The following is a 72,089-nucleotide window of genomic DNA, read 5'->3' as shown; positions in this document are numbered from 1 at the left end:
GAATGCACAGGATTAAATGACAAGAACTCCTCGAAAAGCCTCTACGACTCTAAATGAAAAATGAAAAATAACGCACATAGAAAACGCAAGACTGATTAAAAAACGGGTCAGTTATACAGATATCAAAACCAATCAAGCTGGGCCTTCTGTCACCAAGGCCATCAATGATAATGCAATTTGAACAGGGTTAACTGCCTGTTCATACTCTCCTTTTGCATTGCTTTTTTTTTAGACTTTTGTCCTTTCTCGTCTACAATAATCAGGAACAATGACCATGCCTTGCTGGAAATTGAATCAAGATTTTGTTCTGCCACTGGAAAAGGACAAATGAAAGAGAAATATCTTTACCCACAATGCCGCTCCACTACAACAACCACCGTCAGGGAAAACCTCCCATAGCAACAGATAATGGCACATTATAACAGTAATTCTCACCTTGGTTCCATCGGCACCTACCGCTTTTAACAACAGTGAGAAAGGTCTGCTCCAGCTAGAAACACTGAAGGAGTAAGACGGACCTCAGTTCATACTCATGTCAATGCAAATGCTTTCATTCTTTCTTTCATTTAAATTAATGACACACTGTAAAGCGTTTTATCTAAGGCATCAGCCCCCGATTTCCATGTATCCACCCACATCCAAAGTAACCTTGTTAGGGTAAGTCAATACGGTGCATCCTACCATGCAAGTCAATATGATACTTCTGCATGTACTGTACGCATGTATTTCCAAATGGGATGATCTGGATGGAGACTGGGGAGCCAAGGGTATTGATCACGTATGGATTTTTAAACCGGTGGTACTTCACCGGCTCCATTAGCAGCCCCGGATCAGGTTTCACGGGCTGGATAGGGGCCTCGGTGGAAGCGTCTGAGAAGAGTGCTGGTGGGTTCTGCGGTGAAAGGAGCAAGAGGGGGTGATGGAGGAGAAGAATGGGAGGGTGCTGGGATGGGAACGGGACCTCTCACTTCATCTCAGCCAGTCAGTCAGTCACTCTCTCACTCTCTCTGACTGGCCCTCTTTGTTTTCTGTTAATGAACTCCCTGGTATCTGTTCTTAAAAGGACAGCCCGGGTCCTTTTGTGCCTAAGGGCGGCCATTAGGGGCTTAATGGCGTTGCTGACTAATATCTGGGCCGGAGCTGGCAGTCAAAGTAGCCCTTTTCAGTTTGGGCTTTCTCATGCCCCTCTTACAGAGGATTTTTCTAGATCTCTCTAAAAATACATTAGATGGTATTTTCCAAAAACATACTCAGGATGCATAATCAGACTGTTATGATTAAAAATAGATTATTTGACTGAAAGTAAAAAGTGATTCAACGGGCAACTTTCTGGCAAACTGATTAGAAACAGTAGGCTACTAGAGGAGCTGTCTCAGCATTGTTGCTTTAATCACACAGGAACGTCCTGCCGCCAGGAAACATTTGAATACATTTCTATTCCTGTGTCTCATTTTGTTGTTTGTTGCTGGGAGCAATGATCATCTAGTGCCCAAAAACTGCCTGGTGTATCACCACCCTGAGGAGGAACATATGTTTATGAACAGTAGTAACCCAATGGGTCTTTGAAATAAGAGAAATGAGTTTCATAAAAATGGCCGAGTAAGATCTTGATGCCAACTAAAGCAACTGTTTGTGTCCAGGTTTTGCACAATAGCCATAAAACAAAATGAACCCAGCAAACAACTATTGTTCTCGACCCAAATCTCGCCGTTTCCTTTTCAGACAAAATGGATTGTCCATTGTCTCACAATCACAGAGCAACCAGCCACTGTATGTTCCAGTACATTTGAGGAGCCATGTCCCATATCAGACAACACGTGAGCTTTGGTTTCTTTCCTTCACCTGGCAAATGCTGTTGCCATGGTTTTGACAGTTAGCTGGCTTCACTCATTTGCCTTGCAGTGTAGCACCATAGCTCAAGCAGCTCTCTCTCTCCATGTCTCTCTCTCTCCCTCTCTCTCTCTCTCTCTGGCACATCTGTGTTGTCTGCTTGTCTGTAATCCTTAGATGTAACCGTTGCACCTGCTACTTTTCACAGAGTTAACTGAAAGGTTATTCTATTTAGAGCAATCCATACAGCTGTCAAGTGATATTTGTCTTTGTCTGATGTTGGAACCCTTGCAACAAATGGGAAAAGGGTTTTTGGATGCTTTGAATACAAAGCTTCCATCATTATACGTTGTATGTTGTATATGTTTTCATATTTGGAAATAACATTATGAACATAACATAGTATCTAAAATGGTGACTTTGAATGGCAGTGTAACAATAGCTCCCAGCCAAGGCAAAATCAATGTGTAGAACATCTCAGACAATGGATATGGCCTAACTGGTTTGGCATGTGGTGTGAATAGACATCATTTAGCATGTAATCAATCAGTCACTCATTTACAGACACTCAAGCACACGCGCAGATGTGTGGTGGACACACACACACACACACACACACACACACACTGAGCAGACAGTGAAACAGTAAAACAGTGGGGTCCTTGTGGCCTCTGTCTAGCAGCCCAGTCACAGCCCCATCTATGGTGGATGCTGTCTGAAGGTGCCACAGGCTGGATGAACTCCTGCTGAGATCACAGAGTTAGCTGGGACAGGAGTGGTGTGAGCGTGAGTGTGTGTGTGTCTGTGTGTGTGTGTGTGTGTGTGTGTATGCCTGCTTGTGTATGTGTGTAGAACGCCTGTGCACTTATTTGCTTGTGCCTCACATGCCAAAGTGTGTGTGTGTGTGTGTGTGTGTGTGTGACCACTACGTGTGTGTGTGTGTGTGTGTGTGTGTGTGTGTGTGTGTGTGTGTGTGTGTAAGTGCACCAGGATAGTAGCGGGGCCTCCCTGAACAAAGGCTCAGCTCTTTTCTGAACAATTAGCCTCGCTAAAAAGGACATCTCTTCCTCCATTAGCGGCACCACGTGCCCTCCATCACTCCATTGTGCAGATAATTCAATTATCCCCACCCCCCTCCGAGCCTCTTTGCCTCCCAGACCTCCCTCCCTTCGTCTTGCCCTCCCTCTTCCCCTCCCTCCCCTCAGCTACCACCAAGCACACAGATAAAGCTGCACTCCTCCCCGCAGCTGAAGGGAAAAAGCAGCAGTCTTCTGTTTTAAGTTCATCACAGAAATGCAAGTTATACATTAGTAGTATCATACAAAAGAAGGGTATACTGTAGAAAATGTAAATATTAATCCAAATATGATTGTTGCAAAACTCTTTGATTTATCTTGGTGAAAATGTATTCCTGTCTTTATAGGATAGGTTTCCATGCTCACACTAGATTCAGCTATAAAGATCCATTGTGAAACAGGGTTAGAGGTATTCACTCCATTACCATTACGGGGATACAGTCATTGTAGTTAACAGTGTGTGGATATTACTAAGCCGATATAAACATTAAAACAATAGGAGGTCTATCTCGGGACCCGTTAAAACTCCACCTTTCCCAATGAGCTGGCATCTGTTGCATCATCAGCTCTTACCGATCGCATGTGTTTCAGAACTGCATGTTCTGCAACTGAAGTGGTTTGTAATTAGTCATCGGGTTATCAAGAGGAACTTGCCACGCTACACTTCCTAGAAATAAAGCACTTAGAGGCTTCTGTGTGAGAAGCCTGTAAAGTGGAGTGCTTTACTGACGATGCCCCCTGCAGACAGAGGTGGAAACAATACTGAAATATTTCACTCAAGTCCAGAAATACTTACATACAAAAGCACTCACTTACTAAGGGAAAATGATATCTCCCAACATGTATTTTTTTGAGATGGTTCCTTTTTAGTTCAGTCTGGTAATAATGTGACGTAAAGTCCAGAGTGACAGCTTAATGCCAGATCTCAGAGTAATCACTGCCTGATATGAACACTTACTCCAAAACCACAGACTTCTAAAAATACTAAAATCTACAGTAGCTGCAGTCGTAGTAAATTATTACTTTCCACCTTGGCCTATTCACCAGCACCCCATGCCTCATTTACTGCACTAACGTCACCCTAAGCCTAAGCAGTCAGAGTGTGCTCGTGTCGAGGTAAAGGCCTGTAGTTTGCGGTGTAGCCCGTTCTTCCAGAGTTGTCTGTCGCTTTTCCGTCTTTCCCCTCTTGTTTTGTTTTATTGTTGGAGGGGGAAGTGTGCGCCGGCCTGATTAGCATCACTGTTTCCTCCTTTCCCATAACCCCCCGGACCCCCGCAGGCTGCCTGTTTACTTTTAGAAATAAAAAATGGGCCTGCGCCCGTGAGGACGTGCCCCTCATCAGAGGCGAAGCCCCCACCCCCCCAAGCCCCACATCTCAGATCCTCCTCCCCTCCTCTCCCCTCCTCTCCTCTCCTCCCACCAACGCCGGTCCCAGTCCTGCGACTTATCCCTCTTCTTATCCGTCCTCTCTCTTCAAAATGTATTCCCCCCCCTCTCCTTTTCTCTACACCCCCCTTCCCCTCCTCTTCCAACTGTCCAGCTGTCAAATCACATCAAATAAAACACAGGCCAATGGTCCCTGAGTGCCAGATCACAGCTGTGTTTGCGTGTACTAAATGGGGGTGCATGTTTAAATGTACAGTGAACTCACGGGTGCCTGGGAGTGTGTGTGTGTGTGTGTGTGTGTGTGTGTGTGTGTGTGTGTGTGTGCGTATGCGCTGCTGCTTTGCTGAATGGGAGGATGCTGTAATACAATACACGCCAGAGTGCAGGGTGTGAATTTAATGAATGAACATGTGGAGTGTGCATCACTGCAGGATGTTGGGTGAGCATGCATGGAGCGTGTATATGTGTGTATATATGCATGTGTGCACGTGTATGTGTGTGTATGTGCAATATCTGTACCTGGGTTTCAATAAGACTGCATACACACAGAAATACACCACCCTCTCTCTCTCTCTCTCTCACACACACACACACACACACAAACACAGTGAATCTCTACGATGGGCGTTTACATCAAGCCCTGTGGTGTGAGTCTTGGATAGTGGAGAGCAGAGCTGGGTTAGTGTAAACATCACCATGGCATGGCTGTTGTCAGGAAGCAGTGTGTGTGACATTGGGCTCCTGGCCAAACATGCGATGGTCCTTTAACATCCAACTTCCCCGCCTCACATCTGCTCTGTACTCTTTCTCTCTCACACAAGCACATTTCACTGTAACAGCACCCAATCAATTCTCAGTCAGAAAACACTGAGTTCAGCTCTAAAACTACTTGGCCTAGCCGCTTTGAACATTTTAAATGTCATTCCATATAACTAAAATATGGAGGTTTTAGCTGCTAAAAATGTCATGATTTTTGTCAACAAAGACATAATGACTATGCTTTAAAAAGTAATGTAATTTGTTTTCAATATCAATAATTTTGTACGGGTAGATGCAACTATTTTCAAATGCCAGATATGTATTTTAGAAGGTCAGTTCCAGTCCAGTTTCATTGAAGGGCTGAAGAGTTAGTATAAGAGGAATTTGCATTTGCATGTATTTGTTTTCCTGTAATGTTTTAATTACCGGAGACAGTTTTACTCTGCACACCTGCATCACCATGAACAGCTTTCTATACTCAAAGAGGTGTGCTATAAATTGTGTAATCTACACTTGAGTCTACTAGATGACTAATAATTTTCCATACAATCTGAGTCATGTTTTAACTGTTTTTTTAACTGATTTGATTGAATAATATTTAAGGGGTTTTCAAGCTGATTAAATTGTATTTAGTCTTCAAAAGGGTAAAATAAACTAAAAAATACTTGGGAAACTATTCATGAGCAAAAACATGACCTTAATCAATGAGTGCTGTGACCCTGGTGGTAAAAAATGAAAGGCACACACATGTGAATTTGTTCAAAGCAAACTACTTCAAGGTGCAGAATCGCTTACAAAAGCAGGGCAAGCCAAAAACACAACACAGAATTATAATTCTCTGCACAAACATGACTTTTGTACCCCCATTTCTAATAAGACACAACTTGAATGATCTCAAACTACAAAATTTGCAAAAAAACAAGGGTGGCCATGTTTTCTGTTGTTTGAGAGAAATTAGTCAAAATAACGGTTGCAGGGTGTGGTGACGATGTCAAAGGTTATTAGCTGGTTTTGAGGTTAGTGTAGACTCATAGCCCCATTAACTGATAGCAGAAAAGCCTCAGTGGCACCACTCACCCAGTATATGACACCACCAAGAGGAGCTAAATGACTAACAATATCTACAGGTGGCTAGGATGCTCTAAAATCTGTGGTCTAGCATAGTCTAGCATTCTGGAGGAGGAGGAGAAAAAAACAGGTCAACTCTCGGTCATTTTTTTCCACTCAGCAATGTTTATGTCAACGGTTTAGCGCTGGGACCAATGAAGTGAGGGCTCCAAAGGAGTGTGTCTCTGGCAACAAACATCAGCAAATCCCATCAAATCCTGACTCTCTCTCACACATGCACACACTCACACACACACACACACACACACACACACACACACTTGGGCCTCCTCCATATCCCCCGAGACCAAACCATAGGCTTGGGAAAAAGATGGCCGCCCTTTGGCCCCCTGCCTTGCCCCCTGCATCCAGCCCAGGGAGGTGACGGAAGAAAGCTTGTGCCCCCCAGCACCCCTACCCTACTCCCGTGGCGTGCGTCCCAGTCCGCCAGCATCAATCACTGTTGAGGACACGAAGAGGCCACAGGCAAATGCACTGGAAGGAATGTTCCAGTTTAAAATAAAACTCATTTGAAAAAAAAAAAAGAAGAACAAAAAGAGAGGATTGGAAGCAGAAAAATGCAGGGCATTTGGCTGTCCCCAAAAGAGGAGGAGGGAGAGAGAGACGGACAGAGAAAGGCAGAGAGAGAAAGAGAGAGGTATCTGGTAAAGGCATTGCCCTCAGGGTCAGCATCATCAACATCCCTTGAGAAGCAGACCCACAACGCCAGGCCAAGAAGAGATTGTTGTATGTGTGTGTGTGTGTGTGTGTGTGTGTGTGTGTGTGTGTGTGCGTGCGTGCGTGTGTGTGCATTCAAAAAACCTAAATGAGGGAGCGTAAATGTGTTTGTCAAGATTGTGGACGTGAATGTTTGTGTGTGAGTCACAGTCCACTTATCATTCCGGTTCGCACAAAGTCTTTTGTTTGCTCTAAGTTGTGTATTCACAATGAACAATCTTTTGGCTCCAATGTTGTCTCTATTTTTTGGCTCATTGTACAATGCAGAAATTTTTAACACAAAGGATTACTGAGGAGAATGTAGGCTATGTGTCACGTCTTCTACACTGATGGATAAATCTCATGGTTTCACAGTAGCTGTACCTGAGCAGAGAAAATAACAAACAATATCTAAGATGTGCCAACATTGTAGTGGGAAAAGTGTGTACTCATAGCTTGAAGTTTCTTCATTCTGTTCCAGTAATATATTGAGGTTGACAGATTTAATCACAAAATGCCATCATCAGTTGCATTCTGGGCAACAGTGTGTTCTACGTGTCACAATAAAACTTGATTAGATCTAGCTGTTGCCAAATATCCTTCCCTGAAATATTGACCATGACTGTATTATAAGAATATGTATTTTGTGTCTCCTTCCAAACCCTTATACCAGCACCATGTTTAAAATCAGTCATGTCTTACCTGTGGGGCAGAAGTCGTGTCCATTGGGGACCTCCTGCAGGGGAATATCCTGGGGATAAAGGGGTTGGGATGGGTAGTACTGCTGCTGGGGGTGGACCACCCCTGGGAGCTGGGTCTGGGGGCCCACTGCCACCCCTCCACTCTGCCTCTGGAGACAAACGACATGCAGCATGGGTCAGCAAAATGAACTGAGAGCTTTTTTTTTTTTTTACACACTTAAACAAAAAATTTCAAAAATATGACTTCAGCCATGTTTAAGGACCTGACAGTATAACTACATTATATGACTCATTTGACCAAAGTTAGAACCTTATAATTCCAGCAATATGCTGGAGGTTTGCCTGTGCCCTTACTGAACTGAGAGGCATGGATAGATGCATCCCATTCTAATGGCTAATAATACGGCTAACCCCTTGCACCCCGACTTTCCCCTTAAATTTCCCCTTAAGTAGCTTCAAAGTTAGAAAAAGGTTTTTTTCCATACTGTACGGCAACGTCACATCCATATTCTGTATCTGCTCTTCCAGCGCTTCTTGAAGCTCTAGCTGCTTATATTGAGTGAAATATTTGAATACAAGACGCCATGTTTTTATGACTGCACCATTACATCAAGTGAAAAAAATCTAGATGTTTGTGCATCATTTTATACACGTTTCCCTGTAATTCAGCATGACATATTTGGTATCTCTGGAAACCTTGGGATCTTGACTAGAATTTTAAATAAAGTTCTGTGGATTTGAACAAAGCTTGGGTGCGCAACATGTGTTTGTAGTGATGGTCCTGCCGGTGGAATCGTGGGGTTTTAACAGTTAATAGCAAGGGCTCTGCTAAAATAGAGTAATACAATAATAACAGATGGGATATTCTTTACTATGATTTACTGTGATTGTTTACAGTGATGCATCACAAAAGTACCAATAAGAATGTACATACAGTATATTAATTGTTCTCTGTTTACAATCTGATGAATATGGATTCCAACATGAAAATAAATTATTTTTTGAGTTTTGGATGGGATTCAAAAATGCCCTAGCTTCCACTCAACCATAAATTCCATTAGTTGAACTTAAATGGTTTCACCTGAACTGCTTTAATTCCAAACACTCAAATCATGCTTGCATCATTTGAATAGGAGGGCTGGCTACCTGCCAGTCAGTGTCCTACTGTTCCTGTGGATGAATATAACTAAAATTTAGCAGGAGACTTATGAATTTGCCAATGAAAAAATGCATATTCATTTTATCTAGAAATTAGGTGAAAATTGAGGTGAAGCTGAAAACAATTGATCAAAAAATAACTTTTCCAGTGGCTTTAGCAGACAGTGTAACCTTGAATGTTGAAAACTATTTTTTTTCTTTGTTTTCCGTACAGATAACCCTCACGGCCAAATTTGACTCATTCCATTTATCTTTGCAGCGTTGTTTTATTCTGCTTATCACAGAAATGTTCACATAAGAGGTTGCACCAAGGGAGAAGTCTAAAGTCAGCACTCGAGAGGGGAGCCGGGAGAGATATGAAATTCTGTGTGGATACAAGAGATAGTAGGCAGGCAGATAGCCAGTTGGCCATTTTTAGCATATCAAAAACCTCTTTTGAAAACAAACATAAATCTCAATAGATATTGTGAGACGTTTCTGCTGAAAAAATGATGTGAACAGGGGTGCAACATTTCTCTCAAAACAGTCCACCTAACTGGATAAATGATCAAAAGAATAAAGTTTGAAATGTAGGAGAATGCATTGTCTCTCAAATATTTTTTGGCCATGACTGTAAATCAGAATGTGTTCTTGTTAACTTGCTTAGTTAAATAAGGGTTATAAAAACACGTTTTTTTTCTAAAATCCATTTTAAACTAGAACTAATTTTCAACTAAAAACTACAGTCTGTCCTTTATGATAATCAATTTAATAATTATCCCAAAGGACCCAAAATTGTGATTCAGTAACATCAGAGGTAGTGTTATGATGTCATAGGTAGCCAAGACAACAGCAGACTTCCTGCCTGTACAAATGTAACATATAAACTGTCATCAGGCTCCTCTATGGATTCTGTTAAGCCACTGCTGACTGTCTGTCACCACACACAGGGTCACAGGGCTGAGCAGGAAAATATTTATTTTACATTTTTGATAACATGTCATGATGTCATCCATGTTGCCTTTTGTATATGTGGCTGTCTGTGCTGTATGTGTCCCTACCACAAAAAGATTACATAGAGACAAGACTAGAAACAGGCAGTTTGAAACATTGAAATAAGGCAATAGGAAATCAGGAGGTTGGGGTGGTGGATGGGTATACACTTGCTTTCAACTCTGACAACCCAGGTTCAATTCCATGTAAGTCATGTAAAGAATTGTTATACCTTCAACAAATGTTTACTTTTCATCAAGACCTTTTCTTATTTAACCATAACCAAAACCTTACCCTAACCTTTGCAAAATTGTTTTACTTGCCTAACTTTAAGCAAAGATTTAGTTGCCTACACTTCACCCTAACTTTAACCAAGTTGTTTTACTTACCTAAACTTAATCGTTAGTTAACATTTCACCTGAAAATGGCATGTCCAATTTGTGCTATTGTCACATAATCCTTTCATGCTGGAGGAATGTGATCTTCACATTCACACTTCGCTATGTTAATAGGCAAAAAGAGAGACTGAGAGCAATGCTAGACAGTTAGTTGTCCCGGCATGGCCTGTCTATCTACAGTCTCTGCCATATATGCCTAACAGACAGACCGGCTGGCTGACTGGCTGGTTGACTGACTGCTTAACTGACTTAGTGACAGACAGACTGACTGCCAATCTGATAAGAAGCCCCTGTTTAAGCACTGCCACGTTTATCAGTAGCCAGCCAGCTTTATGGATGGCTAACATGACCAGGGGATCGGGGGCCTATTTATGAGCTTCTCTAGAGGTTGCATGGGACGCCGCCGTTCCTATCAGTCCAGTCAGCAAGGGAGAAGAGTGAGATAGGCATGCGGGAGCCACATGGATGATTTATGGATTATTACAGACTGATAGTGTAGATAACATAGACACCCTTATGAAATAGCTGTTTGATCAGTTCATCCTAAATGTAGAATATCATTAAACGCACAGGTCGACCCACAATTTGGGAAATGAACAGGGACATAGATCGATATCCTGGAAGGATCCTTGTATTCCTTTTCCATTTGTAGAACTAAGTCATATTATAAATACTGCACATATTTTTTTTTCTAATGGATTGAAACCTTTTACCAAAATCTGATTTTAAAGACTGAAGATGAACAGCCTAGTGTTTGCATTATAAACACGTTCTGACAATCGAGCCATAGTCATATCAACATCAAAACTTTACTTTGCTTAGATCCATCCCTTCTTGATTACATCATCATTTGTATTGATTTTATTGATTTTCATTAGTTAGTTTCATTAGTTTCATTAGTTAGTTTCATTAGTTCCATTAGTTTCATTTGACAGGGACAATTCTATTTAAAAAACATTTCTTTAAATGTGCCAGACACCCACGTGCAAATATGTATATGACTAGACATAAAACCAGTGATGAAGCAGATATTGAAATACATAAGGATATAGGAATGCTGATAGAAGCGAGCACATATACCTTAGTGATGCTGCAATGAACAGTAATGAAAAAGCAACAGGACAACACAGACCTTGATTAGTAAGACACAAACAGTGTATGCAAACAGCAAAGACACAGACAGACAAGTTACAATGACAGAGTGTTAGATTGACAAGATGGCATCAGAGACAGACGCCCTAATTTGATTCTGGTAAATTTGATTATAATAGTAATGAGCCGAGATCTAACTGATGAGAAAAAGACCAGTATGTATTAGGTTCTAATCTACTGGCACAGGGTTTGACTCTGACTGTGAAGCTGTGATGGAAAAGGCATGGAGTGGGGGAGGAGCCATGCCACTAGAGATAAGATTATTTGACCTTTATGTTTTCCTTAAAATGGTACAGTGGTGAACAGCAGTGGTCTGTTTGTATTAAGACTCCAGAGCCTTCACAGTAGATCTATTAGCTTGCAACTAGCTAGTTCAATGCTCATCAACATCTGCTCCCCTGCTTCAGTTACTCACACAGTACATATACCACATAAGCACAGTCATCTGATTGAAAGGCATGTATTTTTGAAATTATGCTATGATTTTTTAAGATTTTCTTGGAATCTGGGAACACGACTCAATGTAAACTTGCTATTGAAGCAAAAAAGCCTCAAAATTACACTTGAGGCTTTTACCTGAGAGCAGCAATTTGCAAAGTCAAAAATTTGGAGTGTTTGTTTTTTTTTCTTTAATAGAACAATCTTTGTGAAGAAAACCAAATGAAAAGGTTGGAATCCACTTCAATGAATGGACTTAATTCCAAATAATATAATAATGCCTGAGTGCTAGGCTTGAAATGCATGTAGTATAAAAGTCAACCACTGTGTTCTATTTTGCTCGTTTTGCAGCTTAATGTTTTGCACTAAGCAATTAATATGTACCCTTTGCATTGAAGTGGCTTCCAACCTTTTTCATTTTGTTTACTGGGGGCCTCTTGGAAGCCCTGATTTTTCCCGTTTTTGTATCCTCTCTGGTGGATACAATCTTTGTGAAGCACACAGAACACAGAAAATCACCAAAGTGCAAATGTAGAAAAAACACCAGACCCCTCTGCTTTCCGCTGATAATTCATGTAAATTCTAGAGAATAGAGCTAGTGAGGCGACCCAGGTTCACCTTTTGACCACGTCTGCCCCGGTATACAGTAATCTCAATTTCAAAGGCAAGCCCCACCACCTGAGCCAATTAGGACAGGGGGAGCTGTATCCTTCTATGTTTTGTATCAGGGCCAGGTGGGGTTGCCATTTGCATATAACCTCAGTCTCTCTCCCTAATGTGCCGGCGCTCTGCATACAAATGGAAGCATTTCTTTTGCCGCTTCATGGCCTTCACCCTTCAAATGCTCACCTGACAGGAATCCCAATGTTCCCGGCTACAACCGTCTCTGACTCTGTATTCAGCTCTTTCATTTGGATGGCGTTAAGAGCCTTGGTGTCCTTGCAAACAGACTGCTGTGAAGCGCAGCGCAGGTGGCTTAGCTGACAAAAGTGTTATTCAGCAGGGATGGTCTGACTCCAAATTGACTTGGTTAGCGGTAAGGTTGGAGGCCTAGAGGTCTCAATATTTACAATATCACTTGCTAAGGAGAAGCGCGCCGTGGCACAGGCTGGTTGTGCAACACTGAGAAGTTTATTAGAGCGATTTCACAGCTTTGCCTAAGATGAAAATATCCCTCTTGTTCAACAGCTGTGTTTCCTAACTTTTGACGAAATCGCGAAGAACAGTGTGTACGGACACGGCATTAGTGCAACATCCATGTACAACAGGAAAAAATGTTCAGAAAGAGTGTGTGTCTGCAAGGTGATGGAAGCCAGAGTTGACTCGCTTACCTAACACACACTCCTTTTTTTTTTGGCACACACACATACAAGGACACACACGCACACACACATATGCTTCTGCACACATTCCTGCAGCCATGTGGTTGAGTAGCTAAGACACACACACAGACACACACACACACTCCTGGCCGGCTGTGTGGTAGGTAGCTGAGGCAGCCTTTAACATGGAGGTAATTTACGAGGGAGGTCTTACCATTGCACCCAGACGGTCACAGGGGTGAAGGGCCGGGTAGGAAGAAACTGGATCCATGTAGTAACTCATCATGGACGCTCTGGACGGGAGGAGCAGGGCCTGCCAAAGGGATCAACACGCAAACAGACGAGGCGGGGTGGAGCGCCCTATCTATCACACACTGTTTACACTTTGTGTGTGCGTGTGTGTGTGTGTGTAGGTGTGAGAGGGAGGAGAGAGACAAGGGGGGAGAGGGGGGGGGGGCAAAGAGAGAAGGGGAAGAGAAAGAAATTTGAGCTGGGTTTCAATAGCCTGCCATCTCAGCTGCACAGTATAGAAGGGTGCAAAGGTTTTGGGATTTTCTTAAGAACCGTATCCTAACATCATATTACAACATGTAAGTGTTTTTGTCTGCTTTAGTTTTTTTTTGGGGGGGGTGTAGGAGTTTATTCTTTTTTGAAGTATTTCTGTTATGCACTGGGGACGTTTGTGTAAAAAAAAAAAAAAAGGATTTCAACTGGAGAAAAAGTCTGCAACAACCAAATCAATCCATTCAGAGGCTTGTCAACTTGATATTTCCATCACCTCTCTCTCTCTCTTTCATTATCTCCCTCCCTCCTCTTTGTGCCAAACGGCTTCCTCCTCCTCTTCCTCTCATCTGCCTCGCTTCTGTTTCCTCCTCCTCCTCCTCCTCTTCTCCTTCCTCCTCCTCCTCCTCTCCTTCCTCCCCTCCCACTCGCTTTGCTTATCTCTTAACATTGTTTACTTGCAGCAGCATCAACAAGAGAGTAGAAACCAAGCTGTAGGATGAAGTTATTGGAGGAACGGAGTATGTGGGCAGTGGCAAGTTGCATAGTGATTCAGTTCCCATCTTCACCATATTCATATGCTAAGCAATTTGGCAAATCTAGTTTGTGGCAGCTGTTAATACACTGAGAGAAGATACACTAACAGCTCAATGCTTGCAGATGTTCAACAGCTCAATATAAAGATTCAGATGTTCTTGTCTCAGAAAATAAAGTACCCATACACAAAATGAATAACGTGCAAATAAGTTCATTCATTCAACTGCATGCAGTACCGTTAGGCTTCTCTGCAAATGTCATTGATTTGATGAAAAAAAAAAAAAAGAACCAAAAAAATCTATGGAAGTTAGAGGAGTAAATAAAACATTACTATAAGCCTAATTTGTGATAGAAATAGGGCCTATATTTTGTATATTTTCAATGCGCTATTCGAACCATGACAGTTTAAAATGAATGGAATAGAAAGCTATATTAAGTAAAAACTCATAAATATGCGCACGTGACGTTAAGTTTGCTTTTATGAAGTTCTGCAGCTAAATGCTGCAAGCTTCTTAAATGCTTCTTTAAAAATACGGGAGACGAAACAGGTCGAGAAAAGCGCATCTCATTCACAAAAAAAAAAAAAGCGCTGCACGCTTTATGAGAATTCCTGACGGGAAAAGCTGTAAGAAAAAAAAAAAACTTCAAAGCCAACATTTTCAAGCTGATGGATCAGAAGAGTGTTACGTCTCGATAATCTCCTATCATTATATTATTGACTTAACAATTAAAGTTGGCACATAAACTTTGCACTTACCGACTGCGGTGTGAGAAGTTTCCTGTGAATTGGAGGCGCTGCTAGTTGAGTGTGACAGCTGAGCGGCGGACTGCAGTGATGCTGTACCTGGCGTGCAGCGAGTCCCGGAGAGGAAGGAATATTATGCACACTTTTAGTCCCTCCCTCAATAATACGGTGATCCACTCCAAATCCTATGCGGATTTTCCCCTATATGCGGTCTCCGGACTTCCCGTGCAGTTCTATTATCCTGAGGTCCACATGCTTCCACCGTACAGGTGTGAACTCTGACGGAAAATCACTGTAATGTTCTTGTAAGGACTTGTAGAGTGTCTGTGGTGGGCTAGTCAATAATGAGTTTATAGTAGCCTAATGTTTTTTTGATCTAGCATCACTATAATGTTCCTAGAATATTATAATATTCATGCAATTATTAACATTATGATTAAGTCCCATAGGTATATTTATATAGTATCTGTCTAAAATTTATCATAAGATTACTATAGTTCTTTTTAGTAGGAAAGCTGACCAATTCATGACTAGATATTGTATAGGCTATTATTACAGTAATTTGTTATATTTTCGGCTGCCTTAAGTATGCACAATTTTACATCTTAAGACACTTTCTTCAAGATACACGTATATGACATTACTTAATTTTCGTGCATGTTCAAATGAAAAGGATAGTAGCCTAACTTTTGTTTTGTTTTGTTTTGTTTTGTTTCTTCTCAGGGCTTTGAAAAGACAGGAAAACATCACATGGGGAAGGGTCTAATGATAGTGACAATGGCTGACCTTCCTGTGATGTTTTTCATCTGTGTGTGTGTGTGTGTGTGTGTGTGTGTGTGTGTGTGTGTGTGTGTGTGTGTGTGTGTGTCTCCTTTGGGTTTGTTTACCTCTGTTGTGACTACCCAATGGGTGGCGTTTACCACATTTTTAGACCATTCAGATATAGTGCCAGGTAAGTTTTCAATCACATAGTAGTATACTAAATTGACATTCAAAAACATTCCTGTAAGCCTACATAATTTCCTGGCACTTATTATATTGTCCTGCATGGCAAGCCTCTGAAATCAGGCACCAAAGTCAAAGTTAAAACAGCTAAAACAGACCATTAAAAGTGAGTTGCAAATTTGTCTCAGGTCTGCCCAGGATACCCTTGAGAAGCATCTGGTTCCTGAATATTTATTTTCTGTACATCATTGACTATCATATCACCCTTCACCTCTCACCCCAGCCCCCCGACAGGCCACGCATGTGTGACGCTGATTAAGGCCCTGACAGAAACGTTGACCACTCTTGCGCGAAATGAGAAGAGGTTTCGTCCAATACAACACAAGATCGACAACTACCTGGTCTGATGGGGGGCAGTGATATCCAGGTAAGAGCGTGGGATTTATCTGTCAACTTGCTTATTTATCGCTTTATTTGTTTATTTATTTACACGCTGCAAGCTCGCAAGCTTTCTGCTTGGATTGCTCCCCTGCAACACAGAGAGTCTCCCTCTCTCTCTCTCTCTCTCTCTCTCACTCTATCAGCTTAACACTCAACACTTGCGAGTCATCTGAAACACCTTGTGGCTCCATGATAATTCCGTGACCCCGGTGCAGCATTTGTTTGAATTAGAAAGTGCACGGTTCAAACCCCCTGACAGCCACTGCTCTTAACAGTAAATCTTACAGGGTCTGGGGGTAAGGAGGTGTGTCTGTGTGTGTGTGTGTGTGTATGTGTGTGAGAGAGGGGTGGGGGGTGGGGGTGGGGGGGGTTCAAGTCCAAGGTGAGAGGCGTGAAGAAGTACCGTGAGGAGCTCAATGGCAGGCAGCCTGTGTTTTCTCAAGACCTCGTCTGAATCCCTCTGAGTTTTGCGGGCCTCCAGCGCCCCCCGGGCCCCCGGGGGACACAGATGGGCAACACGTCGAGGGCAAAAGGCGAGGGTATGACTTATTGCCATGTGGAGAGAAAGGCCCGGGACGCGCCCCTGCGATGAGACTAAATTGAATAAAGCGGGGGCGAATGTGATCCAGATCTTCGGCCGATGCCCCTGCAATGCTGTTTCAATTAGCCAGCTCGCCAGTTCAAAGGCGAGGGCCTCGATACACTCCTGCTCCACATGAAGCCGCTATCATCACGTTGCCCCACGCCCTTCACCTCCCCATTATGGTGCCACCTTTTTCCGTTCAGAGTCTCCGTCCATGTCTTGGCTGCACTCCTGGTTTCCATTAAACAGATAGTGAACGCCTTGCCATCGCCACCAGTAAGCCCCATCAGTCAAAAGACCTGCAGGGGTTTACAGCCTTCATCACCACCTTAGTAAAGGCATGTCCGTTCAACACCTTAAGTGTTACTGCGCCTCACTAAGCTCTGAATTAACTTGCTATAGCTCTTTGAACCTTTGAACGTTTTAAAATCTTTGAAATAATTACTGAATAGCCGATGCTTGAAACAGGACTTGTCAGTAGTCAATGCCACATTCCTCACCTCAAACCAGCAGGCCTTTAAAATCCTGAAGGGATAACTTAAACCCTGAATCAAAGTTTTCATGACAGGTTCCTACTGTTCCTTGAGAGATACCTGGAGTCATGCAGGGGTCATTTCCCAATCCATACCATCTGTTGAGATGCGACAATCCCACATTAAACCAAGTGTGGGTGCTGCTGAATTCAAATCCAAATAGGGAATATCATATAATCGGAACATCTATTAGCAAAATCTCCCAAAAAAGTTTGAAGCTATAGTTTGCTTTAAACCTGACTTTAATGGGTAAACCATGCTTTGAGACTTCCAAACTCTCATAGATAAAACATCCGTAACACACGAAGACAATGTGACCGTTCACAGCACTTGTGTTGTCTTCATCTTGGGACACTGACGATGGGTTTCTGTCATCCCAATGCTTTTTTTTAAATCAGCACACCAACCCCCATCCCGTCTGTCCTCCAATGGTTCCCTGCCGCTTGGTGAGCAGCTCCAGACTGTGAATCCTTTTGTCTCATTTTCTCATTTTGGATCTTCCAAAGATAGCACTGACAGGTGATATTAATGGTCTTTTATTAGCATCATCCTGATTGCTACAGATTTTTGGAAGCAAGAGAGAGGGAAGAGAGCAAGAGAGAGAGAGAAAAAAAAGAAAGAGAGAGAGAATATGGAAGTCCTCCGCCCACCCCTTCTCACAGGAGATCGCCTCTCTCTTTGATAGCCTGCCCGAATCTGTTCCCCCCAAAGAAACTGCCCTGCAGATGTTGTTGCTGTATGCCGACTACAAAGAAGGAGCCCTTTATGAGGAGAACATCTATTTTGGGCCTCAGTGTTTCCGAGCTGTGGCGCTCAGCGAGAGGAGAGGTACGGGCTTAATCTTTCTGCCGCTGTAAAACTCGTTTTATTCCCTGCCCATGGTATTTTTAGATTAAAGCCCGGTTCTAATGAATAAAGTGAGGATGTAATATTTTATGATAGTATCAATATGCCATCACCACGGTGGGCTTGGGCCTGAAAAAGCCCGGGTTGCTATTGGCGCCGGCAGAAAGAAAGTAGGGAAATAAGGAGTAGTAACCTCAGCGAATATGAGAGGCATGGAGAAGCCTTTTGTATCAGGCCTGAGTGGGTTCATTCAGAAGTGCTTGTGGTTACGAGTCTCACCCTCGCCCAAAGAACTGTGACTTTGTTGCACTGTTGACTGCGAGGCAAAGGTCTTGGGGGCAATATTAACTCTTGATATTATCTTTAATTAAAGCACCAATCCCGCAGCCAAGTTGTCCAAACAGTCCTAAATAGGCCCCGTAAATCAGACAAACATCCTCAATATTTGATGGGTCGAGAGTGTGCACTATAGCCTCCAGATGGTTTGTGTTTCTCAAGCATTTCGCGAGGGATGGTACAGGACAGCGATCTTCTGTTCGAGTGTGCCTCTTGACAGAACGAGTTCCTCCAAGTCACATGCTGAGCCTTTGGATTTCTGCCTAGGTCTCTCGCTCCCTATTCTCTTCGGTCTCCTCGGTGTGCGGTTCTATGTGTGTGTGTGTGTGTGGATGCACGTATTAGGTTCAATCTAAAGAGCACTGTTCACTGCCTCTGACCTACACTGCAAAAAATCTCCATCTTAACAAGTCATTTTGTCTATTATTGAGTCCTAAAATCATAATTTTCTTAAAACAAGTGAGAAAATCTGCCAATGGGATCAGATAGTCACTTGTTTCCAATGCAAATCAACTTGTTTCAAGAATTTTGTAGAATCAGGTCACTCTACCTCTTACACAAAGAGGGTTTACCTTAAGTAAGAACACACTTTAAGGGCCTTGACAACTGTAGCTAGTACTAGAGAGCAGGGACAATCCATGATGATTTTTAAAAGCATTTCAAGTAACTGTATCACTTACATCACACTTCACAAACTCCCACTTACATCATAAGTGCCTATAACTCATTGGTTTTTACTTCAAACAAGTGGCCTATTTTAAAGTGTCACGTTCTTTTGTAAGTGTTAAGGAAAAGTTGCACGGCAAAATATTAACTCCACTGCACTTATCTTTTGTAAAGAAAGACGAGAGCATTTTGAGATGAAAGAAAAAAGAGGCTGAGGAGGGAGGGAAAGAACGAGATGCTGAGTCCAGCATGCCCTGGTTGATAAGCTGCTGGCCCGGCGCCAAAATAAACACCACCACCCCAACACACACACACACACACACACACACAAACACCCCACCCTATGGCCAGTCTGACCCCCCCCCCCTCCCCCCACTCCAGTGGCGTCTCCAGCTCACTATTCCTCTTCATTAGTGTCCCAGAACGAGATGCTTGTCGTGTAATTAGCAGAGGAGGTTTGCTGAATGCCTGTGTAACACACACTCTCATTAGAGAAGTGAGAGAAGGCTGGCGAGAGAGGAGAGGTGGAGAGGCAGGCCCAGAAGGCACACGGAGAGAGAGTAATCAGTGAGACAGATGGGGAGGGAAAGAAAGAGAGAGAGAGAGAGAGAGAGAGAGGGATGGAAAGAACGTGCTAGAAAAAAGTGTTTGGAGCAGCAAGAAAAAAAGAAACGTGCAAGACGTGGGGCTAGATTTCTGACTCGAGTGCGCCAGCTTGGGACAGTAGCCACATCTACTTGGTCTGAACAATATTATAATGAGTTGGCTCTGTCAACTGGTATTCTCGTTAATATTCATGAACTCTGGGGCAGTCGTTTAGGCCGACATGCGGTGCTCAGTTTTTCCACGAAGTCATCGGACTAAAAAAATGCGATGATCATTCTATCAAGTGGATGGGGATAATCAGAAAACACGAGTTTATGTATCATCTTGTGATTCCCGTCGACTCTCTTCCTCACGTACCCTCTTTGCAAACAAAGAGGAGTGTTGGAATGGCTCTCCTGTCTGAAGAGTTGTAGACGATGACAGTGTCTTCCCTCTGTTAGGTGGCTCTCTCTTCACAGTGTTAACCCATTCATACTCCTTTCACACACACATTCTGGGAATAGTACGGTATGCTGATCCATGTCCGTCCTGCTGAACACACACACACACACACACACATTTTAATACATTAGTTGTTGTCAAATGTATTGTATTCTATGTACTACTAATATCTACTAATATCTTAGTCTCTGTTCTTACATGTATTGTATTTTAATGTTTCTGTACTATTTTCAATTTTAATGTTCCTGTACTTTCTGTTTTAACCCCAAAAGCCTAGCCAGGAACAGGGGTTCCAAATTAGCCTTGGCTAGAAACCCGGATGCATAGCATCTATTTTGTATTTTATATATGAAACAATGTTTAATGCATTTGTCCCTGTTAAATAAATGAGTAATTAAAAATAAATATTCACACCGAGCATGTGCACAGGAATGTCCTGTGAGGTGTCACCTCATGACATCATCAAAAGTAGACATGTTTACATTCTGTGTTCAACATGCCGGACAGCAGACACAGTGCAACGTGGGCTAAACACTGAAATTTACATTGAACCAGCTGTTCGATTTACCTGGGCCGACCCTTTCACAGTGACAGCCGACCCGTGTATTTCCCCCCGGTCACTTGTCCGGCATGAAAGAGGTATCATTAGCTCCACTACATCCCTGTTGTGTTCACACCGATAACAGCATCAGTGCCACTAGTAGACCTGTCGGCTTCATTCAGCTCATCCGGCCTGTGATGTGAGGCGCAGGCTGCAGCGGAGGGCTTATCAGCGATCGGGTGATGAGAGGGAAGAAGGGGCTGCTTGTCAATGGCTGGTTTTCACCACAGTCTGCCTTGTGTCTCAAGTCTGTGCTCTCCTGTCTTTGTCAGTACAAACCATCCCCTCCTCCACCTCCACCCAACCTACCAGCAGACCTACGTCCAAAAGTATTTGCAAAAACTTTTTTGATTTGTTTTATAGGAGACCGATGGGTGGGGTTTGCCATATACATAAACCATTTAAATAGAACACAAGAAAAGTAAGTAAGTGGAGTATACTTTTCTGTATTAGATGGGTTACCTTACACCATCCTGATGCGATAAGCCCAACCAATCTTAAAACTATTAGAGAATTATTTGCACATACTGTCTGACCCAGGTCTGTCCATCACCATCATTGTCTCCCTTCAAGCAGATCCTTCACAAGTTGTAATGGCCATAAACTTAGTGCCTATCTCTGCACTGTGCTGTAGGTAGTCCAGAGGCTCAGGGTTCAAGACCAAAGAGAGGACCTCCATTAATCCTGGCCTTACAGACCTCTCTATTTAATCTAACCTTAGTTCCATACAGTGTGTGCTAATACAAACAGAAAAAACAGAAGATATGTTGCAGTGGTTTGTAGCATAATACGGAACATAGACAGTGACTTTGACTACTTTTGCCCTCAGCCAGAGAATCCCTGATGTTGCACTTCACCACACAGAGCAAGTGAAGTGTTTACCAAGCAAAAGGACCATAATTAGCAAGGGGATAGCTGTGGTTTTGAGGGTCTTGATTACCCCCCCCTCCCCCCCCCCCTTTCTCTCTCACACACACACACACACACACACACACACACATGCAGCCGTGCAATCTCACACATATCTCATCACCACTGTCCGGCAGGGCAGCGTTTCTCCGTTTCTCTCCCAACTTTTCACTCTCACTCTCTGCTCCTCTTCCCATACCTCCGCCCCCCCCCTCCCCCCACCCTCCTCACTCCTCAAGCTCCCCCCTTCCATTTCCACCCCACCCACGCACCCATACCCCCACTCCCAGCTCTTACTGTGCAGAACCAGGGTTATTTTTAGAGCACGGTTGATGTTTTAAGGATGTGAAGTCCATCTTTTGCCATGATCTTTTTATTTTTTTTGTGTGTGTGAGGAAACGGGCTGAACTTTGCCTACACTCCCCCCCCCCCCCCCCTTTCTTTCTTCCTATCTCTTTTTCCCCCTCGCATCCATTTCATCTCCTTGGCCTTTATTCTTCTTCCCCTCTCAAAATCACCCTCTCCATATCGCTCGCCACCCCCCCACCCCAACACACTTACTCTGTCTTTCTCTCTTACCCTCCCCTTACCCTCTCTGCAACCCATCTCACCCCCCGACACCCCCCCCCCATCCCCATCCCACTCTCACTTCCCTTCTCCTCACACCTCCACCGCTCTCTCATTTTCTCATTCTTGCTCTCGTTCTCTCTCTCCATCTCTCTCGCTGTGTTATCAGTTGTGGTGTCAGCGTGTTTTTCTTTTTTTTCTTTTTTTTTTCTTCATCTGCATGCAATCTGGGCCTCTCATCATTCAGACTGTGCTCACCCACTCCACTGTCTGTCTGTGGATGGAGGGTGCTTTCAGTGCGGCACCTCATAGTGCTGTGTGTTACCGAGCCTTGCGTTACTCAGTACACTGACTTTCAATGTGTTTCTGATGTAGGGATCATCACAAACACAAGTTACTTATGCAAATGCTACCCCTTTCCTCATTGGTACGTGTCCATGTCATATCTGGCTGCACATGCCAATCTTTTTTACATTGTGTCCTTCTTGGCTGTGAGTTTATGTTTGTAGGTTACTGATTATTATTATTCAGTTTGTGCATTTTCACTTAAACTAAGTTCATGAAAGTTCAGTTAGTCCTTCTTTGACAGTTTTTGATATAGCCTAGGTTCTGCCACCTAAGCTCCACAGCAAACCTATGATTTTACTTTACTTGTGGTATCTGTAGTGGTAATGGCACATTATGATAGAAAGTCCATGTAACATCACAAAGTACTAATAGTAGTAGTAATAGTAGTAGTAATAGCCGATGCTGAAAGTTTAGTTTCACAGAACGGACTTCAGACTTGAAATCCAAACAAGCTTTACCTCAGAGTATTTTATTTATTTTTATTATTTTATTGTACATTACTGAGAAAGGTTTCAAAAAGTAAGACTGACACAACACACTGTTGCATTTGCTGCATATCACATTTGTTTCGTGGCTCAACTGTGCCCTCTATCACTGGATCTCTGTACTGCGGATACAGCACATCTTACACTGTCATTTATAGAAATAGTATGACACAGACCAGAGACGAACCGCCTGATTGGGTTTGGATAAACATTTAATTCCCTATGTGAGAAGTTGAGTTTTATTTGGACAGTTTATCAGTTTGTGTCAGTTTTAGAATTAACAAAAAAAACCTCAAACTCGCCTTTTTCCAAATACACTATCTGACATGATACTATTGGAGCCAAGCGCTGTCTTCTGTCAAAATGCAATCAGAGAACTTGCACGGCCACCTACTGGCTTCTGTGAGTCTCGCCACCAGTCTCAAATAGACCTCACCATATGTTAACACTTTACTCCCCAAATACCCATGATGACAGCGTCGCTCTGTCTCTTTAAGACCCGCCGTGGAATGCTGTGGTTTTTGCCCAGGCGTTTGGGGTAGTGCCCTCACCCGCACATAAACACAACCCTAAAAGTGACTGTGACTCGCTCTCCTTGCCTCTCTCCCTCTCCCTCTCGCTCTCCCTCTCCCTCTCTCCCTCTCCCTCTCTCTCTCTCTCTCTCTCTCCACTTTCTTTCTTAAATGCCTTCCCAACCTTGTCCCCTGCATAAGGATGTTTCTTGTGTTTGTTGTGGCCTATTTTCATTCCGCTTCACTCTAGTGTTTTTTTTGGAGAAAAAAAAAACAAAAAAAAAACACACACACACACACAATGCCCTGCCCTCTCATCTGGCTGGCTCTGTATCAGTGCGTGGCAGCGTATGTTTCCTGTTTCACACGTTTGTTTGTGCCACAGGCGAAGGCGGGGGTTGCCATTGTTGTCTTTTGCCTCAATAACCGCACAAGGCCCGTGAGCTTCAAACAGCGTAGAATAGGAAACAAACAGCTTATCTTACAGATGACAAGGGGCCCGGTAGGCGTGTCTTAGGATTGGACGTCTTATTTCTTCAGATTCTTTCTTCAGATGTTCTTCAGGTGGCATTTTTATATGTTTTTCTCGACAATTGGTTGAAGTATGAGGAGAAATCACAGCAGTAAAAGGTACAGGTACACTGGTATTTAATACATTGATAGAAAAAAAAAAAAACACTTCTGAATGCACACTAATTCCGAATCACCTGAGCTACCTAACACAAAAAGTTTGTCACCAAAATGCATTTTAGCGGACAACCATCCATTATGAATACTCTTTGTTCAGAAGACCAAAGTCCTTAATGAGCTACCACTAGCTTGGGCCAGAGAGCCCTCCAGTGGCGAGAGTCGACAATACCTTCCCTATGAATAGGATCAATAGGCAAGCTCCCTTTATTAGATCCAGATTTGACCGTCTGAAGGCACAGATGAATGATTTTTGTAGTCTGGTGAGCAGCCCACATCGAGTTCAGCCTGTCAGACATGTCTGGGGGGACGTGGGGGAGGAAAGAGAGACGCGGGCCTCAAAGTAAAAAGCCTTGAGAATGCGGGACAGGGGTAAACCCTAAACCTGAGAGCTCAGCCCGGGCTAGCAGCCTTCCAGGGAACAACACTTTTCTTATTGAGCCAGTGGGCCAGACCCAAATGAGAGGTGACAGCATATTCATTTCACCCAGTGTTTTTCTTTAAGGGCTTTTTAAAATGCTGCTGAATGATGAGCGGTCAGTGGATTTATAGTTCAGGGGATGATTTAGGCTTTCTAAATGGCACTGCTTTCCTCCTGCTCTTGCTCGCCCTGCTTTTTTTTTTTTTTTTTTTTTTTTTTTTTCCACAGGAGTAGTCAATTTCAGAGGCTTTATTTCATCCTCATGTTGTTCATGCAGGGATGCCTCCCCCCTGGCAGCCAAGATTGATTTAACGTGTAAAGTCAGCACCTTGGGTTCCCATGCAGCATCTGGACTGGTGGTAGGGTGTGCCCCCCACTTTACAACTGAATTGACACAGGATAAGTACTACGTCCAACTGCTCCAACTGTCTGAGCGAGGGAAGGTGGTTAGGGAAATCAACTTATATGCCCTCGGTAAAGAGAAATCTATGGCATTTTGTGGTGTTGTGGAAAGAATTTATACGGACGCATATATAGATACACACACACACACACACACACAGAAACACACACACACACACAACGCTTTTGATTAAGTGCATACCAGAACATATTGCGTGTAATGAGAGCACGCATTTTGTCTCGACACCACATGTCGTTCCCCCAAACATCCACTCTCCTCTCCTCCCCAAGCTCTCATCTGAGCGTTCCCCCCAGGGCCGGAATGCCCAGACGGGATGGATGAGGTCATATATAGTGGCCGTATCAGTGGTGTGCTCCGGACCTGATGAGTGGTAACACGTCGGGAGGCATTGGGAGGTCGTTAATTTATAGGGATGCTATTACCTTCATAAATGGTTGCCCCATAAAATGACTGCCTTGCTTTAATTTAATACTTCCCCTTGCTAATTATCACAACACACACGAGCGGGCTGCTGTCTGCGCGCTGTGTGGGCTATTTTCACCGGACAGGCAGCGCACAGGTTTGTATTGCTGACTTTGAATTTTGTGTTTCCAGACCCCGAGTTGTGCTGTTGCAGTGTCTTGGTAAATTGGAGTGATCAACACCCTTTCCAAAACCATAAGCCACCCCTAACCGCGCCTACCCACTTTCCTCCCTACTCACTATCCCTATCCCAAATTCATACCTGTCTTTCCCAAACATTTTTTCATAGTTTTTGGCATCTCAGTGCTCAGAGATGGTGTGATGGTTAAGACCCCCCCCACACACACACACACACACACACACACACACACACACACACACCCTGAGCAACCAATCCCACTAGAAACATCTCTCCTGTGTCTCCCCTACTATTTCTCCCTTTTAGCTTTCCAACTGTCACTCAATGTATAAAATAATGATTAAAAAGATGTTAAGGTGAGTGGACTTCCTACTCTATTTAAAAAAAGGTTCTGCGGACACATCAGGTCTGGCCTTGGCCGGCCTGGGGTTCGCGTGAAAAGCTTTGACACGCTGCCCTGCCTTCCCTGGTGCCACACTGCCATTTTCCCTCTCCCTGAGGAGCAGAAAAAGGGCTGGAATGGAACCGATCTCCATCTCCAGATCATCTCTCTCGGTAGCCCCCTCAACTAAATAAATAACTCATTACAGTTCAGAGTAAGGAGCTTCATTTACTCTAGTCGATGTAATCACAGATGTCTGTAGGTTGCCCACATCATCCCAAATACAAGCGTTTTGGGTGGAATCCCAAGAGAGGGCGGGGAGGTTTGAAATGTTAACATACCAGTGAGGAGAGACTGGCAGTGGACTGTGTATGGGAAACTGTTGATGGCAGACTGTTTGGTCTCACCGCAGAGGGGGATTAAGTCTGCTTATTACCCCACATGGGGATGTCCTGTTTGCAGCAAATGTTCAAAAACATACATGTCAAATAATCATGAAAGACAATAGTCAAGATACACAGCGGTTATAAGATTGTCAAGAAAAGTAAGCCCTCCTCAAGAGGCATGCATCACTACACAGACACATTCTAGCAGTAATGTTTATACCATGGCAAAGTGTAAAAACAAGAAGTGTTGGATGGCACAAGACTTGATGAAACAACTAGGCGGAGGACTCAAAGCGTTTGCAAAAATATTCTGTTTTTTAATTTTGCCTACTTAGAAACCGGATGGGTGGGGTTTTGACACACAGGACAATGCAATGGAGTGCTAGAAAGTTTAGATAATCACATCAATATATCAAGTATTTTATAGTCAATTCAGCATACGTTTCTGTAACTGACCGTCCGACACCTTACCTGTCTGAATACTCCTGATGCAGTATACACCCGTCTGGTTGGCCTGCCACAATGCAACTTTAAACAATAGCTAAGATTGATCTGCAAATATTTGACGCAGGTCTGGTAGATAGGTGCAGGGGAACAATGGAAAGCCATCTTGAGACGGTTATCTCCCAATACCAGGACTTCTTTTGTTATTTTTCACTGAGAATGACTCTTCTATGACGTTCCATGACTCTTCTTTGATTCTTTTTGATGCTAAGCACATTGTGCAACCCCGGTTTCCTCCTGCTATAAGCCTGCTCCACATGAAATAGCATGTTAACTTTATATGTGATGCCTTCAATGCTGATGAGACGTCTGAAGGTAAGTTCTGATAAGATGCAAGGATCTTAGAACTTAACTGCGGTCCTATCAAGAACTGTTGGGGCCTTACAGTTTGCTTTTCCTGCTGTCCCACTAGGAGGCAGTTGGATGCTTGAAATAGTGTGGTGAGGAATGTTTTATTATTATTATTATTATTATTATTATTATTATTATTATTATTATTCCACAGCATAGCTCAGTAAACCTTATTACTGGATGACCATAACGTGTTTTTTTCTGTTGAGAGTATAACAGTTGCTGGTCAAAAGTGTTAGAAACCTTCTCCTACAGTATCCTGAGGAAGGCAACACAGCAGGCGCATGAATGCCATTTTTCAGTAAAACGGATGTTGGGATTTCCGTCCATTGTCTCGTGCTGGGAACACCATTATCAATGTTGTTGTTCTTAATCATTGCATTAGGAAATGGTATAACAAACATAGCGTCTAGCCAGTGATGAAAGCCGACCCTTTTACCAGATAACCTCTACACTGTAAAAAAAAAAAAAAAAAAAAAATGTTCACCTTACCAAGTCATCTAGTGTAGAAATGCGTCTAAAAATCGGATTTATCTGAAAACAAGTGATATTTTTTACTAAATGAGGTGAGGAATTTGTATTTGTTTCCGACGCAAATCAACTTGTTTACTTCTTTTGAAACAAGCGTCATTTTCTTTTTAGAAGTGGAGTCTGCCTTATTCTGACTTGTATTGACCCTTGTCTCTTGAAATTTCCCGAAACAAGTGAATCTACATGTGGAATTATCTCACTCACTGTCAGAATTTTTCACTTGTTAAAAAAAATCAGAACATTTTAAGTATGAATGGGACTAAATGACTTGGACACAGTGAGCCTGCGCATAGAGGTGTGCAGCTGTCACAGGCCTACATTGAACAACAGGTAACAGGTCAAATCTTTCCCAATGGTCTTGGGTTTTCTTATATCCACTGCACACAGTTATGGGCGACTTCTCTGTTTCATTTTGGTTGCTCTGCGTGAAATAGCGACCTTGATGAGGCTATAAAACGCTATGGTTGGGCGACTTTCCTCACCGTGAATTGCCCCACATCCTTTGGGGGAACTCTTGGTCGAAGATTAGGGCAATGTGAAGGAAATGAAGTTAGTGAAGTGAGCGGGGTCAACTGAGCAGGAAAGACAAACCCACTCGTGTTGCTGTTGTATTCCTACGGGAACTGTCACCAAGGGGAAAGATGAACATATAAAACCCAACATCCACCAAAAGTCTTGGACAGATGCTGTTTGGTGATTGTATATTAAAATTATACCGCACCGTTTTAAAGCCAAGAATTTATATTTGGAGTTTATTCATTATTATTTAAAGGGGTTAATGATTTGCATTGCAAAGTAGACATTTCCCACAAACAAACGGGATGGAATTAGAATGTGAAAACTAACATAAGGTGACTTACTTTTTTTTTTTCTTTTCATTTTTTTCTTTTCTTTTTTTTTTCCATAAATGCTCCACATCATTTGAATCTTTCCTTGTGTGGTGTTCCTCAGATATGTATGCCCTAAATGTGTTGTTAATTTGAACAATTTTTTTCTCTCTATGTTTACTTGATAAAATGAGCAGGTGTCATGCTTGCTGTATAGGGATAGTGGAGGATAAACACACCTAAACTCACTTTACATACCATTTTATTGCAGAATAAAGTTTACCCCATCAGAAGACTTTCTAACATAAGTTCGTAGAAAGCATAGGAAGTGATGTATGTTATATGATGTTTGTTTTTTAAGTAAAACAAATAAATAAATACTGCATTTCTGGAAATAATATTGATTTTTGTTTGCCCTGGTGTTTGTGGTGCTTTATGCTGCTCATAAAGTATACGCACCTCTTTATTTACCACTGCATCACTGGTGTTAAGTCGCAATAACACTAGTGTGGCAGAAATCTTAATAATTATTATTATTAATTAATACTGAAAACAGCTCAAAAACGTGCAAATACAATTTTTATCGCCACTTTTTCCCCACTAAAGACTTTAAAGCAGATTTATGGCGCTCTTTCTCTTTCTGCTTTTCCCTTATTTCATGGTTCAATGGCCTCACACGGCAGGCAAGGGGAGGTTTTCTCTTGCTGCTCATTGGTCGTGGCTTTTCCCATCTCACTAACATTTCCATTCATACACACATACCGTCGCTCCTTTTCGCCCCTTTCAAAATAACTCACTGTCATCCTCATTGGAAACGACTTTGCTTAGACGGGACTAATTACTTTAGATTGGAGGGAGGAATAATCAAATCGAAAGAACAAACGACTGACACAATAACGACAGGTGAGTGAGAAAAACGGCGAGATAGATCCGCGTTTAGCCCAGTCACGTCTTACTCAGGCGAACTGTGCAGTAGTCTGCGATGATGTGCATGCGTGACGATAATAAATCATTTCCACTTGTTTTATTGTCGGCCAGTGATACTCAGCCGCATAATAAAAAAAAAGACTGGATCCCATCTCAGTCGATCAAACAAGTGTGAACGTTTAGGAATGCATGCGGCAGCAGAATGAAATTACAGCCTGCATTTGATTAATCTTTGTATCTTTATCGCATCAGTTTATTTCTTCGAAGTTTTACCACCTAATTTATTTCAACAGAGCTTTGCACTCGAAAAGACTCAACTTTGTCTGCGCACTTTGCAATCTTGCTTTAGGGGAAGTAAAGTCTAGTGCTAAGAAAAAAAAAAAATGCAATGCGTATTAGCTGAAATCAGTTGGCTCTCGCTTATGATGGATAACAGCAAGGTAAGATGCTTAAAATGTAACACTAGAGGGGTCCCGGCCCACGGGGCTGTCTCGGAGGAAGGTCCACGCCGTTATTCACCAGTCCTCCTCAGCCTAATTGGCTACAGATGCGGAATCCTATGCTCTTTTACCGCTTAGAAATTGGATGCATTTGGGAAACTTTATGAGGCGAGCCCAACGTTTGCCTGCAGGAGCCGAGGAGACAAAAAAAAAAAAAAACAGTGGTCCCCTACAAGTATTTAAACCGTGCCACGTTCATATATAAGCCCCCCTCGCTTGGGTAATTTATCATGGGGCGAGGTGGCGAGGCAGGAATTCATTGCGCGAAACACTTCAGCAGAAACATGAAATTGCGCTGTAAAAACAAAGAAATTGCGGTCCAATTAAACCGCTGATCGCGTGTATATAAGTCGCCCCGTGTTTTTGATTGTTTCATTTCAGGTTTCTGCTCTGTTGCATTTCCCTGTTGAAGTTTGAGTTACCACTATTGCAGTTGTAGCTGTCACTTAGTCCCTTAAGATCACAACGGCCCAGGACCAATATTCTAATTACCAAAATCACTTTTGAAAATGCACAGTCAGATAAAAAGATGCACCTTTGTCCCTTTCCCCCTCACCAGGGCAGGCGTGCTGCTGAGCAGGAGGTAGAACAGTGGCCCTTGGTTGACATATTTTGAAGTAAAATGCTGCATCATGCATGCCACTACAGGTCCATACTTTCATTTGCTTCAGCCACAATATCAACATTTAAGTCTTGATATCATTGTCGTGATGGCAGGAATGCTGCGCCGCTGCCTTCTTAATAATGGCACACTGAGGGAAGGGCTAAAGACACCGTCCTCGAAGTGCCCTTTCACCCTAGACTTTGTAAGCTGCACTTATTAAAGCGAAAAGTGCTTCAATATGTGGTAAGCTTTAGGGGAAAACGTGATGGGGGTTGGGATGGGGCCCTCTTATTCTTACTCGCCGCCCTGCTCCTATTGGGCGACTTGGAGTAGCCTAATTCATACATGTTACCAGTAGTTTAGTGGTGTCATTTTCATCTATAGGTATTGTTACTGCATCGACACCGCTAATTAAAACATCTCCTTCTATAACACCTCTGACCAGGATACAAATAAATAAAGTAGCCTACATATGAATGAATCAAGCCTTTATGTGTCCAGTCAAACCTACAGTGGGCTCATGAACTAAATGTGACCTTCCTCTTTATTTTGGTGGAAGTGGTTGCCCTGTGCGCCCTATATGGAAGTTCGCAAAAGCTGCAGTACTTTGTGAAGGTTTGCAGGCCAACAGTACATACACATGCCTATCTAATATCAAGAGTACAGGCCTAATTCATGTGTTGAGGATAACACGAAAGAGTCATTCTGAAAACGCAAAAAAGCAGAAATCGAAATAAACATGAAAATGATAATAATAATAATAATAATAATAATAATAATAATAATAATAATAATAATAATGGTTGCATAATTTAAACCAAACTTATAGTTATAATAAGAGAAGCTACATGTTTTGTTAGCAGTAGTTGGTGCACGAGACCTACCTGCAGGTTTATTATATTAGTTCTTTTTTCTATTCTATCTGTGTTGTTCTTCATTGTGCTGCTCCTCTCCTCCCCTCAGGGCCCACTGAACACTGCACCCTTGGGCCTGCCTGTCAAGTAGACATGTTTCAAACTGTCCCTGACACGTCGTCTTACGTCAAGGTAAGACACCACCGTCTCTTCGATCAGGTAATGTTGGAGGGACGAACTGGGGCCCTCTCATCTTTTGTAACTTAGGCTGACAAATATGTTTATTACCCCATATTAGTCAAGCACTGCAAAAAGAAAAAAAAAACGTCCAGTTTAACAAGTCATATAGTCTCATACTCAGTCTTAACTATTTTTCTTAAAACAAAAGAAAATATTCTGCCAATTGAGTGAAATAATTCCAGTTGTTTGCAATGCAGTTTCTTGTTTCAAAACTGTTCTAAAAACAAGTATCAATATGTCGAAATAAGGCAGAATAATGCAGATCACTGTTGCATCAAGAAAATGAGGCGTGACTCAGGAAAAATCTTAAAACAAGTTGATCTGCATTAGAAACAGGTGAAATTATCTCATCCCATGTGAACATTTTTCAAGAGTTTTTTTTATAATAAGATATAGGCCTTGATTAAATGATTTGTTGAGATTGGCATTTTTGCAGTGTAAGAAGTGCAATGTGTATGGCTTGCTACAGATCCCTTGTAGCAAGGGAGTATTTTTTCTTTGCAATTACAGTGTCACACGTTGAAAATGCCTGTTTACACTGTGTATAATCGCTTGTTGAAACGTGGCTCTGTTGTGGTCTATCTGTGGTGTCAAGATCGATTTGATGTCTTTGTCTTCATTCCAAAAGGCTACTGTTATGGCTCATTATCATATTTTTGACGTCACGATTCTCTCTCTCTCTCTCTCTCTCTCTCTCTCTCTCTCTCTCTCTCTCTGTATCCCCGCCACAGTTTTGAGAATGTAAATAAAGCAAATAGCGCACATCTGGTTTTCACGTTTAAAAACGGCATCGCGTCACGTGGTGCAGCATGAATACCTGCAACTGGCCATATCCGAGGCACTGGAACCATGAATTCTGTCTCTTTTATATGAACCCATGAAACCGTATCTTACAGATGACTAAATGTCAAGCTCAAAGTTATACTTCGCTTGCAATGTTGTCAGTGAATCTGGGTGGCTGGCGTTTGCTCACATCTATCATAATAATCTATTGAGGGTGACTGCTCGGATTGTGCGTCATTAAAATGAACCATTGTGCAAAGGCAAGCCATTGGTAATATCTTCATAATCAAGGTATTTTTCCAAGGGCGACTTGCTAATGTTTTGAAGACTTATTTCCCCTTTGCATAAGGGCTCTTTTCATACAGCCACTGCGTTTGTGCCACTGCAGAAAGACTTGGCGTTTCAGGGACAAGAACAATTCCTGATTTGTTTTGGGAGAGTTGAATAGCAAGGAATGTTTTAGGAGAAAATATGCTTTGAAATGAGTCTTTCTGCTCTCTAAATAAGAAGGAAGGCCGAAGAGGGAGAAACAGAAGTTGGGGGGACTTGAACAACAAGCCGCTTTTTGGGGGGCAACCTTTTTAATTTCGCAGGGCCTGCATCCTTCCAGATTCAGAAATGTTTCTTTATTCGGGAGGGCCTGTCCGATTTGCTGTGGAACTACAAGCTGAAAAGGATAATCTCATTTTTCTGATTCGAATAAGGTTGTTTTTATTGTGCCAGGAGTCAGAACTAGCGTGTACTTTTTGCGTGCAAGTTTTACACAATATTGGTCAGAATGTGGCACGCCTCAATACAAATTTTTAAAGAAATATTCCCCCTCATTCAAGCGAATCCACGGTCTAGCATTTGGTTTTGTTTGGTTAAGGCCAGGCGAGACTGGAACTCTCCAATAAAAATAAATCTCAAATTAATTATGGCCTAGAGCGAGGGGCCAGACAGTTCGTGCTTATATGTGCAGCAGACTCCACTTTTTGCCCTCAGTATTTTGACTTGGCCTGTCTTTTCGCCTGTGAGAAGGAAGGAGCTGACTACAACTCTCCAGTCTAATGAACAACCTTAAGGCAGATCTATATTGGTCTTATTTCTTCGTTAGAATAACACTGCTCCAAACGTTTGTCACAAAACTCAATAGGCTATACATCATATTCCCGCTTGAGGATTGGTCAAATGAACTCACCATATGCAAAGGCATGCTGGCAAGGAGCAGGCAACTGATTCTCAAAAATACATAACCTTCAATACGTAGGCTACACTGTAAAAAATGTCCCTCTCAGCAAGTCATATTTAGTCTTTTTTTTTTTTTTTTTTAAACATAGGAAAAAAAACTGCCAATCAGGTGAGATAGCCTAACGCCACTTGTTTCACATGCAAGTTCACTTTTTTCAGAACTTTTCTAGAAACAAGTGACAATATTTTTAAAATGCAGAATAACTCCACTAATGTCAAGAAAATCTTGCTTCATTAAAAAAAAAAAAAAAAAAGTCTTTAAGATAAATTGTCGCCCTCCACTGACAGATTTTTTCACTTGTTTTAAGAGAAATAAGACTTAAAGCCCCAGTACCACATTAACTGACTTGTTAAAATTGATATTTTTGGAAGTGCAAGCCTATGGCCAAATTCTCCCTGCAATACATTTTGATGATTGGTAGACCAATGCAGTAGACACTGATATAAGCTAAGTGAGGGAGGATGGGCCCAACAATTGAAAAGGCTGCTGAACATAAACTCAGCATAGTGTCCGCCCACTTCTGGCTTTTTGCCCCAATGGAGAGACAGAGGAGCTACTGGCTCGTGGTGTAAGGAAGAAATGTCTGGCTGTCTAGTTCCAGCGTCAAGCCAGATGTTCTGTGGTTCGCTGTGTAAACCAACTTGCATCTGTTTATTGGCCTTCCAAAATGTTTGTTACCACTGTATTCATTATGGTCATGGCAGGCCCTGGACCCCCAGTCCTCTCAATAAGCTTCATGATTGTCATGGTGGAGGGTGTAGATATTTTCATTTGGATAGGTTATGATCTTGTAGTCTTATATCTAAGCCAGGGGTTTGGCAGGCTGTTCTCATATTAGACGGCAAGTAAGACTTCTCATGAAAAAGTAAGGGATGTGTGCCATTTGAAAAGGATCTCAACCAACTAGAGACCTGTAAACAGGCAGCCATATTTCTTAGCCATCATGGTATTTCAATAACATAAACAGCTTCAGCTAATGTTGGCCTCAGCTATGTAGGGGAGGGTGAAGCCACCTAACTCAGTTTACTAAGCTTTTAATTTGTGGAATAGGACTAGAGTTTGCCCAAATTTTTAGGGTGACATAAATCTTTTTACGACGTAAATCCATAGTAATTCATCACAGTATTAAACTGAGGTAAGCTATATGAGGATAGGGAAAGTGTTTGTATTAATGCTTGTGATGCCCTGAGCACCAACTAGCGGTCACAGTTTACGCGCCTCTTTAATTTGCTGCTAACTCACAGCTCGGCCAACAATAAAAGAAGAATATTCAAACATCTGACGCTGGAATGCAGAATAAGAAAAAACAAACCCAGCCAGTCACTGAAGAGTTAAACAAGGTGTCTCCCTTAATTACACAAGTCTGAACTGGCCTCAGGCAGGAGAAGCCTTGACCCCTAGCAGGATCCAGATGTGGTGGTCCCAGGGGGGGCCCTCTGCCCCACCAGACCCCCAAGTCGAGAGCAGACAGGCCGGCCCTGTTGTCAGTCGTTTTCGGCGCAGTCTCTGTTTGGCCGCTCTGAGGCCGCTCCCCCAGGCAGAACCCCTACACTGCAAAAAATATCCGTCGTGACCAGCCATTTCATCAAGGCTTGAGTCTTAAAATTGTATTTTTACTGAAAACAAGTGGAAAAAATGCGTTGAGTGAGATTCACTTTTTTCCAATGCAAATCCACTTGTTTCAAGCATTTCCATGAATCAAACGTGACTTTCTTTATATTAGTGGTAATCTGCCTCATTCTGCCTTGTTTCAAGATATTGAGGCTTGTTTCTAGAATCACCCTGAATCAAATGAAACGAGAAACCAGTGGAATTACAGCACCCGGAAGAATTTTTTCACTTGCTTTAACATAAAAATACAATTTAAAGCCTGAATGTGAGACAAAAACTTGGCAAAGATGGACATTTTTTGCAGTGTATTGGTCTGGTCACGTTCAGAGCTGGCTCCATGTCTAGCATCTGCGCTAAAATTGTGCTTGAATTGATGAGGGCAATTTCGTACGGTAGACTAAAAGAAAAAAAAAGTACCTAGCCAACATGTGGGTGGGGGTTGTGGGAGTTTTTGTTCTGTGCTCATGAGGCAAGTCAATCTGTTGAATAGCCTAATAATAAGAAAAATAAGAATAAGAATAAGAATAATGATAACTCTTGTGTGAAATAGGCCTAACATTTGTGTCTATCTAAATGGAAACAGGCCTAATCAGCCCAGACAATATATTTGTGTCCTAAAGAATAGGGGGTCCCTTCTTTTTCAAGCGCGCTCCATAATTTGGTGATATAGGCTGCATTTCATCATCCATCCAGTCTTGTGCTGAATAGCAGGCGCACACGTGTAGAGCAGACCCTCAGACTATAGTGCGGTTAGAATGAATGCTTGGATTTTATTAATGGTGTCTCAGGAAAACTTCACAGAGGCTTGGAAAGCTATAACAAAAGACAAGGTTGCAACAATCCCTGCCATAGGTAGTTCAGGTTTCTGTCCTCTTTTGATTTAGAGCTCCGTCGTCAGCACGTTTGAGGAAAACATCTGTCCACTTTGAAAGTGAAACTTTATTTAATATATCCATTTCACGGTGGAAATCAGAATATAACAGAAAATAGGCTGATTTACTGAAGGATGGAGGCATGGCCAGATGCAAGTCTACAGTGTAGGCGTGAGCCAAAAGCGCTCTCTAAAACATCATGAAATCACACAACTGACTAAGAGTGTCCTGCGACAGCTAAACCTCAGCGTTACAGACAATCCCAATTAAATCTGTGGCAAAAATATTGCATTTATTGAACAAATACCAGAACCCATTCGACACTCTCCGGGATATTATTGGGAGAGAAAGAATACACAACAATATTCTACAGGAGGCTACACAGCAATGGTTCTGCACAACGCAGGCAGCCATCCTGTAAATATTTCCGAGGAGAAAAACATAACAGCGGAGCGAACACTCAATTGTTTTCCCTGCTTATCTCTCTGGGACAGTATCCTGCTTTTTTTGAAGGCAGGGCTTTCGGTGACACACAGCTTCCTTCTCAACAGCGGTGACTTCACTTCCCAAATTTAGAGGAAAGAAAAAACCCAATCCGGTAAAAGTGTCTCTTTCTCTCCGCCACATACCGGGGGCTGGAATTAATTCAGGAGCGTGTCATGTTTGGGATATTGTCGGGGTCCGCTGAAAATTGCGCAAAATGGACGGAACTATTAAGGTAAGGGTGGAGAACGGGGTGTATTGGAGTTTATGGGAGATTGCTTTTTCGGAGTTGCGCCTCCTTTTTAAGCAATGGGTTGATATGCCCCTCTGTGTCGGTCTGTGAGCTGGGACCTCCAATCTGACGACGATGAGCGGCTTTTTTCTCTTGGTCTGAAAGCGGTAACCAGATTTCCTTCTTTTTTACCCTTTCTTTCAAAGTTTCCTTTGCAACAAACTGCCGTTTTTGTGAGGAGACGCTGCGGGTTGGATTTAAGGCTAAATCAGACTCACGCTTTGGATTTTGGGGACCAAGCGCACAATTACGCACGTCTGGAAAGACATAAAGGAGTGGCTATTTGTTTCAGACAACACGCTGTATAGCCTATACCAGAATATAACATACGCGTTAGTAATCCTATGGGTACAGTGATTTGGTTTAGTTTGGTTTGTTTTTGGGCTGTGAGGATTGAGCAATAGCAATGGCTGGATGTACTATTGGATACGATGTGTCGAGCTGCGCAACAGCGGTGTGGCACATCGCCCGGCTGGGTCCGGAGATCCTGTCGTGGGTCAAAAAACTACGATGGTTTGCTATTTTCAATAGAAGCACTCTCTCTTTGTTGTGTGTTCCGTATCACAGCTACACTGCCTCTATATCTCGGAGAGACAGTTTTGTCAAACTGTAAGGAAAACTGTCATTTGGTAACTTCACTCTGACTGCAGAGATACGGTAACTGCGTCGTTTGCGACACTCGAGACCACAAAGCTTCACAATGATACCTTGGCTTGGTCCTTAGGCTATATAGTTACACAACTATTTTGAAATGGTATGTTGGTAGTCGAGCGCCGGTCTACATTATCACTGGCTACTGGCCCCCCGACGGTCAAATTCCAGATGCATTATGGCTGCAGCCACCAGATGTTGAATGGCAAGTCCCTATAGTTCATACTGCGATGCGTTCAGCTTATGTCCCCCAGTCAACAAGTGTAGGTCGACAAGAATGCAGCATCTGCATTTGGAGTTATTGTTGCTGAAGAAATGATTGGAGCTTGTTTTCTTTTGGAATTTTCAAGTAGCGGGTTTGTGGCGGCTGGGTGTGGTGTGAGTTTTGGAAGAGTGTAAACGTTGGCTAGACAAAAAATGGCAGGCTGCACAGTCACTTAAATCCCGTCATTCATCTCTCGCACCGCTGTAATTGTTTTGATGTCTATTGGGGATGGATGCCATGCTGAAAGAGTTTCGGGACATGAATGGCCCAGCCGCAGCGTTCGTAACAAAGCAGCAAGTCGTGGCAATTAATATAATCAACTTTTCCTTGGGTATAAATGACTGGCTGCTAACTGCATTCATCCTCGCTAAAACCAAAGGAAGGGCTCTCTAGCCATGAGAGCTTCCTGTTCTACACAATCTTTTCCTGACAGGTTTCCCTTTCCTCCTTAAACAAAAGACAGGAATGCCCCCCCTGGGTGGCTCCTGCGAGATGGCTGTGTGAACGCCAAACAGACACACGTGTAGTCTGGATGTGGAGCTCTTGCACATATCCAGTCCGCTCCAGACGCGTCGTGACGCATTTGGAGAGATAGACTTGGCTGATGTAAACAGAACAGAGGTGGCTCCCAGCAGGTGTCACACTCACACAATGCTTATAATGATGACTGTAGCCTAACTATACTGGGCTATGATTTATTTGACCTTTTTTCTTTTGTTTGTCTCAAGCGCTGCAGAAAGGTATAGGCTACATGGCAAAGAAAATATCAAGTAAATTCTTATTTTTCTTAAAACAAGTGAAAAAAAATCTGTCATAGTGGTGAAATACATTCACTTGCTTCCAGTGCAAATCAACTGGTTTCAGGGAATTTCTTGAATCAAATGTCATTTTCTTGATTGTGGAGTGAAATGACATATTGTGCTCTTTTTCAAGATATAGACAAATCCTAAAAAAAAAAAAAAAATGAAACTGCATTGGAAACAGAATTTATTTATTTATTTGTTTTAAGAAAAGTGTTTAAGTTTTCAGTTTTTAACACTGAAAATGAGACTAAATGATTTGATGAAGTTTGCAGTGTAGATATCTTCAGGAACAGACATTTCTTTCAAGAGACCTTCATTTGAAATATTTAAAAGCAGCAAACATCCATTTCCAGAATTCTCTGTGGGCATCATGAGAGAGAGAGAAAACCGAGAGCAACTGACTGGAGCTCTAACATGCCCTCCCCCACTGGCAGCATGTGTGTGTTCCCCACAGATACTGGAAAGAAAACACAGCAAACTGGCACGGGTCTGTTGTTCTTAGACCGTCTCTTCGTGAGATCGTGTACTCCTATTTTTAAAGCCTCTCCGCAATCTTGATAGGCACATGCCACTTGCCAATCACAAATTCCATTGTGCAGGCTGATATGTCACTGTAAATATAACGTGCAACAGTCATAATAGTTGGGTTCGCCCTTATCAGGCTGCAAAGAGACACTCTCTTACTGTTGTGCACTTAATCATCCTCAGGCTAGCTGGTGTGGCCCTCTCAGATAGTACATACTGCTGCCAGTGTCATGATGGCTCCACTGGTGAAATCATTGGAAAATTTAATTCTGGCAAGATGGATGGAGATGTTGCTCTAGAAGAGTCCAGCTACCTTGTCCACCCACTGACCTGAAGAGTAGTGCTATGATAAACTTAGTGTGTGCTTAATGTTTGTTCCATAGCATAGACCCAGCCATCTCAAACTGTGTGTGAACAAATATAAGCAAATATACTGTACATTCTCGGTGTGATTGATGTGATGGAAATCGCTTTCTAAAGACCTCTTAGGAAAACAATTACTGATATGATACTATTCACTTCTTGAGGAGTTTGACTTGTAGAGTCAAGTTTTTTGGACCTCTGTTCCGTAACACATTGTTACTCAAAATGCAGGTGCATTTTACTCCGGCATGTTCACAACCATTACAAATGTAAAGAAATATTTCTCATAAGAAACAGCCTCAAAATATGTGTAAAACTCATGTTTAGCTGTCACATTGTGTCACAGTCTTTGTATCTATAGCTCATACAATCAATTTGAAACTTTCAGTAAAATAATGGCTCACTATGAAAACAAAGCCATGGGGGTGACAGTATTTCAATAGAGGGCACCATAGTGCAATCACAGATTAGCCCTTTTAGCCCCTGAAAGGTCACCATAACTCCAGAGAGCAAAAGCTACACTTTTCACAATCAGTTTTTTGTCAGTTCAGAGACCAAGTTGGTAATGCTTTCAAAACTCATTTCAAATTATTCCAACTCCAATAATTATGGAAGCAGTAATTGATTGGCCACAAATCAATATCAGAATAAAAACACTGGATATTAGATCAACTTTTGACATAATGGTGATCATCTTATTTTGACAATCAAATGGCATCATTTGCATAATCGCATTTAAAGTTGCATTCCAACTACAACCTCACATTCACCACCATCTAACTCCCAGCATCAAATTTATTTCCTTACATATCAATTCAGAGTAAAAACAGTCATTTTTCTGTTCATAGTGTAGTACAACTACAACAACTCCCTTAAAAGATATCCATCAAAACTGAACAAGCATACAAGATTTTTTTTTATTGTTAGTATTATTGAGGAAACGATTCTGCTATTTTAATAAATCTCTGTCAAATTAGCACTGGTCAATCTTATGTATGTGTATACATGCCATAGTTAAGCTCCAATTGTACCAATGAAAAATTTTGTTCCAAAATAAGATCATTGAAATAATTCGAAAAATATCACACAAACTCAGTATCATAAAATACTGGTATGAAATAACGTCTCAGAATGGAATGGTACTGAGGTTATTTGAGATCATGAGGCTTTTGCTTTCACAAAAGTAACATTATAGAAAAAGAAAACAACTATGTTTTTGAAATATTGATCAATGAATATCAAGTAGCATTTTCCCCTGAAACCGATATATAGCGTTTTGGAATGAAATCATTCAGTCCTTAGGGATTAGACACGTCTCAGTCTAAGCTGTGCCATCAGATCCTATCAGATCCAGATGTGCATCAGACCCAAGCCTAATCCTCAGCAGAGGCCTATATGACTGTAATGATTTCATTTGACATTCAGACTTGGGTTTGTTTGTTTGATTGTTTTTGACTCTGCTGATGGAACAATTATGAAACAGGCTGACTCATCACATTTTTGTAACACAGCATCCCCAGCCTGTCAGGGCCATCAAGAATTTTGGATGTGGCAGCCATGGGACGGTGGCACTGCCCGACTCTGAACACTATCAAATGCTAGCAGTGAGATCTGCATGTTAAATTGTGATCCCTCGAGTCTTTAATCCACGCTGTGCTTCCAAGACATTAGACGACGAGCACGTGGAAACCGCCGAATATCTCGGCCAGCCCCGAGTTGCTGCGTTTGTTTTCTTTAATAAACTTACATTGCTCCAGCTGAGCCGCAGCGGAGGGGTCAGTATAGCCATGACCCCCCTGCTTCTGTTGAGTCTTCAGCTGCGCTTCTCAATGGAGGCACGGCCCAAGGCAGACAAGACAGATGCATCAGGGCCTGACCGATAGTGGATCTTTGGGTCCAATACTAATAGTGGGTTAGAGGAAAAAGACAACTGGTGATGATTTATTTTTGTGGGAGAATTGTGACTCATCACAATTTATTATACTTATCCTGCTGTAGACCAAATTCTTACCAGAAATCTAAAAGGCACATTTATTTGGGAATTTTGTTTTGAATTGTTCCTTCTTCTCAACACATACAGTAAATATGAAAATCCTAAAAAATAACCACACGATTATACCAAAATCTTATTTTTTGTGTTGATCTTTATGGGTGCATTATTGGTAGAACAAATACTGCCATCAATATATGTGTGAAGGGCTGATATCGGCTGATATATTGGCACACCAATATATCGGTAGGGCCCTAGCTTGCATGCAGCATTCTGTCTCACTGCATTGTGTGCATGATTGAAGTCATTCTAACATCAACAGGAAGCTGCAGTTGCTACATAGGCTGTATACACAAACTACTTCGGATGCCAGATTGCGATATGACACATAACTGCACATAATTGCCGTAAACAGAAATACACAGGAGATTGAAGTTTTGAGATCACAGGTTTTTTGAGATGTGCCAACTGAGAGACTGAAGCTGTAACTTCCCATGTTTCTGAGGTTTTCTTGTCAAACTAATGGTGACATTAGTTTATTTACTAGGTGAGGATAGCTAGGTTTTTGCATTTTCTACTTGTTCCAGTTGTGTAGAGAAAGAAATATTAAGTGCTTCTTCCTTCCACCTACAGGAGGCGCTGTCAGTGGTGAGTGAAGACCAGTCCCTATTTGAGCCTCCATACGCTGCTGCTGCCCCTCTCCCCAAGACAGACATGACTGCATCTGGCACACAGGACTACGGCCAGACCCACAAAATCAACCCCTTACCCCCTCAGCAAGAGTGGATCACCCAGCCAGTCCGGGTCAACGTCAAGAGAGAATATGAGCACATGAATGGATCCAGGTATGGCCTAGCTTACCACATCATGACTTACATTCTTCAATGCTCTTGTACTGGCCTTAAATGAGAAGTGAGTTTAGATATATCTGTTTTAGACATATTACACATTTGGTGTTCATTACTGAAGCTGTTACTATAAATGTTGTCGTTTGTCATTCAACAGAACATTTTTCTTCACTGCAGCTAAACTTCACTTTTGCTCGCTGGATTTCTAATCTTCAGTTTACTTAGAACTGGCCAACACAGGGCTTAAAGATCCAATGCCAATGTCATTAATTGGAGAGGAAAATTAACAACACTCAATACATCTCCTGATAACATTTTTGGGGAGGAGATGATTACCTGAAATATAAACATCTCCTTGGAAAATGTTGCTCAAATTGGGCTTTCAGAGAGAACTTCTCCCTGACCACTCCTGGCCACTAACATCTTATTGTTATTTAATAGAAATCAATGATAGTATGCAAATAGCAGTCTAAAGCACCCATGTATACACAGTTTTTTAAATCAAATTGTTATTTAAAGGTCTGGTGTAAATGTTAAATTACCTGCAGGTAGGCCAACATCTGCCCAATGAGTGCCTTACTATGAAGGTTATACATAGACATGTATCCAACTAGAATCAACATTGTGTGTGCATAACTGTATTTCGAAACAGACAATGTGAGGTCTTATAACTGGCTTCTGTGTGTGTGTGTGTGTGTGTGTGTGTGCGTGCGTGCGTGCGTGTGTCTGTGTTTATACAGCAGGGAGTCTCCAGTGGACTGCAGTGTGGGTAAATGTAATAAGCTGGTGGGGGGTAACGACACATCTCAGATGAACTATGGAAACTACATGGACGAGAAGAACGCCCCTCCCCCCAACATGACCACCAATGAGCGAAGAGTCATTGTACCTGCAGGTAAGGATAGAGTCTGTTGCCACTAGTTCAGTATTCAGCTTTTACACTATATGCACTGTATCTGTAAATATTCACTGCATATTTGTACAGGTGCAAATTGTTCTAGGTGTTTTTTTCTGTAGTGCTGCTGTGGTTTCAGACAGAATCACTGCTCTGTTTTGGTATGATTTTGCCAATGTTGTAAATGTTTTATGACTCCCATTTTTACTTAGCTGGGTCATGGGTGAAAGTATTGTTCCAATGCTTTACCTCCCTCATGGGAGCACGTCTAAATGCACACAGGCGAGGACGTCTGTTTGTCTGCCAGACCTATATATTTCCTCACTGATTTCACAAATTTGAACTCTCAGTTGGTGAGATGATCGAATTCAAACAACATGGAGTAACAGCTGCAGTTTCAGGGTTAAGGACTGTAGAAAAGTAATTTTAAGGTATAAGTTGATTAGGGTCTATAGCCAAAGAGAGTGACTCTATTCTCCCAAGAATGAGCACACGCAATTCATTTAATTAAAATCAAATGGAGCCGTGGTAAATTTTCCATTTTAAAGGCTACTCAAGTGTTAGTGCTAAACAGATGCAAAAGGCCACTCGTCCATTAACCTAATAGTTTGCCACATGTCTGCCACTCCTTAACCGCTAGTGGTGAGCTTGTTTGCTTTCCAAATTGGCTTTAGCAGTAAGTTGATCAGGCATGTGTCATACAGTATTTGCAAATATATTTTATTGTTTGTTTTAGCCTACTTAGTTGCCAGATGGGATGGGCTTTCCACATAGGACAATACAAAATGTGCCAGGACATTTGGACAATCACAGGAAAGGATTTGGAAATGAATTGACAACTTACCTGACATCTGAATCATCCTGTTCTCGTAAACCCCACTCATGTGGTTGAAATAAGACAAAGTATTATTTCCAACTACTATCTGAACCAGGTCTGCTACTGATACAAAATGCTGTTTCCAATTTGTTCATGTCTCCCCCTCCCTTTGCACTGCTGAGATATGAACCTCTTTCAGCTCTCTGTTCCCTTCTGCTCCTCCAGACCCAATTGTTGTGCAGTCAATAAAACTCCCTGTCTCCTCTGTCTTCCTCCAGACCCATCGTTGTGGTCCCAGGACCATGTGCGCCAGTGGCTAGAGTGGGCCATCAAGGAGTACGGCCTGCTAGAGATCGACACGACCATGTTCCAGAATACAGACGGCAAAGAGCTGTGCAAGATGAGCAAGGACGACTTCCTCCGGCTCACCACCATGTACAACGCCGAAGTCCTTCTCTCTCATCTCAATTACCTCAGGGAAAGTAAGTACGCTATTTAAAAATGGAGCGGAAGAAAAATGATTAGGCAATGGGCTAATCAGGAGAAACAACCGGTTAATGGATCATTGGAACCAGCATTGGAATCCAACAACAGGTGTTGGTACTAAAATGGTCAGTGTTTATGGCAATGTGCTGTATGAGCAGGAAACTCAAGAAATGTGATGAGAATATTGAAGATATTCAGCCAATGGTGGTTTTCTGTTAGGGGCTCATATTTGTGAGACAGGATAAGTAATGCCTGTCTGTTCCTGCTGTCCGTCATGCTGTTTGTGTCTTTTTTGCATCTATTTTTTTCACAGAATAGAGCTTAGATTCAACGTTCAAGACACAAGCCCCTTTTCACATAATATTTCTCTACTTGTGCTTGAGAAGTGAGAGTGAAAAAATGCCAAACCAAGGAAACAACGTGACACGCTTTTTTTTTGTCACCGCACTATATTCACATTACCATCAATAAACAATGAAATTGCCTTTACTGGAAACTCATTTCTCCATAATGGCTACTCAGTCTTAAACAGAGCTGTGGAAACCAAGCGGGTTTCTTTCCCTCTCAAGATAACCATCGACTCTATCCCCCGCTCCACTTTGCAGCGCCTTATTCCACATAGTCCACAGAAAGATGAAGCCCAGGTGCATTGCCTCAGGAATCACGCTAGGCCTGTGTGTTCAGCACAGCAAAGGAAGTTGATCTGCAATTTACAATGGAGGCAACTAAACTGGAGCCCCTCACCCTTGAAGTACATTACTGCTTTACATGTTTTGGCGGGGGAGACAAAGGCAGAAAGAAAGAGGGTTTTACTGAGGCGATATGCAAAAAAAAAAAAAAAAAATACATTTTAAAGCAAGATGTCATGGGGGAAAAGTAACATCTGGCATGGTCAGTTGTTTGGATACACAGTTATTTCTAGTTCAGACGATAGGTGTGTCCATTGCTCGCTGTAAAAATAAGAAGATCATGGGAATGACAAACTATTCTTTGCTACTGTCTGGAAGTCGGACAAACAGTGAATAGTTTTCCCGTTGTCTCATCATTTGTGCCTGATAGTCTGAGGTACTATCACATCTGTGCCTCACAACAGCGAGAGCTGGTTGTGTCCCGTGGCCGCAAAAATATCATGACACCATGTTGGGTGGAGTGAGTGATGGCTCGACTAAATTTAACATTACTCCCAAAAATTGCGATGGGCCTCGGCGTGATGTAATGGGAACTGTATTTTGTGGGTGTCAACAGTTTTCTCTGTGCATGGCGTCTGGGCAGACAGAGATGCTTGTCGTGAGTATAACAGCCTCATTGTGCGCCGCTGCAGCGGGTGGATCTGTCTGACCGCCACTGGGCACACTCCGCAGAGCAGTTTTCATTATGGCCACTGGCTGCGGGACTTAGCCACGGCTTAGGCGTGCTGCAGCGCGACTCTGCCCATCGCTCTCCTTTTTTTGATTTAGACCTTGTGTGTTTTGGAGACAGAAGAGATGTCTCGGGAATCCTCTCCACTTGCCAATTGAAATTGCTTTGGATCCCTTCCCGACAATCAAAAAGATGAATGCTCCCCGTCCCGTGCCTGGACTGACTGACCGGTTTCAGGCAGCTCTCTGAGAAGGCGAGCAGTGTGTATTATTGACATTGGGAGCCCGGGGGCAAGAGGAACCATGTTAGTAAAAGAACGTCTATGGAAGACAGAGACGGAGGAGGAGGAGGAGGCGGCGGAGGAGAGGGTCCAGGCTTTATGCCGACCCTGCGGGGCTGATGATTTGGAAACTGAAGCCGTTCTCTCTTCTCCCCCCGCAGCACAAACAAACACAATCATAGACGAGGAGTAACCCCGTCCAGAAAAGAGACCTCTGGCTTCACTCACGAGAGCTGGAGCCGCGCCGAACTTCCAGCATACATAAAAAGAGGAGAAGGGGGAGAGAGAGAGAGAGAGAGAGAGAGAGAGAGGGGGAAAGAGAGAGGGAGAGACTGAGCCAGGCCCTGGAAGTATTAGTGATTACAGGTCATGTGATGTCGACCGCCAACTCTCCATCCGCTGCTCTTCCCCCGTCGCCCCCACCCTCCTCCAAAAAAAATGGATGGTCCAGCAGGGACGGCAATCATTTCATACACATCTGTGTGCATCATGTGTGCGTTTGGGTCTGTTTATTGAAAGTCTGATTAACATTCCTCGGAATCATTAAGCCCTGTATGTACGCTCGGCACGGGGCAGGGACACATTTCCCCACCCTACGGCCATAGCATAACAAAACATTCCTGCCACGTCATTCGCCGAAATATCATTCAGACACCCACACTGGTCCGACCGCGGGCACAATCTGAACATCTGTCTGCCTACCCAGCTGCTTGCAGTAACAAGGGTGGTTGCCCGTGCATTATTTTGGCCTCATTGTTGGTCACTTATCCAGATTTTTATAAGCGATGGCCGCCCGCACCCCAATGTGCTTTCAATTTGGGGTGCAATTTGAGAATTTGTTCAAATTAGTCTGTCAGGGAGGGACTGCGGACTGTTTGCTTTATCGCACCCATGTAGGTCGGTTTGATACCACATGTGCTGGAAGCGGAGCGCAGCAAAAACCTCAGACAACGAGAGACTGTATCCTCCAACACACAGAGATGCGAGAAGGGAGGGAGAAGGAGAGAAGGGAAAAAGACAGAAACGGAGGGAGGGAGGGAGGGAGGGAGGGAGGGGAAAGTAGAGAGAGAGAATAGAGGCAAAATCGAAAGAAAAAAGACAAAAATAGGAATGGGAAGAGGAGAGAGGGATGTTCCTTGAAAGAGAGAGATGAAGAGCGCAGTAAATGGAGGACAAGACAGGAGGGAGTGAGCAAGAGAAACAGTTATAGAAAGTGAGTGGGAGATAGAAAAAGGGGAGGGGGGGGGGGGTATTTTTTTTTTAGAAGTGCGTGGAAATGGTCCGAGGTGGTCATGATTGAGTGCCGTTGGAGAATAGCAATAGTTCTGTTTCCCAGCTGTCGCCGTTGCTCGTGTGTCTGGATGGATTTACAGTGAGGGAGTGGAGAGAGAGAGTGATAAGTCTGGGCTCCTGCACTGCACTACTGCTCGCTCCAGAGTGGGGGACATTCTCGAGCCCTCAATAGTTTATACAGACCATAAACATCTGGGCTCGAAGGCTGAGGAGGAAAAAAGGAGGTCTGGAGTGCTCTCTCTCTCTCTCTCCCCCTCTCTCTCTCTCTCTCTCTCTCTCTCGCTCTTTCTCTTTCTCTCCTCACAACATTTTTATAGAGCTCCCCTTGCATTAGTTCTTTCTATTGGCAGATTATCACTGGTGCAGAGGGGCTCAACTGCCTGGCCCCGTGCCTTTACTGTTAGCTGTCTGGTGTTAGCCACCATTACAGAGCAGTCTGGGGCTGCTCACTTGACTGTTGGGGTTCAGCCACTTAGCACTATAGGCATTTATGTATATACCACATTAGCATTACTGGAGGTGGACACAAAGCATTTGCCATTTAAGTAAACACTTGACAAGCTCAACTGACTGAGATGGAGCTAGCCACTTTGAGTTATATAATAACTCTGGAATACCTAGCAAAATCAGGGGAAATCCACTTTCAATTGAAACAGTTCAGGAAGTGTTTTTCTTCAAAATTCAAAAACTGGAAATCATTTGACATAAAATGCTTCTCATATGCACTCTATTAAGGGATTATTGAGAAGGAAGGCTCTGTCATTTTTATGGTAAGTGCAGATTTAATTCTGAGTGAATTGAAATAAATGAAACCCAACCTAGATGCCCGCTCAGCTTTGGCTGTTTAAAGTCACAATGAAACGGCATTTTGAGAGCAACTTGCTTCCACAGTTTGCATACAGACTTCCAGGTGAAGCAGGATGTTGGGGCAGGACATAACACAGGGAGGGATCATTCAAAAGTGACTTGCGTGTACACCAATGGGATATCATTTTGGTAGAGAAAGGCGGTTTTATTTAATGGGAGGGGCGCGATTGTTAAAAAATCTGTGATGGTATTACTGGTTGGAATTTTTATGTACACCTACAGGTACACGATTTCCAAGATACACCATTTCCCTAGAAGTGAAATTATAAAAATACAACAAAATAAAAATGTTGTAAATTTTCAGGTATTTATTGTTAAATTGGTGTATATTATGACAAGATAAATTAGCTAACAAGGTGAAAAAGTATTTTTTCATTTCACTGTGACTTTCACATCTGCCTCTACAAGGCTAGTGTAAAGATAGGAAGTGGGGCGAGTCAGTGCAGCCTTATCCTTGGGCTAATAGAGTGACTTGCTATCGGAGCTGGGGCCTATTTGGCCCCCTTTAGGTGGCAAGTTGCCCAACTGGGTGACTGGGACCCTCAGTTTGTTGACAAAGCACAGACCAAATGTTTGAGGTGATGGTATCGTATTGCTCAACAGAATAAACAGCAGGGGCCCAGTGGAGGTCCATCACAGTGTCGAACAAGCCCTGAAAGATTTCTGTCAATATTATGGGTGTGCCAAACGGAGGACAGGGCCTTTTTAAAAGAACCATCAGCCATAGGAAGCAGAGAAAAGAAAATTGTTTGTCCATGTTATGTAATCCAGCAGACTCTGAGCAGATGTGACGAGAGAGAGAGAGAGAGAGAGAGAGAGAGAGAGAGAGGGAGAGAGAGAGAGAGAGAGAGCAAGAGAGAGAAAGAGAGAGACAAAGAGAGAGTAAGAGAGCGGGTCTGCAAAGCTGAACGCTGGCCAGTCCTCCCACTGTGCTGTCAGATTACCGGGACATGTTTGTTTTCGGCGAGGGGAAGAGCGCGTCCAAATAAATAGGCAGCGCAGCCAAGACTCCCTCGCCCAAACTGTCAGCCGGTGGTGTGCCTCTCTTCCTCCCTGTCTCTCCCTTACTCTCTCTCTAGCTCTCGCTCTCTCTCTCTCTCTCTCTCCGTCTTTCTCTCCCTCCCTCGGTCTTCCACTCTCACTCTCTCTCGAACAGCAGTCCTGAATTTCTCTGTGGGATGGGTTGTGGTTTTCTCAGCAATGCTGCCTGTTTGCCTGTCTGGGTCAGCCCACATGTGGAACACAGTAGGAAAAGGGTTAACAGAAGAACTCCCCCTCCCTCCTCCTCCTCCCTTCTCTCTCTCTCTTCCTCCTCCCTTCTCTCTCTCGCTCTCTCTGTCTTTCTCTCTGTCTGCCTGTTCATCTCTCTCTCTTTCACTTTCCCCCCTTCATTCCAAGGATGGCGCTTTGGTGGCTCGCTTGCCCCTGTGCGCTTGCACTCGGCGTGTGGAATTATTTTTGTACGGGGAGCTGCGTTTGATTGCTGTGCAGGGACCCTGCCTCATACAATGGCTCCCCTGTTCAGAGGCCCCCAGGTTTCTAAACTCGACCCAGAGCCTTGGGGGTGCCGTGGAGTAGGTACGGGTGGGGTGTTGGGAGGTTAGAATACGTTTGTGCAGCACCCCTCTCTTCCCCCATCCCCCCCAAAAAAACAGAACCCCTAGTCTACCACCATGGGCCCCCTTCACCCTCCACCTTCTCCCCCCGCGCCACAGTTAGGGAGTTAGGGATCCTGCAGCAAATCCCCCCGAAAAAACACACAAAGTTGCCTGATTTTCTTCAGTTTTTCCCCCAAAAAATGTGGTTGTTCAGTTTTCCCCATTCAGAAAAGGGATCGTCCCAACGCAGCAACTCCCCGCAGCGGTCTTTGTGCTAAATCTTAACGCTCCCCACGTCGTAGCAGCACTTGTGTTTTCTCTGTGCATTTTTGGGTCTGTTTTTCCACTCGCTGATTTATGCCTGGGGGCAGCTAAAATTAAGAGAGCATTTTGGTGCCGCCCAGGGTGCCTGTGTAAGTGGAGGAATGCAGTGCCGAGTTCTGCTCCATAAGGTGAAATGAATAGGCAGCCATATGCAGAGTCTTGCCTCTCTGACTTTATTATTCAGAAGTAGGGTTTTGCAGTTAAAATGTCAACTGACTTCAGGGGTTTTCCAGCGTTTAGTGGACTATGTGCGCCCGTTGCTGGTTTTGTTTTACTGTGGACTAGATTTATATGTCATAAATGATTTTGACATTGTTTTTAAGACAAAACAGGAACAAAATGCAAGAAATGAGAAGGGCTTGTGCCGTTTGACAGTAATTGAGCTGAACCATCTACTGCCACCTGCTGGCTATTGGCCATTGTCATGTTCTTTGAGCTTTTCGTCATAGAGAGTAGAGTAGGTTCTCAACCTTTCTGCTGTGCATGCGTATGGTGGTGAACAGTTCATCCAGAACTGAGAGAATGATTTTCTCTTTTCAGGTTGTTTCATTTGATTAATTGTCAGATGAGCCCTAAAAAGGCTTAAAACTATTCAGTATTTCACAAGAAAAATAGCAAAACTTAGCAAAAAAGCTGAAAAATAGACTGCTCTGATGTAAACATGTTTGTGAGATTAGGCATATTATCTTTTCCAGCTGTGATTTGTTGCCAGTTTTGTATGTCTTTTGTATGTGTATATGCAGCAGCTTTTTGTCTTAATGTGTGTCCTTTTGTCTCTTGCTGTTGCAGGTAGCTCATCATTATCTTACAACACGCCATCTCACACAGACCCATCCCCACGCCTGGCTGCCAAAGAGGGTAGGAGCACACCCCACTGTTTGTTCACTGTCCGCTGCTCATTAAACCTGGTTACTCATTCTGAGTATCTTTGTCTTTTGGCTTAATGTTTTATTATTCATCATATGTTACCATATGACTGACCTGAGATATTGGAGATTAGTCCCAGTGTACATGGGATTCCCTGAAACCGTATATCTGGGTTGACATGAGGGTTTTATTCAAGAGAGCCAGGTGAGCTTGTTAGACTACAGAGAGAAAGAGAGAGAGAGGGAGAGAGAGAGAGAGAGAGAGAGAGAGAGAGATGACAAGACAGAGCATCCTCATTAGCCATGTACATTTAGTAAAAACAATAAAGCGTCAGATTCTGCCTCTCAGTGCCAGCCAGCCTCTCTGTGGCAGTCTCAGAGTGGCTGCATCAGACCAAAACACACCCAAACACACACACGGGAAGAGAGAGAGAGAGAGAGAGAGAGAGAGAGAGAGCGACATACGCAGAGTAGGCCATTGACTGCCATTGACGCAGCTCTGGGCAGGTGCACCTTTTGTGCTGTTAAAATAATAAGAGCAGAACTACTACTGCAGAGCGTGCTATTCAGGACCCGTACCTGAACGCTGTGAAAACACATCACAGCTCAGAATGGGCCTCCTCAGAATAGAGGCACATTTACAAGACAAAAGGATTGTGGTGATGAGTCCCATCCGCAGCAGGGCAGGGAACAGAATGTGAAAGTGGTGGTTATGGGAAAGGGAGCAGGAGGAAAGACATATGAATGAGGTTGTTTGTTAAAGGGACGTGCTTCAGAGACAGGTGGTGAAGCGACTATGTGGTGAACGTAGTAGAAGAGGCTGATTGGCCACCACACCCCAGATTGGAGGGGAAAGAGGTTGATTGAAAAGCTCTACGCTGTGTGTTCGAGCTCATATAGCAGTCAGAATGGCAGCGGGTCTAAGAGAGAGGAACTACACACAGGAGGGACATTTGCCATTGAGCTAAACTCTGGATTAGATCAAAAGTCTGAGATTGGAGCTACCCACCTCGCACCATTTCCATGCACAAAATTGACCTATATGCTGTTTTTATGAGATTATTATCACTGTTTGTTGCATTTCTGCTATGCTGGATGCAATACAGTAAAGACAGACAGAAAACATAGGGCTGAGAGCGAGAGGATGACATGCAACAAAGGTCAAGAGCCAGATTTAAACCCATGACATTGTGAGTACAGGGTATGGGCCTTTGGTCTGCTGAGCCACCAAGAAACCACAATTATGCTGGTTTGACTATGATGTGGAAAGCATTGTTTTGTGGTTTTACAACTAGGTTTGAGTTGTTCTTCAACCAGTGAAAATGTGTTCAGAAGAGTCTGCACTGTAAAAAATATCCATTTTAACAAGTCATTTAATCTAGCATTGAGTCCTAAAATCCTATTCCTTTTAAAACAAGTGAAAAAGAATCTGTCAATGGGGCTAAGATAATTTCACTTGTTTCTAACACAAATCAACTTGTTTCAACAATTTTGCTTGAATGAAGTGTGATTTTCTTGATATTGATTTGCCTTGTTTCAAGATATTGACACTTCCATTAAGGAACTTCTTGAAGCAAATGAGACAAGCCCCATTGTGGCTCATTAAGACCGACATTTTTTGCAGCGTGATCATCAACTGAGTTGCTTAGTGCTGTCTTTTGCTCAAGAGAATCTTAGTTGACAAATACTCAGTGGATTTAATTAACTAATTGAGTAGGCCATTACATTAACAAATCTGTAATCAACCAGAAATGCATTATTCAAATGACCTAATGACTGATTAGCTGACTAAGTAGGCGCTGCCTCTAGTTTTGTTATTTATATAATTCTTGCAACAGGCACACTAAGCTACTTAGAGCAGGACCCATAGCAGCTCAGGATGATTCTCTTTTTCCTCTGGACCTCCTTCTCACTTTACAAACAGTATTTTGTGCTGACACAACACAAGCAGCCTAAGGCTACACTGCGTATCTGTGAAACAAGGTACACATCCTTTACAATCGGCTATATGGTGTCACCACCAGAGACGTGAGTACGGACTGCAATAACAGTGATAGCCTCGCTCACAGGATGAGGGGCCCTATCTAGGCAGGAGGAGAGGAAACACTAGGTCTGATAAGTGTCCGAGAATGCCCTCTCTCCCTCTCTCTATCGGCCCCAGCGGTGAGCGTTAGCGGGTCGCGGACTTGTTCTCGCCCGGCTCTCAATACCAATAGACCAATGGGCAGGCCAGATAAGATTCTGCTCGGTCACCCCCCGACCCCGTTCTTCCTGGTTCTCAGCGGCAGGTATTTGGACTGGCAGGAATAGTCGGTCACTCCCTTCAGCAGCATTTCCCTTTCACACAGAGGTGATTTCTATTATGGGCTCCTATAACAGTGAGTGTGCCTCTCGTTGTGTCCCATAATCCCAGCCAGCGCACAGCCAACCGCTTCTGGCAGGTAAAAAATGCTTGTATCCCCAACAAGGTAACTTTTCAGGAATTAGGGAAAAACAACCATGTTATCAGATTGATGCCCATGTGTATTTGAGGAAAATCAATTGGTTTTGAATTATTTTTATGGACCCTAAAGTCATGAAACTTTCTAAGCACATAAATGACGATAACATTTTTCATTTAGGTAAAAAAAAAAAAAAAGAGGAAAAAAGTAAAACAAAAAAAGAAAAACAGAAATTGGAGGTATGGGGTCGTGTTTCAACAGCAGCACAGTACTCCATCTATAAAAGAAGGCTTGCTTTGAGAGAAGCCTTTATCAACGTTTGCTCAGATCGGTATTGCCAGATGTTCGAGTTCATATTGCCTTTAGAGAACAGTCAAATACCATACAGGCTCTTTGGGGTAGAGTAAGCACGGGCATACAGCAGGAGACAAGCCTTAATCTGCTCCAGACTGTGTGGTGTAAAATGCAATGTTATGAATAAAAGAGAGCATATAAAACACGGAATGCAGCAGCTATGAAAGGGTGTGTGTGTGTGTGTGTGTCTGCGTGCCTGTGTGTCTGAGGTCTATGTCTACTCAGTGCCTGTGCGAAACCCTGTGTATGTGGGTGGGTGCCTGCATGCCTCATGCAGCATGCATCACAGTATGCGTTTACATTGCTTTCGAGTGTGCACATGTTTTTGGATTCATATGTTGGAAAGGAGATGTGTTTATGTACCATCTGGGTGTTTATGTGTGCATGTGATACAGTTCAGTCACTTACCATGTGGATCCTTGGTGGATGGAGAAATGGAAAGTTTATAGATTGATGGGCTGTTTTTTTGTCTTTCTATATGTGGCCTCACACGTTGAAACTTGCTTTCCTTTTGTTGATTCTATAGTGTTTGCCTACACAGAGGCAGTAGCGTTGCAGTGTAGACTAGCGGTTAAAGAGACTGTCCCGTAACACAATGCCACAAGTTCAGTCCCTGCAACATTAAATGCATCAAGAGTCACATGATGTGCTGAGTGTCATTTAGCAAGATGTTCAACCCTTGATAAGTTCCTCTGGCTAAGAGTGTCAGCCAATTGCCTAAAACCTATATTCTGCACTGCTGCTGAATCTTTGTCACCGTTGCTGTGAAAAAATGTTCAGTGTTAATAGTGTATAGTTCATTTTTTGTGGGTGCTGGCTATTTTTCCCCGTTATTCCCATTTGCAGAGCCATTGTACCTCCTTTAATTTTTTTTCTGTTGGAGTTGAGCACCTCCAGCTTCTATTTAGTATCACGGCTATGAAATTTTGGAATTTTATAATTCTAGGAAGGGACACTCATATTCTCCGCTGCTTTTCAGTGAATGATGAGGGATGATGATTCACCTCTGTGAATGTATGTATTTTGCTGCCAAGGCAAAGTGGCACACAACTTGAAGTGCACCATTATGCGAACAGGCTCTGCTACGTCTGTGACTTTGCGATTGGTGCCCTTTGCATTTTCTAAGTTAAACAAACAAAATGAATCAAAAGCACTCAAAAAGGTAAACTCCCAAAGACGCACAGAACATTTTTCAGGTGTTAGCGCATGCGTGAGTGTGTCTATGTGTGCTTGTATGTGTGCCGCACGCGTTTTGTTGCAGCACCTAGGGGTGAATCTGCTGTATATTCACAGACATACACACACACTGTGTATGCATTGTGTCTAAGTCCTACACTTTGCCAGCATTCTCCTCCTCCCATGGCTCTTTTCTCACACAGATGGCTTTTAAAGCACCTGTATTACGGGTATTAAAAAGTTTACCCTGTCTGGGTCTCTCTCTCCTTGGCTCAGACTCTGGGTTAAAAACAGTCCATGACTCGGCTCTCTCCCTCTCTCTCTCCCTCTCCTTCTCTCTCACTCTTTATTCTGTGTCTCTCTCTGTCTCTGTCTTTCTCTCCCTCTGTCAGTCTCCCTCTGTGTCTCTCTCTGTTGCCCACCCCCCCCCCACCCCTTTCTCTCTCTGTCTGTCTCTCTGCCTCTCTCCCTCTCTGTCTAGCACTCGCTCCTTGTTTTGACTAACTGGTCCTGCAGTCTAAGTCTCCCAGGAGCGTGCACCACACCCCAGACCAGAGTGGAAACTGGCTCAAGTCGCAGTCAGAGCAAGGCCTGGAAAAATGAAGGAGGGAGGGGGGGGGGAGGTGGGGGAGGGGGTTGGGGATGAGGCGGCTCTGTGTGTGCACATTCGGGCCTGTGTCTGTGTTTGCTGGCTCGCTGCGTGTACCCCCCGACCCGTTGGGCTCTGCCGGTTCTTTCTTTTGACGAAGCGCTAACACTTTCACTCTCATTTCCTCGCCTCGCTCCCAGCCCAATTAACCTCGACCGGTCAGGAAGAGAGTCTCCGACCGTCCGTACTGGCGAAAACCCCGACTCGCTGAGGATGTTTTGAGCTCCGAGATGTATTTCCTCCTCTTCCTCTATTCTCGCTTGCCTGTGTGTACAATGAAAAGACTTGGAGGTGAACGTAACCCGCTGCCAACAGCTACACCAGGGGCATCAGAACGATGCGGATGAGCCCACATTGCGCATTACTGGGCATCTCCTCCAGCCCATACCAGACAGTAGCTGGGTTTGCCGCCATTGTTTTCTTTTCGAATTCCAACGTTGTGTTTCGTCTGACTAGGTTTTTTTTTTTTTTCTTCATTATTTTTTCTCTCCCCTCTCTTAAGTTTCTTCTGCCCCCTCGCTTTCTTCTGCTCTCTCTCATGCACTGTCTCTCTCTTTCTGTCTGTCTCTCTGTTTCTGTCTCCTCTCTCTTTCAGTGACGCTGTCTCCCTCTCTCCCACTCTCTCTGCTCTCTCTTTCTTTCCTCTCTCCTTCTCCCCCCCGCACCTCACCGCCGTCTCCCCTTCTGTTTGTGACCCCTCTCTACTCGTGGAAGAAGGAGGTAGCCCCCTTGTGTTTTTTTCGGGGTGGTGAAGAGGGGTGGGTGGGTGGGTTGGGGGTGGGGGGGTTGAGTGGAGGGGAAAAAAGGGCCAGTAAAACAAAGAGAGGTTGTCTGCAGGCGAGGCAGGCAGGAAACGCAAGTCTCCCAGGACTCTCCCCCAGTCGCTGCTCCTTGGCTATCCTGCCGGCCCACACCAGATTGAACCTGACAGCCTCCGCTGAGCCCCGGCCGCCCGCTTGTTATTCGTCCCTCTTCTCCCTCTCTCCGTCTTTCTCTCTGTTACTTTCATTCTTTCATTCTTTTGATCTCTCTCTCTCTCATCTCTTCACTTTATTTTGCTTGTTTGCATATATCCTTCACCTTGCTTTATCAAGTTTTTGCACCGTCGTTGTGTGCTCCGTCTCGCACTTTTTCCCCAACTCTCCCACTAATCCCTCCATCCAGTCACAGATAGAGAGCAGAGAAAGTCCCTCTTTCTTTTGGCCCCAGACGGGCACGGGCCCTTGGAGGCAACGTCGGGGGTTAAAAGTTGAAAAGTTAGAAATTAGTGAAGAGATCAAGAGGTCCTTGAAACAGCGGGACGTTTTCCCATTGGAGGACATTTCCCATCGGAGGACATTTTTCAAGTGAGGAAAGGGGAAATAAGGCAAAATAACATCCTTTGAAACTAGTACAAGAGACGTGATTGGATTTGAAATGTTTTTACATTTTCAGTGGTGGATTATGAAATAAGCAAGACAATAAAACACTTGTGTGGCAGATTACCAGCCATTTTCTGTCTTTTATGGTTGCAGATAGAATAAAGAGTCTGGAGTTCAGTTGTGCTGCAAAGAGAAATGGAGGTATAATTCGAGTTTGAGTGTTTTATGACGAGTGAAACCAAGCAGAAGACAGGGGTTTTGTTATTATAATGCTGTTATGTTCTGATCCAGAAGAGGGCAGTATTGTACAGTGCTTAGAAATACCTGGACATGCAATGGCAGCCACTGTCGAATTTGATGTCACTGATGAGTCACTGGATGTTCCCTTGATGTGGCTTTATAAGGTTATTTGGGTCAAGATGGCACACAAAGACTGAATGTGTTGTGGCAGTGAGGGCGACCACGTTCTTTCTTTTCAGACACTTTAAGACACGCATGCAGACATACCAGACTTGGGTCAAATATTCTTAGCATTTGTTTTCACATGCTTTCAATACCAAATGGATGGGGTTCGCCACATACAAAAATAAATGAATGCTAGAAAGTTTAAACGGTTACAGGAAAGATTTGACAGTCAGTTTAATATACTTTTCTGTGATTGACAACTTATCTGGCAGCATGTGAATCATTCTAATGCAGTGGTTAAAAAATAAATAAATAAATACTGAATTATTTAATGTTTGACCCAAGTTTGTCAAACAAACACACACACACACACACACACACACACACACACACACACACACACACACCCTCATGTGTGCAGACAGAATTCCTTATGAGTCTGTGGTCGACATGCTAAAACATGTCATTCTAGCCATCATATTTTTTTTTTTCAGATTAATACTAATGGTGCATATTTTAACATATGGTCAAATGCAGTGCCACCTTTTCTCTATGTTTAGGGGGGTTTTGTTGAGCACCTGATGCTCTTTTTTAGCAAAAGCATGCTTCATATCCATACAGTTCCACACACTCACATCTCAGCTGACCAGCACAACCTCAGTCTTTATTGGCCATTGACCTGATTCACTGTAGGAACTGGGGATTAAGTGCCTTGCTCAAGGCCGCTTTGACAGTTGGTGTTGCCACAGGATAGAAGTCTTATTCATTCACTTTCCCTGTAAAGATTTTCAAAGCCGGTCTAAGGATTCAAACCACCAACTGCCCAGGTCACAAGCCTGCTTCTTTAAGATTCAGACTATCGTGATGAGGTAAGGGATTACCTCTTGACCTCCCAACAGCTTGCTGATCCCAGCAATATCCTCTGTCATCACCATTACACTGCCTCCACACCGTGGCCCCCGGGAGAAACACCTCAGACAAAAAGAGATTTGTAGAGCATGATAACACGACGAAAAGAATGAAGCACACAACACTGGATGAAATACATATCTGGCTACAATAGGCATCATATTTCGCTCCAGTCTGGTCCCCGGTTCAACTGTTTTAGCCCACAATAATGCTAACTATCAAGGGTGTTGGGCAGGTGCACTGTTAGCCAGATGACTGAAACTGAATCGGCTTTCAATTTAGACGGGAATATACCAGGGTGTTTTTGATACCGCGATGGGGGAGAGATACATCCTCTGTTTTATCTGCTCATGTCAGGGTGATTGATTGTTACTGGTAGCCATCCAGGTTCCCAGAACCCATTCAGTCAGGTTTGAACTGCAGAAACACAGGAGGTAGAACTCTTCCAACCTGGGCCAGGTTGGCTGTATGTCAGGCATTCATAAAAGTCCTTTGTGTGTGTGTGTGTGTGTGTGTGCGCGCACGCACGCGTGCGCGGGTCAGCTTGTTTCCAGTCTGTGCTTTGTGTATGTGCCTCTGCTGTATTTGTACGTTAAGTTTTTTCCAGTCCCTATATTTGTGGTCAATATGCTGCAACCTGCTCAACCAACTGTAATTTTTTATCAAAGTTGGTGCCATCTACTTTTGAGCCATTGCTGCATGCCAAACAAAACCACATTACCCTTGCCAGATATCCTGCAAAGAGCCTCTTGGACAGTGCTTCAACAGACAGGCAGACATTTTATAGATGCCTTTTGGCATTGCTCTGAACTTATTTCTGAGACAGTTGTGTTTTTCATGTGAATAGGTTCTTTTCCTGGGATGGGCTAGCAGATGGGGAGATGAGACACTCAGCCACATACATAGACAAGGGCAAATTTTATTTTATACAGACACGAGATTTATTGTGACTCAATGTATGGTGTTTAGGTCAGAGAGCCACAGAGCTTGAGAGGGTTCTGTAGCACTTGAGTGCATCCACTGACCTGTTCTGAATTGGATTTTAAACATTGTGTGTGCGTGTGCGTGTGCGTGTGCGTGTGCGTGTGCGTGTGCGTGTGCGTGTGCGTGTGCGTGTGCGTGAGCATCAGTCTCTGTATGTCTGTATGATTCTGTTATTTTTTCCCTCACCTTCTCATACAAAAAAGACCATTGGAGAATAATTTTAAATGCATACTCACACTTTGCCTTCCTTCCTCTCTTCTTCCTTTGTCAGACCCTTCATATGATGCTGTACGGCGAACAGGATGGTCAAACAACATGCACAGTGGCAAAGGTGAGGACACCAAAAAAAAAAAAAAATGGGATTGCACTCATTTATCCATCTCATATGTTTTTGATAGGATGATACCAGACCTTGGTCAAATAGTTTTTGAAAATAATTATCAAGGCTTGCTTTAACCTGCTAAGGGGTGGGATGGCTTAGGAAAATATATAGTGTAGTATGTACTGTATAGTGGAAATTATTTGAAAGTCAATTTGACTTATTTATTATTAAACAAATGATTTGCAAATGCTGTTTGACCTAAGTCTGGATTATAGCAGGTGGAGTTCCAACATCCACAGAGTCTAGACACGTAAGACGGACCCCCAAAGATTAAAACGTCAGAACATGAACAGGCGCTCAAAATAAGTCAGTGCAGCTACCAGCTACTGCCCTGTTTACTTTGGACCACTGCTGACATGCCATCGAGATGTGTAGTCTGGTTATCTAGAGCCACCCTATTGATGTTTTCCCTGAATCTCTGTCTCTCTCCCTCTCCCTCTCTCTCTCCTTCCCTCTCCTTCCCTGCCCTGCTTACCTCTCCCTCTGCAGGCTCGCCGGTGGTTACTCAGAATGTGTCCAAGTCCACTGAGCAGCCCAGAGCTCAGCCAGGTAATGGCTTACCAATTGTCTCAGTTGGTGTACAGGTCTTATGCATACTTGTGGGATACAGCTAACTCATTAGCACCGCTACCAGGTTCCCTACATGCCAGTTGGCATTACAAAGTTTTTGGTTCTTACTGTTTTATAATCTGTTGACAGCGGAGACAGCCAATTAAGAACATTCTATGGTCACAGGAATCCTGTAAGGGCTCCAATGCTCTGAACTTTGCGCTCCTTGTTTTTGGTTACTTGTAATTTTGGTGATTTAGGATTTTAAACTTATTCTACTGTTTCATTGAGTTGCTCTGGATAAGAGGGTCAGCCAAATGCCTAAAATGTAAACGATAAGTAAATAAAAATCAACATCATTAGCGTCATGACTCATGACATGTCTCGCAAAAATGCAAAATAAATGTTTAGATGTGATTCACCAATGGGCTAATAATGAACTGTTTGGATTAGAGTCTATGACCAGGGCTTGAGTGTTTACAAGTGTGTTCTTCCCACTCAGCCACACATCCATCAGCATGTATCGCTGGTTTTCATGGCCTGTTCATACACAGTAATACGTTTTTTTTTTTTGCATTTCTGCTTTACTTGACAGTCACAGTAGAGAGAGACAGGAAAGACAAGGCAGAGAAAGGGGCGTCCCAAACATCGTAACACTTGACCATAGCACATACCACTCTCTCGTTTTGTCAACTTTTGCACATGTAGCTTTCTCTGCTCATGGTAAAACATTAAATAATATGAGCTAATAGGCATGAAGAAAGATTAGTCCAGTGAGTCAGCTGTTTCCTACAAGTATAGTGCCTGTGTATATCTATGACCTGTTTATTTCTGTCTTCCATACCAGTATTATTTGACCACATGCTACATACTATTATCTCACCAAAGCAATCAGTCTATAGACCAACCAAGCTCTCCCTTTCCCCACAGATCCCTACCAGATTCTGGGCCCCACCAGTAGTCGCCTAGCCAATCCAGGTAAGATTCGGAGCAGGGGAACAGAGTTTACCCTATGTATGGTATCCGGTGTGAATACCCATTTGTATTGGAAATTTTTCTACAGTTATATAATATATTATAGTTATTATATAGTTATTATATATACTTTTATACAGTCCTCACCGGATGAATAATGAGTCATGGAGTGAAGAATGAATAATGTATTTGTTTGTGCCCTTGGTTAGATGAAGATGCATAATTGTCTGACTGGTGTTTGTGTATCTGCTCTCCATCAGGTTCAGGTCAGATCCAACTGTGGCAGTTCCTCCTGGAGCTCCTGTCTGACAGCGCCAACGCTGGCTGCATCACCTGGGAGGGCACCAACGGCGAGTTCAAGATGACCGACCCAGACGAGGTGGCGCGGCGCTGGGGCGAGCGCAAGAGCAAGCCCAACATGAACTACGACAAGCTGAGCCGCGCGCTGCGTTACTACTACGACAAGAACATCATGACCAAGGTGCACGGCAAGCGCTACGCCTACAAGTTCGACTTCCACGGCATCGCTCAGGCACTGCAGCCGCACCCCACCGAGTCCTCCATGTACAAGTACCCCTCGGACCTGGCCTACGTGCCTTCCTACCACGCCCACCAGCAGAAGGTCAACTTCGTGTCCCCCCACCCCCCCTCCATGCCAGTCACCTCCTCCAACTTCTTTGGACCCACCGCTCCGTACTGGAGCTCGCCCACTGCGGGAATCTACCCCAACCCAAACGTTCCCCGCCACCCCAACACCCATGTCCCGTCCCACCTGGGCAGTTACTATTAAAATACCCCCCCTCTGACCATCCAGCTCCCCCCTCCCCACCCAAAAACCTCCCTTCGTACCCCCTTTTCCATGATCAAGTCCTCAATTGCTGACCTGCACTCCCAATGGCACCAAACCAACTAAGACTGAGCTGATAAGGGTAATTGTCCTCTGAAGAAATTCTGCTCCTAAATGAAGGATGATGAAATTGAAGGAGATTTTTTTATATGTAAGAATCTATAAACAACTGGATGCTATGGTCCACAATGGAATACTACTTAACTTTACGAGACTAGCAACTGTTTCCATGTTTGTTTATGTTTTGGACGTGCGTCTGAGTTTCCTGTGCCTTTCTCCTTCCCATCCTCCTGAAAGCTGCACCTACAGGCCAGTTGGTGTCCCTTCCAAAACTCTGACACAGTTTTCCCCACACAGCCACCGCCATAGGACAGGAGAACAACCAGCGTCTGTCTCCCTCCACACTCCCTTGTGTGCCCCACTACCAGACATGGGCCTACTATTTATGGGTCTCAATCTACATCCTTCTCAGTACGTTATGTACATTATGCTTTAAAGCATCTGCCTTTTCCTCTGTCTACAGCATTATCGGGGCTTTGCTTATTCCCAACACATATAACATTTCGTTCCCAATGTCTCCGTCTGCTTGTCTATCCATCTGCATCTCTTTACGTGTGTGTGGAGAGTCTTCTGGAATTCGCTGGACAAGGGGAGCTCTCGAAGAGATGGACTTTTCTCAGCACTGAATGAAATTTGGCAACTGGAATATGCCATTCACAATTTAATTTATCCTCCAAACTGGAAGGCTAGAGAAGAGTTAAATGCCAGAGATGGAAGCGCTGTATGTTTTGCCGACCTGGGACAATTATTGATTGAAATCTTTTCAATTACTTAAAGTGTTTTCTGTGTTCTATTTGGAGTTCAAGATGGGCAACGTATGCACTTTTGGGGCAATGCAGTTGACTCAATTGTGCTGGAGAAGCTGAGTCAAAAAGTAATTGAAGCAATTTGCAACAATAATTTAACCCAGGTCAGATGTTTTCAGGGGGCCACACACCAGGCTATTAAATGTTTGCAATGCTGTTGCCTTTCAGCCATGCCATTCCCAGATGTTTTGTTGCTGGACCATGTCAGTATTAATGTGAATGTCTTCTGGTTTGTGAAACACACGTAAAGGGATACCCTGCAGCAAAATCAAATTTTGTCAGATGTTTTCATGCTGTAAAAGCATTTAATGAAGAAATGTATCCCTTCACACTTAACACCATCTTTGCTGTATGCTGGGCCACCTATCCAAATGTAAAATAAACCTAAAAGTGCAGTATTTACTTCCCGATTTTATTTTGTAGATGTACATCTACATAACATAGCATATGTCATTTAGTGGATGCTTTTATCCAAAGTGCCTTACAGTGCCATGAGTGCATCCACTTTTGGTATGGGTGGCCCAAATGGGAATCAAATCTCTAACCCTAGCAGTGTTAGCGCCACACTTTAACCACTGAGCTATACAGAACCACATCTATTCTATTCATTAAGGATGAGACAGAGTTGGATCTAAAAATGCATGGTAAGATACAATGAATTATCCCTATGTCTGACCAGAAATCTGACAAATTTTGATTTTGAAGTGCACTCTGACGATAACGATTGTCATGGTGTCTCCTTCCTCTATCTAGGCCAGTCAGGACCTACCGTATAGGTCAGCACAGAGAAGTGGCTTAGCAGTAAGTCATGTTATTTGTCAATAGTCAGTCAGCTTGCATTTCAGCAGGGCTGGATCCTAGTTTGAGAGCAGCATGTGCTTTTGAATGTTAGTTTCTCACTGATCTAAAGACCAGCAAAATGCGCATGAATCTCAAGTCAGGATTTGACCCTAATGTAATAGTGTCATGTCAAAGCATATCCATCTTCAGGTGTTCAAAGCTTTTAATTGCAAAAGTATTCCTTTAAAGTAACTGAAAATGGACACTTGAAAATAAATTACTTGGGAATAAGTAGTTTATCAAAGAACAAAACCAATAAAGTATGACAAGATGAAACAAAGAAATCCTCAGATTCGCGAACGCTGTGCGTTTGTCAGACCTATTTTCTATTATTTTGTAAGCATCAGTCAACTAGGCATTAAAGCAACTTACTGTATAAATTATGCAGAGTTATTTTCATATGTGACACAGTATTAAAAAGTCAAGAGAATTAATACGAGTTGACCTCGGTCAAAAATGCAAACCTTTTAAGTCCATTTCTGCTAAGTAGTTTGTTCAACATTTTAAGCGTTTTGTATCTGTACATTTGGGCAATACATTTTAACATTTTATGTTTTTCTTGTTATTGTTATTATTTCTGAAATTCGGTTTGTAACGTCCTCAGTGCCTTTAAGTGCACAAGATATTTTCTAGTATTCCCAAAAACCACAAATGCCTGCTTGAATCATAACCCAATAGCCAACCTAAGGGGATTTTTTACTCTATATGCAACATATGATGATTATGGTTATTTTCCATTGTGAAATCACTTTTCATGCCTAATAGCCCCTGGAATTGGCAGCTTTTCCTGTGCCTTAAAATTTGCCAGGTATAATATGCAAAACAATACAAACAATGTTAATATCCACAACCAGCTTCTCTTGAAGTCTCATAGCTTTAAATGAACAAATAAAAAGGGAACATGTAATTTGTAGCATAAAGAAATTATTCTAAATATGTACCCTTAACTTCCATGTTTCACAAGCATTATCATTGAAAAGGGATCTGTGCTACTTCTTATATGCAATGTATTTTGGATATCAAATATATATATAAGTATAATTTTACAATTAACCAATGTATTATTATTATTGTCATTCCTGCAATGTATGAAGTAATACCTTTTGAAAAAGGGCTTTTGTATAGGAAAATGTGACAAAATAAATGTTTTTACCTCTCAAGTTATCTTCCATTGCCTGTCCATGGCTTGACCAGAATGTTGGAATACATAGAAATGTATTAGGACCATCATCTTCTTGATATTGACTTGCTCCTCTTTTGCTCTTTGTCTCCATCGTCTCAAGTTTGGAAATTCTTCTTGAAGATGTATTTCCCCTCATCTTGTGTTCATGGCTGAAATGTATTACTCATTACTCATTTCCAAAGTTTATTATTCCTTATTTGTTCCATTCTGGGAGCAGTAATTTGTTACATTACTCATTATATTACTTTTCTGTTACACTGCCAAAATTTGTGTATGCATCCTCTTTTACCTTCAAAAATTGGGATAAGCCTACCTTGCCTGTGTGCTTCAAAGATCAGAGTAACCGTGTAGTGTTGATGTTCAATATTCTTGTTATCATTTTAATTGATACAATCAAAATACCTGGAGCGCAGTTTGGGCCTGCATCAACTGAGAGCATGATGAATTCTGGCAAAAAAAAATCTAATATTTAGAGGGAGTGATAACAAAAATAATTTATTTTATAATTGGTAACTTTACTGTTATTACCGATAAGGAAGCATAATTTTCACCTGGATTCACCCAGTCAGTCTATTTCATATAAAGATAAGATGGCCATTACATTTTGTACATTCATTGTAGTTCCAGCTACTTTATCTTGATCATCTACAAAAACCTTGTAATCTGATTGTAATATAATCCCATTTATTCACACACTGACCGTGACAGGGCACTACAAAAGTTTTACATCCTGTAGAGAATATGAATTTAAAGTAGCATTTATCAAACTCAGATGGTAAGAGAGAGTTGGGGGGGTGGGGGGGGGTGGGGGGGGGGGGGCTTCTACAGGTTTCCTTTTCTTGACACGGCTTTTTGCTCGTGATGATTATAAGTTTCATTTTGTCATTGCAAAAATGATGATAAGCTCTGATTGTCCAGAATGTGTCCACCATTTTCAGTTTTATTTCAAATCCTGACTCAGCAAAGCATACTGTAAATAACAACACAAACATACCTCACCATTGCCTGATATATTTGTATATACTTTGTGAATGAATGTAATAGGAAAGAGCAGAATGTAATAGGAAAGAGCGGTGTGTTCCAGGAGAATAGACAGTCCTAGATAGATGCTGTATACCTGTCTTACTGTTGGCTCTCTTTGCTGTGGCTGCACCAGACCTGGGGTTTGGGCGTGCAACTTGCAAGGGAGAGGGAGGGAGAGAGATGATAAAAGGAGCAGGAGGAGGAAGAACAAAGAGACAAGCAGACAGAGAGGCCTTTTACCTACCGACCATTAACTTTTATTTTATCAAGGTAGGGGAATTGCTGAGAACACATGCTCTTTTTCAACAATACCCTGCTTTACATTCATAAACACATTCACATATTGGGAGCTATGCAGTAAAATCACAGTCTTCTACTGTTGGTCATTGAGCAACTCCACTGGAACAGTAAAGGGTTTAAGTGCCTTGCTCAAAGCAGTCATTCATTTACTTTGCCCCCCTCAGATTTTTCCAGCCCGTCTGGGGATTCAAACCAGTGACCTTCCAGTCACTACTTTTTCCCAAAGTATTATTTGGAAAAGCACATTATTTGGAAGTTTATATTTGAGGGGAAACCTTGCTTTAACCTCCTCTGTCTGCTCTACAACACAGCCTGAGGTTTATAACAGTAGGCCTACACTCACTTTAGTTGTGTATGGCAATTTGTAGGTCTAGTCATAGTTTTCCACTTTGTCTCCACAAATATAGGCAAACAGGTCAATGATTCTTTGTGTCATTTAATATTCATCCTGCACACAGCCTCAAATAACTCAGGTGTTGGTTATCTAACAACTGGTGTGTATGCATGGCATGTGTTGAATGACACATGCCATGCCACAGCCTTGCAAAGTGCCATATTAGTTTGCATGAACTATAGGAACTATAGGAAAAGACAAAATACGAGTCACAAAGACAGTGGGCAGCCATTAAGGGACAACTGTAAACTTGTTTGTATTCCAAATGTGCTAGAGTAGCATGCATCCAGATCCTTCTTTGCTCAGTCCAATTCTACATTTCTCAGTGATATTCATGATGTTTGAGCCTGATCCTTTGGCTCATTTGCTATATTATCATCACTTGCTACAGCGACAATCCTGGATGCAGACACAACACGCAGCAGGTCCAGCTTTTAGAAAACCTGTTACAGCGTCTGCATAGCAGATACTGACATGTGTGCTGTCATCTCTCAAAACGGAGAGTTCTGGTTTCATGTTTAGAACCTGCAGGTAAAATGATGGGCAGTAAGCAACACCTCTCATCCTCCAAACAATTGTGCTCTGTTGTTTTTGGATCACTGTTTGCTGTCACAACTTCACTTTGTTTGTAGATGAAGGGCTGTGATAGGGGTTGGCACCTGTCATTTTGTTGCTTTGACCTTTTTGATCACAGTCCTTATATGACGCTCTGCACAGGCTCGGTTAGACAGAGAATAATATCACACAGGAATTCTTTTGAATGCAAAAATAGCCTTTATTACAGTGTCCTTTTTCCCTGAGACCAAATACAAAAAGACTTATAAACAGAATTGATTTTAATATTATATTCAATGCTGCATGCAGCCATAATTTAAGTGTTTCCTGAGAGCTGTGTTCTCTGACAGTGTCTTAAGACAAGAAGATAACCACAACTTTATTGCCCACTGGTTAAAAAGACTGGCTTATGAGCCCAGCTTTTGTTAGTGCCCCAGTCTCTGAAGAGTTAAACATACCCTAATGGTTTTAAGTCCAGACTTTTCCTTGCGTACAGTACAAGAGCATGAATTAGCAAACAACTACTCCATCTCTCTTTCTCACCCATGACAATTACATTTCACACGGGCCCTTCAAGTAATTGCAAGGTTTAGCCACAAGATAATCCATTTGTTTTGTTTTTCTGCCTCTCCATACTCTAAAGTAAACCTGATGTGCGAAGCCAGACGTCAAGTGAAACCACTCTTCATCTACAGCAAGACGCAGGATGCATTTGGATGTCTTTTGGGCAAGCAATTCTGAAAGCTTTCACTGTTCTTAAATTGTAGAGGAGCATCACTAGCCTGCATGACCTAATCTCTTTTGAAAACAGGTTTTTGGTCACCAGACAGTGACAGGTGTGGTTTTACATACAAATAGGCCACAATAACTGATCTGACCCACAGACGGCTTTCTTATCTGTGCTAAATACAAAAGAATAACAAATGAGTAGATGTTCTTTACTTCATTTTTAAATGCTTCACAATGCACTGTCTGCCCCACCTGCCTCCAGCCTCTGTTTGTCCTTTAGATTCTTGCGGAGTTCATCTTGGAAAAGATCTGTGAGAGGCGAGCCTCTACCAAATAGTCTCAGTGTTCTCGTCAAAGTCTCCCATAAGTCACATCTTGGTGACATTAGGGTGGTCGGGGATATCAATCACCTCAAAGCCCTGGTTGTCATGTCCATCTCTGGAGTGGTGATGGTGACCCTTTATGTTGTGGAAACAGTAGGCACAGTGTGCAGTGGCCACGGGCACTACTTTGGAGAAGTTAGTGAAGTCTACTCTGTACTTGCCCTCTTTGCTTCTGGAGATGATGGGTAGGAAGTTGTAGCCCCACATGATCTCCTGAGGGATGAAGGAGGTCCGGACTTGGCAGGAAGAGCTGGTGGACTCTGCGGTGCCATCCAGGAACACCACCAGCTCAAATTCCTGCTTGTGGAGTGTGTCCACTGCCATCTCGAAGAACGGGCTGCCCTTGTCAATCACATGGTACAGCGTGAGAGGACATACAAAGAAGAGGTTGTCCTTACCGGCATCCACCATGAAGTCAATGTTCACCTGGTCCATGATGATCGTCTCCCCATCTGCCGTGTTTGTTGTCCTCAGCAGCTTGCCGTAGATTTGGCTTCCTATCATCAGGGTCTTGCGCAGGTTGGCCAATCTGATTGATAGGCAAAGGGAACCCTTTTTTGGGCAGATGACAGCCATGTCACTGAATGTGATGGTCTTGGCCCTCTTTTTGGGTAACGAAATTTTGGCCAGGATGACTCCACACATGAAGCAGTTGATAATGGCTCCAATGAGGGACTGGATGATGATCAGGGCCACAGCACCTGGGCAGAGAGGGGTGATTGCACGTCCGCCATACCCGATAGTTGTCTGGGTTTCCAGGGAGTAGAGGAACGCAGTGGTGAGTCCGACGACGTTGTCCACACATGGAATGTGGTCCTCAGGGGGGCTCTGCCATGTCAGGTCTCCATTACTGCGGGCAATCCAGTACCACAGCAGGCCAAAAATGAACCAACTGAGAGTGAAGGAGGCAATGAAGAAGAAGAGGACGAAACGCCACCGGATCTCCACAAAAGTGGTCCAGAAGTCGGCCAGGAACGCAAATTGCTTGCTGTACTTCACATTTCCAAATTCAATGTTGCAGCGACCATCTTTGGTCACCAGTCTGGCCCTGCGGACTCTTCGCTCTGCCAGCTGGTCTTGGATGCGTTTCTGGAAGAATCCAAACATTTTCTATGTGGCAATGGCCTATAAGAGAAACAAAAAACAAAAAATATGAGTGCATAGTCAACTGCTTAGTGATTAGAAAGCAGCTAACCATTAAACAATCAATACTCAATATAATCTGAATTATATTGGAAATATATTGGATTGCAGTGTCATTAAGGCAAAGTTCAGTGTTTTCACAATTTTCCGAAGAAACAGGAGGTACAGATGGTTTTTGTTAAATTCATGAAAATGCAGATTCCCCCTAAATCTGAGACCAATTTGAAAATGAAAATGAAAATACTAACATGCAGTCTTTGTAAAAGTGACTTTTTAAAAAAAATCCCAAAGGCAAGTAATTGTTCTTAATTGGATGGAAAAAACAGCACAAGCCAAGAGAAAACCACTTTCCCAAAATTACACACAAAATGTGATTCTCTCACAATCCTAAAACTATAAAGACACAATACAACACAAGAAAGTACAGAGACAGAATAACAACAATAATAGAATAATAACAAAATCTGCTTCTAGATCAATTGTGGTGAAAGCATTTAAGTGAGCCAAAAACATATTCTGTCAACAATTGGCCCTACTGGAGATTTCTTGCTTGTAAAATATCAATATCCAAAAGTGTAGATCTCCATAGTCAAACATAGATCTCCAATTGAGGAAAAAAAACAAAAAAACAAGGTACTCTGTCTGCAGGTACAAAAGTAATTAAAAAGCCTTTATTAAAAGGGGCTACATCATTAAAAACACGATCAGTGTGTATCGACCAGATCTGAAACATGCTGTCCCCGATGAAAAGATCCTGATGAAGACTAGATCTGGTCAATAGGCATTGTTTTTAATGATGTAGCCCCTTTTTTAATTACTTTACTTTTGTACTAGCAGATGGATTATCTTGTATTTTTTTTCCCTTGAGTGGAGATTTATGTTTGTACACTTTTGGATAATTATATTTTAGCACCAAGAAATCTTCAGTATGGTCTATTGTTGACCTCCAATGAGCACCTGTCCTGCCTTCATATAGTTCTGCAACAAGCAGCACTTCTCTGCTGTTTCTTATGACATTTATTCTGTTTCTGAACAAAATACCACAAGTTTATAATCATACCAATGCTTTAGCTCTGTTCCCGTGGTTACATACCTGACTGAATCATGAGTCTCACTGTTAACTACAGTAGTTGTGAACACTTTCACTAGTCCCAAGCTGCTTTGTCCCACTGCAATTTTAGTAAGTTAGTGTGGAATTTTGTTCCACACTAACTTCCCGCTGAAGTGTAACATTTAAGTGACCCAAATAAGCCAAATCATTTGGGAATTTGGTTTCCCCAAAGTATCTTAGCATGACGATCATCTTTGTTTGTTAGCTTTTAATACAGTAAAGATTAATGTGACATTAAAATTATTTGGGGAAACCCGGCCAAGAGCCCACAGCTGCTCACAGACATAATAATCTTTGACTAAGTCACAGCACTTAAATCTCCTAAGTCTAGTGCTTGATGGATGGTAACTGGCAGCATTGGCTGTAGAGAGGTTTCTCAATAAATATGGTCTCTGTTCTTGCCAAGCCATGCAAACTACCCATTTGGATCATGGCGTGCTTGTTAGGGAGTGTTGAATAGTACAAAACGACCAGTGCAGTGAGCTTATGTTTTTGTTTTCAGCTCTCAAACCTTACATCCTGTATTTTTGCCAAAATAAATCCGATAATCACACTGTGTAGCTTGTTTGCAAGCTTTTATTCATTTGGATCTAAACCCAGTCTTTCCAAACCCAGTTATTAGGCCAGCATGTTTTCATACTGTAACATAATATGGAGTGCTGAGATAATTTCAGGTATAGGTATACTGTAATTCCATGTATGGCCAATTCCTCCAAATTATTGCATTGCATCAGTTGCCATTAAATTAGCATGATCAACATTTCATTGTATTACTTTGTAAAAAATGGACATATCTAAGAACTTGCGACTTGTGCTTCTCTATATTTAACTTTGTGATTCATTATAATGTAGCAACTATTCTAGACACAATATAATGTCAGAGCTAATTAAAAGCTGGTTTGATTATTTGCATTAATAAAGCAGCTTGTGACTGTTACATAATTTCTAACTACAGTAGGAATTTAGCAATAAATTTGGTTCAAAGGGGAGATTACTGAAATAAGTCTCTAATGAGACCTAATGCCTCTTCCATAGAGCGCCCTTTCTTTTATTAATGAGGGACAAACCAGCTTTATGCTCCAACATGCAAAGTTTGAAGTGCAATCAGACTGATCAAATTATTTGCAGCCTCTTTGCAGGCTGAACGTTGACATTAACATTTGAAACTAAA

At 42.8% G+C, this 72,089-nt stretch overlaps 2 protein-coding genes across 7 annotated transcripts; one reads left to right on the top strand and one right to left on the bottom strand.

Moving 5' to 3' along the window:
• The first annotated feature begins 29,529 nt into the window (after positions 1-29,529).
• Positions 29,530-65,257, top strand: fli1 (Fli-1 proto-oncogene, ETS transcription factor). Of its 6 annotated transcripts, none has more exons than XM_078284115.1 (10): positions 29,530-29,635; positions 31,727-31,809; positions 42,360-42,571; positions 43,315-43,469; positions 44,565-44,768; positions 51,283-51,351; positions 59,910-59,969; positions 60,510-60,569; positions 61,500-61,547; positions 61,805-65,257. In XM_078284115.1, the coding sequence occupies exons 2-10, from the start codon at positions 31,771-31,773 to the stop codon at positions 62,332-62,334; spliced, it is 1,377 nt and encodes a 458-aa protein (XP_078140241.1). In that variant the 5' UTR covers positions 29,530-29,635; positions 31,727-31,770; the 3' UTR covers positions 62,335-65,257. The 6 variants fall into 6 exon arrangements, with proteins under 6 accessions (XP_078140241.1, XP_071773507.1, XP_071773506.1 ...); XM_071917406.2 differs by having other exon boundaries at positions 31,727-31,836; positions 43,318-43,469; XM_071917405.2 differs by having other exon boundaries at positions 31,727-31,836.
• A 1,280-nt stretch (positions 65,258-66,537) lies between these two features.
• On the bottom strand, positions 66,538-69,789 carry LOC139925902 (ATP-sensitive inward rectifier potassium channel 1). The gene has a single exon (XM_071917414.2). The coding sequence runs from the start codon at positions 69,769-69,771 to the stop codon at positions 68,650-68,652; it is 1,122 nt and encodes a 373-aa protein (XP_071773515.1). The 5' UTR covers positions 69,772-69,789; the 3' UTR covers positions 66,538-68,649.
• Between the last annotated feature and the right edge of the window lie 2,300 nt (positions 69,790-72,089).

This window comes from Centroberyx gerrardi, chromosome 6 (assembly GCF_048128805.1).
Source record: "Centroberyx gerrardi isolate f3 chromosome 6, fCenGer3.hap1.cur.20231027, whole genome shotgun sequence".
Classification (NCBI taxonomy): domain Eukaryota; kingdom Metazoa; phylum Chordata; class Actinopteri; order Beryciformes; family Berycidae; genus Centroberyx; species Centroberyx gerrardi.
This window is presented reverse-complemented; position numbering and strand designations above follow the sequence as displayed.

Bases quoted from the DNA above. Each gene is read 5' to 3' on its own strand.
- fli1 (XM_071917405.2), top strand. From the start codon at position 31,771: ATGTTTCAAACTGTCCCTGACACGTCGTCTTACGTCAAGGTAAGACAC. The intron at 43,470-44,564 runs GTAAGGATAGAG...GTCTTCCTCCAG, and splicing joins AAGAGTCATTGTACCTGCAG to ACCCATCGTTGTGGTCCCAG. The intron at 60,570-61,499 runs GTAATGGCTTAC...CTTTCCCCACAG, and splicing joins GCAGCCCAGAGCTCAGCCAG to ATCCCTACCAGATTCTGGGC.
- LOC139925902 (XM_071917414.2), bottom strand. From the start codon at position 69,771: ATGTTTGGATTCTTCCAGAAACGCATCCAAGACCAGCTGGCAGAGCGA.